The sequence below is a fragment of the Microchirus variegatus genome (genome assembly GCF_963457635.1).
Source record: "Microchirus variegatus genome assembly, chromosome: 4".
NCBI classification, from domain to species: domain Eukaryota; kingdom Metazoa; phylum Chordata; class Actinopteri; order Pleuronectiformes; family Soleidae; genus Microchirus; species Microchirus variegatus.
In genome coordinates, this window is record NC_139805.1 from 9,464,393 (window position 1) to 9,521,428 (window position 57,036).

The 57,036-nt window shown below is 40.6% G+C and overlaps 4 protein-coding genes across 4 annotated transcripts; 2 read left to right on the top strand and 2 right to left on the bottom strand.

Annotated features, from left to right (window-relative positions):
* Positions 1-276: 276 nt before the first annotated feature.
* crb1 (crumbs cell polarity complex component 1) lies at positions 277-22,146 on the bottom strand (the record flags this gene model as incomplete). The annotated part of the gene is made up of 14 exons (XM_083887770.1): positions 277-498; positions 5,235-5,361; positions 5,968-6,093; positions 6,916-6,960; positions 7,619-8,558; positions 9,710-9,875; positions 10,056-10,603; positions 12,473-13,441; positions 15,690-15,872; positions 16,813-16,952; positions 17,087-17,282; positions 18,247-18,483; positions 21,344-21,398; positions 22,057-22,146. 14 exons carry the CDS (start codon positions 22,144-22,146, stop codon positions 277-279), a joined length of 4,044 nt encoding a protein of 1,347 aa, XP_083743896.1.
* An 897-nt stretch (positions 22,147-23,043) lies between these two features.
* On the top strand, positions 23,044-34,262 carry axdnd1 (axonemal dynein light chain domain containing 1; the record flags this gene model as incomplete). Its single annotated transcript, XM_083887771.1, has 26 exons — positions 23,044-23,116; positions 23,924-24,078; positions 24,185-24,288; positions 24,550-24,640; positions 24,938-25,023; positions 25,123-25,179; positions 25,335-25,443; positions 25,722-25,843; positions 25,997-26,137; positions 26,288-26,392; positions 27,264-27,384; positions 27,639-27,740; positions 27,846-28,012; positions 28,753-28,822; positions 29,613-29,847; positions 29,958-30,186; positions 30,739-30,832; positions 31,433-31,629; positions 31,805-31,889; positions 31,999-32,127; positions 32,816-32,899; positions 33,287-33,331; positions 33,515-33,616; positions 33,727-33,818; positions 33,907-34,049; positions 34,150-34,262. The coding sequence occupies 26 exons, from the start codon at positions 23,044-23,046 to the stop codon at positions 34,260-34,262; spliced, it is 3,051 nt and encodes a 1,016-aa protein (XP_083743897.1).
* A 406-nt stretch (positions 34,263-34,668) lies between these two features.
* On the bottom strand, positions 34,669-37,327 carry nphs2 (NPHS2 stomatin family member, podocin; the record flags this gene model as incomplete). Its single annotated transcript, XM_083887772.1, has 7 exons — positions 34,669-34,887; positions 35,166-35,244; positions 35,369-35,628; positions 35,754-35,836; positions 36,205-36,277; positions 36,747-36,850; positions 37,069-37,327. 7 exons carry the CDS (start codon positions 37,325-37,327, stop codon positions 34,669-34,671), a joined length of 1,077 nt encoding a protein of 358 aa, XP_083743898.1.
* A 2,908-nt stretch (positions 37,328-40,235) lies between these two features.
* Positions 40,236-48,588, top strand: tdrd5 (tudor domain containing 5; the record flags this gene model as incomplete). Its single annotated transcript, XM_083887773.1, has 16 exons — positions 40,236-40,449; positions 40,610-40,821; positions 41,103-41,376; positions 41,897-42,066; positions 42,681-42,764; positions 43,319-43,375; positions 43,450-43,612; positions 43,688-43,848; positions 44,675-44,889; positions 45,337-45,546; positions 45,628-45,694; positions 45,983-46,183; positions 46,374-46,505; positions 47,727-47,792; positions 48,180-48,347; positions 48,505-48,588. Exons 1-16 carry the CDS (start codon positions 40,239-40,241, stop codon positions 48,586-48,588), a joined length of 2,475 nt encoding a protein of 824 aa, XP_083743899.1. The 5' UTR covers positions 40,236-40,238.
* Between the last annotated feature and the right edge of the window lie 8,448 nt (positions 48,589-57,036).

Below are 57,036 nucleotides of genomic sequence, written 5' to 3' on the forward strand. Positions count from 1 at the left end.
AAGCATGTTTTTTTCCTAAAGATTTTTGTATTTCCAGTTTTACATATATAATCTACATACATAATACAATTTGCATGCTTTCTTATCCTTTTTAACCAGACAAAATATAAATTATTTTATTTGTAATTTTGTATTTTAATGTTTTAATTCATTGCTGTGGAAAAGGCCCACACAAGCCCACATCTGACAGGGAAGATACTGCAGGGTGGCACCTGGGGTGGTGACACAGTTGGGAAAACCCCTGCGTATTAATGGGTATTTCGCACATTGTTTGTCTCATATCAGTCTCTCCATAGGCGGTGGCTGGGTGATGCTCCACATCTCCACCCGAGATCCATCCTTCTCCTGTCGGCTGGGGCTGTAGGTGCCGTGATTGGCGCGGCGGTTCAGCGCCACCACCAGTCCGACTGCAGTCAGGACCAAAACCAGCAGCAGGACCACACCAGACACCAGACTGATGCACAGCAACAGGTCAGAGGTCAAACTCTCAGAGGTCAGCTGCAGTTGATGGAGGACAGAGAGACAGATGAAGACGGTAAATAAATAAAAAAAATGTCAAACTGAACCTGTGTCACACACACACACGCACACACACACACTCTTACACACACACTTCTCACTACACCAGGCGCTCCACGCGTGCTGCCAACGTGCTGATGGATGTGTTTCTCAGCTCAGCAGGTGGGCCGCTACCACCGGCAGCCTCGAGTTGCCGCGGACTGAAACCTCCCTCCGTCTGCCGCCTCTCCCGCAGTTTGGCTACAGCCAACGCCAGCCCCACCGCCGCCACTATCGCCAAAGCAACCAGACACGGTGCCAGCACGGCAGCCACCCGTGAGCCGCGCGGAGCTCGTTCTATCTGTGGAGCATCACACACACACATACGGGCAATATGCTGCCTGATGATCCTGTCAGCACCAACACAGCAAACACCACCAGAGAAAACATAACACTCACACATAACGGAAATAACTCAAACACACACAATTCCCGAGGCAAGAAAAGCTGTTTTAACGTAAAGTGTCTGAAGGCCTTTTTAATGATATAATACATTTTTTAACGTACGGCCCCCTTGCTCCCTTTGATCCTCACACACACACCAAAAGAACTCACAAACCCGGAACACGAGTACACCTGCATGCAAACACGCATTTCTGACTGGACCAGTCAAAAAAAAAAAAAAACCCCAGTGAATCAAAGCCACCAGTGCAGCAGGTGAGCGATTGTGAACATTCATTAAGCGGAGAAAGCAGCAGGCGGAGCATTGCACGTGCACTTACATCAGTGGTTGTGGTTGGTGTGATGGTCGTGACACTGTGAGTGGCTGACAAAAGGTGAGCAACAGCACAACAGCGGTGAGAATGCTTCCATAACAAGGTACAGTCTTCATAAGTGAAGCCTCTTAGTCAGCCTGTCAGCTCACACACACACACACACACAAATCTCAGAAGTCAGCAAACTTTCTTCTGAGCAATCAGTATGGAAACATAATTCTAATAAAAATTCATCCGTCCATATCCCGTGGCAAAAAATAACTTGTGCACTCACGCTCCAACGCTGCAGACATTACACTCCTACCCCCCCCCCACCCCCCCTCGCTACAGGTTCTTTGTTGACTCCTGGAAAGTGCTTACCTGTCACCGCAGCACACTTGGCTGCCAGAGCGAGTGTGACACAAGCGAGCCGGAGCAGCCTGCAGCCAGGACCCGCCATCAGTCACTGACTGCCACACACACAGACACAGAAATGTCTAACTAACCAGTCTCTAAGGTACATGGCAAGGCCACCAAGAAGCCTCAGCCGAGAGCTGTGACACACGGAGAGAGAGACGGCAGCTCTGCTTCCCTGCTGTCAGCACTATCAGCCTGCTGTGTGTGTGTGTGTGTGTGTGTGTGTGTGTGTGTGTGTGTGTGTGTGTGTGTGTGTGTGTGTGTGAGTGTGCGTGTGTGTGTGTGTGTGTGTGTGTGTGTCTGCAAGATAAGCTGCCCTCATATGTGCCTGTGAAGCAGGCCCAACTTCTGTGAATGCCACCAGTTCTGTGCTGAAACTGCACTTCATCGGCAGATGCAGCATTTTTGCTGGCAAAGCAGATTTCTACCTCTCTCTTTTTTCCTCTCTCTCTCTCTCTCTCTGCTTCTCTCTCCATGTGGACGGCCACATCAGTGCCAACACTGAAAAACTGCCTCTCATCCCCCCCCCCCCCCCCCCCCCCGCTATGTTCCTCACATTCAGGATAGATGTGCCACACGTACACACACACACACACACACGTTTGTGCAGCTATTCATCTTAGGACACTGCAGTGACTTCCATTCATTTGGACAGTCTTACTTTAACTTAACGGTTCTAATCTTAGCCTTAAACTCAACCATTTGTGTCTCATTAGGAGTTAATAACTGCTGGTGTTTACTGTTACTTCACTGCAGCTCAACAGACAGTTCAAAGCTGACAGTCAGTAGTTAGGTCACCTACAGCATGGGCTTATGTGTGCACGACTGGAGCAGCAGGTCTGCAGTTTAACTCCCAGCCAGCAGATGACATTACTGCGTGTCCTTACACAACTTTGACACTTTGTTTCATGTCCAAAGTAAAGACTACAGCCTCAGATTAACGTGCATGGATGAGCAAGAGAGAAGAGAAGAGGAATCCTGACATTGCTTTTGAAACATAAAATGCTGTCAATCTAAAGGAATTATTAAATGAGTATTAGGGCCAAACTGAAGACAATGTATTTCGAGAATGAAGTTGTAATCCTTACAGAATAAAGTTGTAATATTTCGAGAATAAACTCGTAATCTTTGGAGAATAAAGTCGAAATCTTTCTAGAATAAAGTCGAAATACGAGAATAAAGTCGAAATCTTTCGAGAATAAATTTGTAATCTTTCGAGAAAAAAGTCGTAATCTTTTGAGAATAAAGTCGTCACAAATAAATAAATACATACATCAGCACCACATTATCTTTAACATTGGCACAGACTGTGAAAAGCATCACTGGTTACATCTGTGTTCTGTTGCTATTTAATAATACATTAGATCTCATCATCTCATAATATTACAACTTTATTCTTGTAATTCTTGTAAAAATTATAATTTTATTCTGAAAATATAGATAAAGACTTTTATCTTGTAAAATTAGGACTTTTATCTCATAATAATACGACTTTATTCTGGAAAGATTAAATATGTTTGGCTCTAATACTCCGGATTAAAAAAGGAAGTAATATAAGTCTGAAAATATCAATCATGAAAGCTCCACTCTGGAAACTTAAAACTATAGACTGATAACTAAAGCAGAGTGCACGTATGAAGACAGATAATCCTGCAAATCAATCATTTTGGTCCCTATGAAGTAAATGTCTATGTTTATTAGAGCATAACGAGGGCGCCAGACAACACGTCTTTCTTTTTTCCTATAAAACTTTATTTATTGATCATTGTCAGGACGTGAAGAGGATTCTAATGAACAAGTGTCTCAGACACAAATTGAGGAAGATAGCTTTAAAATGGTAAACTCCTCCATTTCTAAACTCCATTTCCTTCTCCCACTCTGTGTCTAAGTCCATGCATGATGTCTATTCTGAGACTCGCTCGCTCTATATCCCGTTAAAGCAGATTAACTGTCCATGTTTGGTCTCACAGAAGCCACATGACATAAGGAGAGGACAGAAAAGGTCAATGAAAGGTCCTTCAGATGAAGACGGTGTCACCAGAGTGGAAAAAGAATGAGGAACAAATGTGTTGTTGTTGTTATATGATGGAAAATGACAAGAAAGAGATGAAAAGAGGACGACAATCAAAGAGAAGAGAAATATTAAAATTTTATTTGACAGAACATGAGGACAGAGGACAAGGACAGAAGTCAAATGTATCAACATGTGGATCAGAGGGACAAACAACAACAGCGCTGAAGGACAGACACACTAAGAAGATGTGAGTGGAACATGAAGACCAGACAAGTGCAGTGACCACAGCAGCAGAGCTGAGTGTTGACAGGTGTGCGATTCAAGCAGAGCAGCGGATAATTCAGACTGAAAATAAAACTGCCTCCTACAGGAAGCTTTAGAGACACAATCTTCTTCTTTGGAACAAAATAACGCACAACAGTCAGCCAGTCAGACACACACAGTCAGACACGCAGTGCTCTGAATGCGCGCGGCAACAACAAAGGGACACGTTGCCGTCTTCTAGCCCCTGTGGATGCATTGATAACTGTTTTTGAAAGTTCACACTTTCATCCAAATGGAGCTCCTGACAGGATATTTTCAATAAGGAACATCATGAATAACATATTCACTGTTGTCACACGATCTTCACTCTCCATTTCATGTTTTATGTTGCGCTCTGTGATCCCTGAGGCTGGGGCACAACACTTACTTCACCAAAACCAAGTGTTATCATTCACTTTTACCCACAGTTATTATATATTGCACATTTCTGTGCCAACACATTAGTTCATTAGTTGTGGATCTCCATAAAAGTAATGGCTTTTAAGGGATTTGTGACTATTTCTCTATGTATTTCTATACATACAGCTACTTATGCAAGTAAATAAAACGTAATAAATTCAATAATTGTGTTGAACAAGGTGCTTCTCACGACCAAAGTGTCATTTTAAGGCACAGAAACAGTGCTGTGGTAACAACATTAACTGCATATCGGACGAGAGAAATGAACATAGGTGACTTAATTTCAGTAATACGTAGAACAATCATTTCAAAATCCTTTTGTTTGCTTTTAAACGTCTGCATGGCCTTGCTTCAGTGCATTCTTCTGAATGTACCGAAAACTCAGAAAGGAGCGGTCATTCGCTGCCTCAGTTGCCTTTTAAAATTAGACACGCCCCTTCACTTCCTGTTTTTAAAGCTCGTCTTAAAGACGCACTTCCTCTCCTATGGCCTTTGATGCAGTGTGAACTGCTGTTTTCTCCATTTTTATGGCCTTGTGAATGTGAGATAATGTGTTTTTTTTGTGTGGGTTTTATGTCATGTTAATGTTACTGTACAGCACTTTGGATCAGTCACACACACACAGACACGCACACACACACACACACACACACACACACACACACACACACACACACACACACACACACACACACACACTCACACACTCAGTCCATCCCGCCCCATTCCACCTCCGGCTCGTCGTCCAGCCTGAGGATGAGGTAAGCGAGCAGCTGGAAGAGGTTCTGCCACAGCAGCAGAGCCACATAAAAGTAAATGTCGCTTACGTCCGTCTGGCAAAAGTCTCCAGCGAAGCTCATTTCACACACGCAGACAAACTTGTCGACGAGGTTGCGGCAGTAGCCTCCGTTCAGACACGGGTTGGACTTGCACTCGTCCACCTCCTGCTCACACCTGGAGAAACACATGAAGAGTGAGGTCAAACACTGGGGTTATGCTAAGGTTTGCAGCAGAGGCCTCATGTAGTTTGGATTATTGTATATGGTGATTTGTTTGTTTGATTTGGACTGTTTATTGCACTTCCTGCTGTCGTTTTCATGGACGTATTTAGGTCTTTTTTCCAGTTGTTTCTATTTTCCTTGTGTCTTGTTAATGTCCTGTTTTATTTTGAAGTTTAGGACTTGTGTCTCTACCCTGATGTGTCTCACCTGTGTCGACGCCTCCACTGTGTGTTTGATGACGCTGCCTTCTCTCGCTTTTAGAAGTACGTTAAATACGACTTCCCAACTTGCAAAATGCCGAAAAATTTAATTATTCCCTTATTCCTTCCATTTCTCAATTTACCCAATAGGGAATCAATAAAATCTCATGTGTCTACAGTATATTTACAAAATGTTGTTTACATGCAAGTTATGTATCTGATTTGTCAAATCTGATTTGAAAGGGATTTGAACTACAAGGCTGATTTCGTCCCTGTGCTCCCCTGTCCCTCTGTTGGCTCATCAGTTATTCTAAGTTCACAGGACGACAGTACAGTTGTGTCTTCTTCTTCTGTCTTACCGGTGTCCAGTGAAGCCTGATGGACAGTCACAGGACAGCTCTCTGTCAGTGCAGTTGCCTCCATTGAAGCAGGTGTAGTTTCTGGTGTCGTCGCCGCACACGGAAACAGGCAGCTTTGGACGTCTGCTGGAGGACAAACGGACAGGTAAGAGGAATATATGCACACGCATGCTATGCTATGTTTTTGTTTTATGTGAGCCTATAGCCTGAGTGTTTTTTTGGAAAGTTTAACGTCTTTATGGAAGCAGAAGAATCAGAGGCGGTGTTGTTTGGTTTCCACATGGAAGAAGGGTGTGTTTTGACCAGGATAGTAATCAGATTAAAGACCTATTACAACTTTTCACCAGCAGGATGTCAGATTACATAGACCTACGGGCCAGAACCAGCCCGCTCAAGTGTCCAATCAGGCCTTCAGGATGAATTTGTGAAAATTTTGCATAATGATTAGGTTCTGCTCATAATGTGAAAAACTATATTTGTCAGTTTCAGACACCTATGGCGACCTATGTTTTCTGCCTTTGTAGATCCACTGTGATCTGTTAACTGAAACTTTTGCATAATCTTGTTGAAATTGCACTTAATTTCATGTAAAACAGAGGGAAAATGTGGAGTTCTTGTTGTTTATAGGTTATTATGCTATTATTTTACTGGTTCCGGCCCACTTGAGATCAAATTGCTAAAATGAGTTTGACACCTCCGCTCTAAGGCTTGGATAAGCCTCAGGACTTGATCTCTCAAGTATTACAGACTGATGTCAGAAATGTCACTCATTTTACATTTTTGTTTAAAATGTCATGGGATATGGTAAAATGGGCTTTTCTTGGCATTTTGTTGTACATTGATGTAAAAAAAAACAAAAACAAAAAAAACCTTGACATTTGAGAGACAAATATCTAACAGGAAACAAATAGCACACACCTGAGAGATCGAGGGGGAAAAACAACTTACACTTTTCTGACAGCAATGTACCATGGAATTTCTTCAATGCGTTCACTGGAGGCAAACAGGAAGAAAGGTGGTGAGACGGGGGTAGAAAGAGACACAAAGAGGGGAGACAAACAAAAAGAAGTCATTTTGATGAAAACTTTACAGCGCAGATGTTCCCAGCTTGCAGCTTGTCTGGTGGCTTCCTTAGTGAGAGACACTTGCAAAAAGCTTTTTTTTTTTTTTTTTGTGCAAGAGCTGCAAAATGGAAGAGGCTGTGTGTGTTTACAGGATAAATGGTTGGAGGCGTTCCCCTGCTGGGTCTGCGAGGCAAATGCTAGATGACAGGGGGGAGAACGCTGAAAACTGTTGCCGAACCAGAGAGCCACGTGTCGTGAGACACCAACACGGCAGAGCGAGGTCTTTTCTTGCTGACACGAGAATAGAAATGCGACTTCTGAGACGCTCGCTGCAGGCGAGGTTGAAGCGCTGAACAGAGGCGTACATGCAGAGACATTTACGGTGAAAGGTTTTGTTTGTGTTGTGGTGCAGTCCCTTGCCTGTGCAATTTTGGAGCATTTATTTGTGGATTTTGTGTTTGCTAACTAACTCAACTCTGAAAACTGCGCGCAGAAGAGCCAAGTTCTTTTCAAAGGATTAAACAGATGCTGTTTCTTCTCCACAAGAGTTGCTGTTTTTATTCTATTCTATTGCCTCTTGAACTTACTTGCAGAAGGGTCCAGTGTAGTTCTCAGGGCAGAGACAGGCGTATCTGTCCCGCCCATGAAGACAGGTGCCTCCATGAGCACAAAGGTGGTTCTCACACCTGTCCACCTCTCTCTCACAGTCCACACCTGCGTAGCCAAACTCACAGGTGCACTTGTAGGACGTGTCACTCATGCTGCAGTTGCCATGGACGCAGGGACCGGACGCGCAGACGTTGGCGACGGCGTCACAGCGTCTGCCGGTCCAGCCGTCAGCACAGCTGCAGTTGTAGGTGTTGAAGTGGTCCTGGCAGTCCCCGCCGTTCATGCAGGGGCTGGGCTCGCACACAGAGGCCCCGCTGCAGCCCAGGAGAGGTGGACGCGGCGACGTCTGGATGAACTGCTCCTCCTGCAGGCGTGGGAGGTTCACATCAGAGGAGCTGAAGTAGGGCAGGGCAATGCCACCCAGTTCTACTGTGCCCAGACATCCAGCCAGAGACCAGCCAGCATCAGGGTCCAGGCCCCCCAGGAAAATGTCCACCCCCTCTCTGAGGAAGTCAACGTTGCCTCCGCGACTCCTGGAAGTGCTGGCTTCCTCTATTTCTTCATCCAGCACCAAAGTCCACTGGGACGTGTGCATCCAGGGCGCCGCCATGAACAGCTGGACACTGTGCCACTCGCCATCACTGACACGCCTGCGGCTGCTGAGGCTGACTGTAGACTCAGCCTGCGCTCCCTCCACCACACGGTCATCCAAACTGGTGCTCTGAAGCTCAATGGAGAGGAAACCATCCTGGACAGAGAGTGTGATGAAGGCCGAGCCCTTCTCTGCGTGCAGGATCGCAGCGTTGCGCTTCCGCGTGCGCAGGTTCAGGGAGATGTTGGTTAGATTGCGGGATATCAGTCCGTTTCCACGGTAGGAGAGGACAGTGCTGTTGTTCAGGAAAGTGGCGTTGGCATAGCCTGAATAATAAGGAGAAAATACCTGTCATGTTTTATTGTTCAGACATTTACACACACATTATTTGTTGCACTTTTAAAGCATTCTTTTCAGGTGACTTTTTGGTTCAATTGTTTACTGGTTTTAGTAGACACTAGGGAGAATTCTCAATTAAATCCACAGAAGACAACATTACCGGACGACTCCACTGTCTGAAACTTAAATCCTTTTGGAGTGTCTTACAGGACTGACAGGTGACACAGTATATCATCACTAATCCCAGCAAAGAAAAACAGATAATCTGCCCGCACGCTCATGTCCTGCTTAATGACGCAGATATGGTAAACACAGTGAGGGCAGAGTGAGGCCGGATGAATGTGTTACATGAAGACAATGACTAAATCCACAAACAGGGTCAAAAGTTAGGCAACCTACCATGAAGAGCTCCTCAAACTCAGGTTTAAGGCCTTTTATGTAACTGCTGTATTTTATGTTAAGGAAAAGACCAGTACACAACTTGTTTTCTTAAAGGAGACATGTTTTACCCTATTTCTGGTTTGTTCACTGATGAACACACATCTGTGACATGCTTTGGTCAAAAGGATGAAGCACCACAGCAGTTCAATCACCCTGCCAACACTCAGTTTTGAGTGCCTGTCTCTTTAAATGCAAATGAGACACAGGAAACTATATCAGCGTCACTGAGGCTCCGGCAGCTAACAGCAGTTAGCATTTGGAAAAGCCATCATTTGCAGACTCTAGCTGACACATTGCCGTCATATATAACATGTATCCACTGGACAGGAAAATCATCTGAGGCTGGAAGTTTGTGTAGAACTCTGTGCTGCACTGTGCAGCCAAGAATAGAACACTTCGCAGACCTCTGCTCTTCTCGATACTATTGCCCTCGCCAGCACTCTTGTTTTTTTTAGGGACAAACCGGAGCTCCAAGAGACAATTCCAGGAATGTCTTGTTGTGACGTAGCAATGAGTGCGAAAGTCAACATCGCGTGTTTTATCTCCTGTACTTAGACTGAGGACGACCACAAAAACATGAGTGAGTCATCTTTTTTCACACTTTGCCTATAGGGCCTCCAGAGTCCCAAATATAAGTATTAATATGATCAATGTTTTCATGATGCTACATTTTTTACTCTTTGGAGACTCCACTTACATTCATATCCTTGGTTCAGCGTTGTGCACTCTGACCCTGTGGGGCACGGGGACAGCTCACACCATCTGACCTCCTCACAGCGCCGCCCTGCTGTGCTGGGTGGGCAGTTACAGGTGAAGTCGTCCCACATGGAGTAGCACATCCCCCCATTGAGACACGGGTTTCTCTGAGGATGAGAGAAAGTATGCAGGGGATAATGAACTTTATAACTCACGCTGTTTTCCGATTTATCCTATTTGGTACAATCAAAGTGAAGCATTTTTTTTTATTTTACGGAACAACAACATTTTTTCTTTACAGAGGGACAGTGATGGCAACACTTTGTGATGTAAAGTGTTTTACTCACACTACAGGCGTTGTCCCCTGAGCAGCCAGCTGTCACATTTCCTATGAGTTTGAGTGGATAAGATCTCACTGATGTGAGCCCAAAGAACTGCAGCCTGCTGTCATTCATCCTCAGGTCCTGGATGCAGCCTTTAAAGTATCCCCCAAACCCTGCAGTTGTCCTTCTGTCCACCAGACCCCCCACATGTACAGTGTCTCCAGCGTGGACAGTGACTGCCCTGACCTCCACGTCGCCCTGTTTCTGAGCTGACACATACAGAGTCATGCGACTCTCCGACACCTCCACGCTCACAAAGTGGACTTCCCCGTCGTCGATCGCGCTCTCGGCCTTCACGCTCTCAAAGTTGTTGACCTGAACCGTGACCTTGCCGTCCTCCAGCCACATGTGCAGGTACTGGCTGCTGCTGTTGGCGAGAACCAGCAGGAGGCCGCCGTTCTTACGAGTGCGGAGGAAGAGGGAGATGGAGAGGTTGTGTGCCACGTCGCCGGTGACTGTGAACGCAGCGTAACTGTGAGAGTCTTCATTGCCGAAGCGTGCAGTAACGTGTTCTGGAAATATGGACAAAAAGATGAGAGAAGAAGAAAGTGCAGTCAGTTTCCAGGACATAGGTGTAATATGCTGGGTTTCTGAGCACAGACCTTATTTAATACCTTTAATTCCTATATTTAATTAAGAGTGCCATGATAGGTTTGTGAGTCAACAGATTTCTTTACAGACATGGAGAAGAGGAAATGTAAGCAGCCACTATAGCCCTCATAAACTGTGACCACTGTCAACACTTTGTGCTGTGCTGTGCTCACCTGGCACGACAGCGGAACACTGAGGACACGCAGGCTGAGAGGTCACCAAGAGTCATGTGACAACTACCTAAAGTTGTACTAAACGTCTCTGAATATGAGTGTGAGTGTGAGAGAGTGTGTGGACGTCTAATCAGACGCTGCAGTCAGTAATCTGCTTTGATAGACTCAAGAGGCTATAAATATCCTCCGTGGGAAAAGGAAACTAGTCAAGGGTGCAGGTGAAGAACAGGTAAAAGGAATAATGCGTTAAATTATGGCAAATTCTGTAAAACACCAAAGAGGCAGAAGGGAAAAAAAAGCATATGTGAAAAAGCACATTTCTTTTCAATTAAATAATTAAATCTATCACTAATTTTCTGTTCTCTACATCTCGCTGTGATGATGTCATCTCCTTGGGAGTTCTGTTTAATTCCAAAATAGAATATCGTTAATCCAGTGTGTGAGATAAGAGGATCTCTGCCTCTGTCCTTTAAATTGGCCTCATCGCATCTCTTTAAATGCGGTGTATAAACTTTGATGGTTTCATTCTGCCCGGCTCTGTCAAGCAACACTACCACATCTGACCAAGGATGCATTTGTGTGTATACAGCAGCAGCACAGGGATGGGTGGGACTCCGGTCTGTTTGTGTTTTCAGAGAGACACGGTTCTGGTTCTGGTTCTGGTTCTGGAGTCTCAGGACCTTGGTGCATTCTGTCGAACCAGCCCAGGTTCACACCAGTTTAAGAGGAACAAAAATGGGAGGACGTTACCAGCACTTTTTCCTCCATTCTTCCTCTACTTCCCGCTTGTTTTAACAACCCAGAATATGACACGCCCACTCAAGGAAGAACCATCTATTATTTTTCAGTTTGAATGCGCCGGCCGGTTCAAAATTAGGTTTGGGAACCGGAACGGGGCCCTGTCGGTGTGTGTGCAGACATTTCATTTTTCTAGCACAATGTGGCTGTTGCCTTTGTCTTTGCCTCTTGACATAAAATGAATCACTTCCTGTGTGTACTGCAGGAAGACTCAAGTGGAGCTGATAGACTTGAACTGTGAACTGTTGTGTTGTTGACATATCCACTATGTGTGTGGGTTTTTTTAACTTATGAGGGTAAATCAACAAGCAAGTTAGACATTTTTAAAGCTCAAAATGTGATGGCATAATGCTGGGGTGAAGAGGCCGGTTCAATGAAAAGTAAAAGAATATGTTTTTAAAACAAAGTGGTCAATTAGTATGGATCGCAAGGTTTGTGACTGGCTTGTTTATGACGTTAGTACAGAAGAAATGCACTGTCGTGACTGACGAATGTGGCTCAGAAAAAGAAAAGTCAAATCCATTTGTAATCGGGACAAAAAACTCAAAGTTAGAGGCAACTAGGGATCACGAGTCCTCCTTACACACATTGCTTATGCTTTTCCTGTGTCGTTCACCTTTATTTAAAGGACCTGAAGTTAACTTTTTTGTCCAGCTGCCACAGTGACTGGTGGCCAAATGTAATGGACATTTGTTTACATTTGAAAGTTATGCACTGTTTTAACACTTAAAGCCTACAATTGCATGTGAGTCTAGTACTGTATGTCATTTTGGCCACTTCTGAAAGCAAAATCTTTAGCGTGTAAACAAACAAACATACCCTTCTCACAGTCGTGGCCCTCGTAAGGCCTTGGACACTGACAGAGGTAGCTCTGCCACAGGTACACACACTCTCCTCCATGTTGGCAAGGCACATCCAGGCAGCGGTCCCTGTGGCTGCAGCCAGGAGAAACATTAACAGCCGAGTTGCTCAGCCATTCTTCAGGGACGACGAGCTGCCAGTCCACAAATACATCCCGCATGCAGCCAATAAACGCTGGAACTGGAGAATGTTCATCGGGGCTATTTGAGTCCTGAAGCACTCCCCCAATAAAAGTGTTCTGAGGAGGCACTACCTCTCTGGCCAGGTGGCTCTGGACTGAGGCCACCTTGTGGCACGACTGGCTCCCACAGCTCCCAGCATCTAACCGTTTCAGGCTGAGCACCCACTTTTCAAGCACAGCCTCTACAGAATGCCACTCTCCATCTGTGACATTGTGTGGGAGCTCCAGCACCTGGCTACTAGAGCTCTCTACATCAGCCCCAGCAGGAGCCTCCCTCCTCAGTGTGAGACGGAGCTGCCCTCCCTGCAGCTCCAGACTCAGCAGCAGGCCTCCATTGTTCCTCTGGAACAACAAAGCTCTGGGCAGAACCGTCATGAAGCTCAGGGTGATGTTCCAAGAGACGTCAGCGTCCGCCAGTGGACTCTGGTGCAGCAGGTACCCTCTGCGTTGGAAAGAAAAAGTGGTGGGGGTCTGGCAGAGAGGTCCGGTGTAGCCGGCTGTGCAGGAGCAGGTGTAGCCATGAGTCCCATCCAGCAGGAAAGGAAAGCAGGAGCCTTGGTTCCCACATTCGTGTCCTTCACAGCCAACAAGCCTCTCGTCACAGTTCACACCTCCGTAGAGAATGCCATCGTGACTCTGTGTGAGGAGGCAGTGGCACCTGTAGCTTCCAACGTGGCTCTTACACCTGCCCCCATTCTGACACGGACTGGGATCACACTGGTTTATCACCTCCTGACAGAGGGAACCTGCCAACACAAGAAAAACAGGACTTTATTTTCATTTAACCTTTATTTAACCTGATAGAACACATTCTATTTTCACAGTGTGGCCTGGCCAGGAGGTCAGCAGCACACGTCATAGTAAATATAAGAGATTAAGGACACAGGTTACAAACAATCATTTTGACAAAATCAATACAATTCACTTGACATTTAAAGTGCAGGAGTTGAGGTCATAGTAATGCATTAAAATCACAGACACAGTTTACTGGTTCCTTGTCTATTAAGATAGAAAGAAAATCAAGTCAGGCTTTTTCAGTTCAGTCTTGACAGGTTTTCCTCCTCATAAACTAGAACACAAATCTTATGGAGATGGATTTTGCTGCTCACCTAAATCCTTATCATAGTAACTGCTCTTGAACTTACATGGTGATTTCCCTGGTGTGATTACATAGTCACAATGATGCAGTTGTGCTGGTCTTTTTTGTTTCACATACTGGATTTCATTAATTTTTTTTTCAATAGTTTGTCAATGCCTGTTCTTTGGGTCTTGGGTCTGTTTTTTATTGTTTAATTTCTTTAGTACCTGCATGAACGACCGTGTCCCTGCTCTGGACAAATGACTATTGAAAGATGTGAATTTATCTTTGTGTTTTGTCCTCTTAAAGTTGTTTCTGCGCTTGTATTTATCTAAAAAATAATAGTGCTATAGATTCAGGTTTAAACAAAAATTAAAAGAGTGGGATTTTTGTCATATGCAGCTGAAGAAACACACTAACACCTGGCCTAGATATATATATCCACATTAAGTAACACCATCATTTACTATCTAGTAGTAAGAAAACAACAACAACATGTTTTTGTGTTACCTGTTCCAAGCAACAAAATCCCCCATATCCATGGTGCAGTTAGCCACATCATGCCGTCACTGTTTCCCCCAGAAAAGGCCCAGAATTGTCTAACTGCATCATATCAGTTTGTATACAGCTCATGCAGGTGCAGGTCTGCTCTTTGTCTACGTCTCAGCAACCACATAAGACTGAATAGCTGCAGTCAGGGGACCAGCAAAGCCAGATCCTAGGGATTAGACTAATGCTATTTGGCTACCTCACTGAGTCACTGCCTGTGCAACTGACAGGGATTCAGTTTTTAGAGCACAACTCTGGGCAGGCAAACAGCTCACAGTCTTACCCACATTGCAAGATCAAGCATTGTCCCGATAGGACTCTTATAACAACTATGGATTACGTCTTGTGTAACAACGAGAGTTGGAATTTTCTGCTCTCACAACCACAATATGTTTCATTTAAAGCAACAATACGTAAAACAACACCGATCAATTAAATATTGTTAACTGCAGTTTGGTCATGGATTTCAACTTTATAATATGGTAATTAAACATTTTAATTGACAAAGTATTAATATGTGTAATACTTTCACATAGTTATAATTACTATGGTTTACCATAACTACCAGGCTATTACTTTGGCTACAACATGGTGTTTAATCTCCTTCTTTTCATTATTATTACCAAGATGGAAATGGGAATATGACTGTATCGCCAGGATATTACTTCTCTGTTACAAAATTATTACCATATTATGACTACATTGTTACTGTAGTTTATGTTTAACCCTTTAACACCCTGTCCCTCTGGACATTTTTTGTTTATTTTAACCATAAAAGGGCCAGAAAATGTCCTGCGAGTAAGTGCTTTTGTCCATTTTTCCAGAATAACTTCCAATATCTGGCAGTTATTTACAATTTAGTGTGTAAAAGAAAAAAAAAAGTTTTATAAAAAAAAGAAATTTGAGCAGTACAAAACGTATTTAATTTTTAATTTTCTTTTAAATTACGTTTTGATCTCAATGTCCAAAAACAGGCCTAAAAAAATGGAAACTATGTACAGGCGTTTTCCCCTGCGGTTTCCTCCCACAGTCCAAAAAAATGCAGATTACGCAAATTGAACACTCTAAATTGACCACAACACCCCAACGCGACCCTCATGTGGAGGATAAAGTGGTACAAAGATGGATGGATGAATATACCACATGTGTAGGGTGCATTTTTAAAAATATGTTTTTATAAATAGTAAAAACACTGTCCACACTGATTACTGACACGTCAGCTGATTCTTATATCTTATTCAGCGTGGACACCTCTACCTCTACACACATACAGTGTAGTATGTTCTGAAAACGACCTGCTGCTATAAATTCATCATTCGAGACTTGATATACATAATAAATTCACTTGTTAGGTCAGAATATATTACCTGCTGTTCCTGGAGGACAGCTGCAGATATAGCCTGCAGCGTGCTGCTGGTCATAGTGTTGGGGCAGCAGAGGCTCACTGCCGTACAGAGCCTGCCGCGACCTCTCGATGCAGCGGCCTCCGTGCAGACAAGGGCCGCTGCTGCACTCGTCAGTGTCTATCTCACACTGACGCCCCTCAAAGCCTGAAAAATGCAGACAGTACAGACAGTGAATGGAGTGAATGTGCAGAGGAGATATTTTGTAAATACAGGACTGTAAATACTGTTTGTGTATGACAGTCATTGGCAAAGTAAGAATTTCATCTCATTGTCTAAACCAGGAGGTTTAGAGGTGTCACACTGGCAATAACATGTGGCCCACCACTTAATATTTTGCTATAATGAGCTGCTCTTCCTTTAAACACAGTGAGGTGATAGAATATAGACAGAATATGATTCTAAATATATTTACTATAATATCCATCCATCCATTTTCTACTGCTTATGAGGGTTGTGGGCAGTACCATGCCAATCTCAGCTGACATAGGGCGATCTTTACATTAATATATTTAAATGAGTAATAATAAAGACATTCCATTGTAACATTATTAAATGTATTGCATTCAGCATTAAGGTACATTAATATATATATATATATGTATATATATATACATATATATATATAAACTTGTTTAGTGTTTTATTTACAGGTGTCTGTATTACTTTACTTAGTTTTAGATTTTTTTAAATTTCTGTTTTGTGATTTATTTATTTATTTTTGCATCATAAATGCACAACAAAAAAACTTGTACTTTGAAATCCAATGAAATATCATCATAATAGAATAGTTAGGATTCTAAGGTCATATTGCCCACTTAGTTAATTTTTTCCCCACTTCTTTTCTCCAGTGTGGACCCCTCTTTACCAGACTAGATGCTCTGGTACCCCTGGTTTAAACCATGAGTTTCTCAATCCTGGTCCTCGGGACCCACTGTCCTGCATGTTTTGGATGTTTCCCTGCTCCAACACACTTGACTTCAGGTGTGTTGGAGCAGGGAAACATCTAAAAACTGTACAGCTGATTATAAACCTCTTGATTCTTGTATTATTGAATGAAATAGCTGATTGAAATTGTCATATTTACCTGGCCAGCATTCACACGTGAAGTTACCCTGATTGTCCTTACAGATGGCGCTGTTGAAGCAGGGTTCAGAATGGCACGGCGGCAGCGGGGTCTCACAGTGTGTGCCTGTGAAGGCTGTGTGAGAGCAGTCACAGTGGTATCTGACACAATCACACAAACACTATAGTCAATAATCATGACTCAGAAATGTCACCATTTAAAGAATATCTTCAAAAATATGTGCGTATATTATGTAAAATACAAGTAGGTTATCTGTTTCCTGTGGGCTACTTACTCATTCACCCCATCTATACACAAAGCCTCATTCTGGCATGGCAGAGCTTGGCAGTCGTCGGTGTTGATTTCGCACCGGTGTCCTTGGAAACCGGGCACACAGGTGCAAGTGAAGCCACCGGGGTAGTCATGGCAACTGCCCCCAACGAGACACGGCTCTGATTGACACTCATCAATCTGGACCTCACAAGTGGCTCCTGAGAACATGAAAGCAAAGGCAGATGTCAGAGGTCGCGTGAGAATGACACGCACACTGAGGAGAGTGGGGCTGTGATCATGTGCCAAATGTTGTTTGTTTTATCTCACAACAAGGACCTACAGATGTTCGTCACTGTAAGGATACAGTAAATAATATAAAAACAACAGTCTGCTACAGTAGCCGTGCAGTGGAACGCTATAAAAAACCTTATGAGTACATATGGGTTTAACTGGTTCAGCTATTCAGTGAACTAGGTTTTAAATGGTAGTTCTAAATAAAAGTGGAATTTAAAAATAACATTTTAGTCGGGTTGTTCAAGGAAAAGGTCAGATATCATCCATTAAAGGACTTTGTGTGTAGCATTTGAGGATTTGTTGGCAAAAATTGTATACATTACAGTCTATGTATGAGTATAATCAGAGCCTTAGAATAAGCCTTTGTATGAACCTACAAAAGAGGAGGAAACAGCAGAGACAGTGGAGAGAGTTGTGAATGAGTGGCTACATCCATAGTTCCTTGACACATGGAGGAAAGTGAGGGTTGAGTGGAGGATTCTTCCCTTTGTTGCACTCTGCTCTCTCACCATTAGATGTCTAATTTGTACACTGGACCTTTTTATTTGGTTTTGTTTCAGCCTTTCTCAGCTGACACTGGAAGAGAGGCTGGGTTTAAAGTTTGAACCCACGCTCTCTTTACTATACGACAATGGCGCAATGGCTTGAGGTTGTTGTTTTTTAAGTACAGTAAGACCCTTTTTATTAAAAATGAGAGGATGTTCAGAAAGAGCACACATTATAGCCTCAAACTGATGTTAAACTTCATATTAACTGCAATAATGTACTTTTTCAGGGAAAACCCTCAGGTAAAAAACACACATCCTCATACTGAGAAATCTGCTTCTTCAGGACATGAAATGTCATCCCACTCATAAGATTCTCTTTTGGGTAAAAATAGCAACTCACCAGTGAACCCGGGAGAGCACAGACAGGAGAACATGCCCACTCTGTCCACACAGGTGCCTCCATTCCTGCACGGCTGCGAGGCACATTCATTCACGTCGATTTGACACTGAGATCCCTGGAACCCCGGCACACAGTAGCACAAGTAGCCGTCCTTGTGGTTCCTGCATATTGCTCTGTTTTGGCATGGACTGGGAGAGCAGGGGTCCACAGACTGAGGCAGTTTGTCAGGAGATGCACCTGAGGAGAAACGATATTTATGTGTTTGTATCACTGAACATGAAGTTAGATGACATGTGCTCTTGTTGATAACAGTTTTAATCTTAAACCAGGTTTATGTAAAGGCCAAGTTTGCTACAGATGGAAGTCTAAACAAGTCTAAACAGAAAAACAGATTAGGGAACACATTAACTATGTGCTTACTAGCATATATAAGTAGCATACTAGCCCTTTATTAGTAATCATTAAAGGTGCATTATGTAATAAATCTAAAGCAACTGGCCATAAAATCCTCCTAATATGTCACAGAGACTCAGGAATAATGTTCATATAACAAACTGAACTCACCAATAACGACAGTACAGACAAAATATTTGCATTAAAAAAAATCTTTTGCAGACTGCAAATCATGTTTATGTTTTGAAATCATGTTTTGGCATGTGGCGCCACCTACCGCCGTCTACCAATCATTGCAGTCAGTAGTCTCAGCTGCCGAGCAACCACGGGTTGCCAGTTATACGTCAGAAAACAAAACCTAAAAGACCTCTGTATTTTGAATTTGAATGTAGTAACTGTTTTTGGCCACATTCTTACATATGGCACCTTTAATCACATATTATTATATTATATTATTATTATATTATATATTAACACCTTATTCTAGTAGTAAACTAGATTTAGTAAATACCTAGTTAATGGTGAATATGCGTTTCCTAATCTAAAGTGTTAACGAAACCTTTGCAATATTACAGAGAGAAGTAGAAATACTTTTTACTTTAATCACTTCACATGCTTTTCATACTAATTACAGGATCAGCACTTCATCTCCTTCAGTACCATTGATGAAAGGTAATTAAACCCTCAATGACTTAATGACTTAGTGTTTAAATTATTATTATATTATTATTATTTTATATGAAAAGACTAATGTGTTCAGAACTGATAATTAGGACATTTCCCTTTTCGGTACCATGCATTTCCTCACCTATTAAAAAGAACTGTATTCATACCCTTATGTCCTCCATTCAAATAAAATGTGTAGGAGACTAAATAACCCACAGGATTCTGTAGGTATGAGTTTAAAATGTTGTTAAAGATGTTGTAAGATGGCATTTTCCTTAACATTTTACCCCTCAACCCTTCCTAAACTCTGATTCCCTCTGTTGCTGAATGTTTATGACAATAATATCACTCATTTCTTTATCAGGTTGTTTCATATCTCTAAATCCAGCACGCTGTGTTAGCATTTACCAGTAAAATGAGAATTGAACGTACCCAAGAGAAATCCAGCGGTTTCACTTTGAGAACCTCAACCTATGATGAAGCACCTCTTTATATAACATGACCAATTTAAAAGTTGCCCCCTGCGGCTGCAACATATGCAGGAAAATCTCAAAGACAAATAAGCACACAGAAGGCATTTCAAATCTGCCTGTATACTCCAGGCAGAATGAATGAGACCAGCTCAGAAACAACAATCCACATAATCCATGGAATGTGCACAAGAGGACGCAGAGACACGGCGCCTCAGACCGGAATCAGCTGCACAAGTGTTGTTTCCATTACACGGAAATCACACTGCACCACAACTGTTGAAGCCGCATAAGCGACATATGGACTGTTGGAGGTGTTTTGCATGAGAGGTGCGAGAAAAGGTCCGTCTTCATTATGCAGCTGCAGGCCGCAAATGTAGCAACGCAGATTTGAATGCACAGTAATCAGCCCTGAAGAGGCCTAATCAGGCTGAGTGCAGACCATAAAGACACACAAGAGGCACAATGGCACTCGTAGTGCCATCTTTGGACACTTGTCCTCTGTCATTTGGTGGAGGACAATGTTTACAGACAGTTGGCAGGATTCTCCTGTGTGGAGCAGCTTAAACATGATGAGACTTTGGACTCAGTGTGACTAAAAGGTTTGACTGAGAGCACCAGGGGTGTGATGGACATCACCCTCTGGATGTATGCCCATACACTAGGGCGCAAAGATTTTTGAATAAATGTGATTCTTTTTTGACTGAATTTGCGATTCACGAAATCAGAGGGAATAGCAATGTTCACATAATTATTCTCATTTTCATTTCAACACATTTGAAGTGATTACTGTGTGATTTTTGGACAGATTTGTGAGAAACAGAGGTGTTTTCTTCAGTGTGTGGATCATGAACAGCTTCTGGTTAAAATGAATGATAGATTATGGTGATGTCATTTACAGCTCTGCTCCTAAAACTCACATCCACTTTCTTCTTTTACAACTTTAGCGAGGGCAACAACTCGCGACTGTTGCACCTGCTTTTAACCATTTTTATTCAACAGGTGACTGTTATGAATTGTATTGTTTGTTGTTGATGTTTTTCTTGTTGTTGTTTATGCGCACCCCCTTATGCTGCCTCTTGGTCGTCATTGTAAATGAGAATTGGTTCTCAACTGATTTACCTGTTTAAATAAAGGTGTAAAGGACAATATTTAATCTAAAATGGTAATTTGGCATTAAGAAATATTGCGCCTCCCGCGATGTGAAAGTTGCAGTAGGCAGTATTGCGATTTCGATTCACAATTAATTGTAATTGTTAAATTTAAAACATCTTTTTATGTAAGAAATAAACGCTTATAACCAGGGGAACAAATAAATAGCCCCTTAACTGTCTTTGTACTGTATGTTTCAGGATATCATAACAGGTGGTTTCTGCTTCTTTTTTTCCTCCCTGAATACAACTTCAGCATTTCCCTTGAGGCATGAGTTCAGAGGCTCATTTGAGACACAAGCACACATCTCCTCCCACAGTGTGTAAGGCCCTTTTTCAAATGCAAATCACTTCTCAGTGTCTTTTGTTTTGGTCCTATCTGAAGACCCCACAAATGGCACATGCACGCTGGGGCACCTGACATCTCCTCTGGACCGATGCACGCTGTAGCTGAAGCTGTCTGCTTTTTTGTCTGGTGGTGATAAGCAAGACATGTTGTTATTGAGTGTTTGGCAGAGACAAAAAAAAAAAGAGAGAAAAGAAAATCCCCATTTAAGCCCCATCCACACTTATCCATGTGAGACAACAACCCCCCCCCCAACAACTCTACCCATTATGTCATGTGTCACTTCCCTGACTGACCATTGTTCAGCCTCTTTTTTATAGGAATCTTTAGCTGTTGAAAATGTCCAGCAATCACTGCAGGCAATGATGTCACCTCACAGTCTTGTAATTGAAATTCCAAGCATGGACTGTTTGAAATACAAGCGCTGAAATTCAACACAATCGTACCCTCATATGGTTTGATATCTTTACTACATGTGTTAGAAAACGCTTCAAAACATCCTGCAAGTTGATTTCCAGCATTAATACAGAAAAGTTAATGATGGACCAACAGGTTAAAGAATCTCCATAATTAAAGTAAACAAAGTGAAAACTGAAGCTCACTTCACAGCCATGAAAGAATGACTTTAACATGTTACTCACCACCTATCAGCAGCAGTGACGAGATGAAAAGTGCGCGTGAAAGTAGGTCAAAATGATGATAATAACAAATTGAATCCATTATCGGAAATCATCCTGGTGTTTGTGTGGAAGTCTCCTCACGCACGGATCTGTCTGCCTCTTACTCTGCTTCTGCTTCTGTTGTCAACTCCAGACGCACTCGACGATGCGCACACTTGTCCTGTAGCTGGAGCTCCGTCATCAAGAGCCTCCATCATCTCCATCTCACACACACACACATACGAGAGTGGGGGGAAAAGAAGCAGCGTGGACGGCGCTCAAAATGGAGCGCGCACAGTCGCGCGTGCACAAGAGGCAGATGTAAAAAAACAACAACCAAAAAATTAATTAACTTTTAATTAAATTAATTAAAAGTAATACATCAAAGAAGACAAAGCCAAAAAACAGACTACAGAAATACACAGTGATCAAATAACAGACAACATTAATACACAGTAAACAAATAACAGACAACATTAATACACAGTAAACAAATAACAGACAACATTAATAAACACTAAACAAATAACAACGGACAACACAAATACACAGTAAACACCCAGTTACAGTTATACTCCTGCTTCCTTCATGTCTGGACATCACTTTAGCTTCTCGTTTAAAGTGTTTCAAATTAAATTAACGCCTTAAACTATAAGTTTTAACACCTTCTCATCCCTCTAATTTATTAAAAAGGTGTCTGTCTGACAAAATGCATTTCATTGCACTGACTGTACACTGTACGTTTAATGTATATGACACTAAACTAAGTAAGTATTTTGAGGTAATTGGTTGTTGTTTTTCCCACCACGTCTGAACATTTAAGACTTTTAGACTGTATAAACTATAATGTCTACAGAAATAGAACTGTGTTTATTTACATTGTAATACATAAATAAAACAAATGTAGTTTTTAATACGTTTAACAACTTAGGTAGCCTATACAGTTTATATGTAAGATGAGAATACGCTTGACGTTTCCATGGCAACGTGACCAGGAAGTCGAAGTCGCTGTTTGAAGAGACCGTAGAGACGGTTCTGTTTAGGCAAAATAAAACTCTCTTCTTTCTTTTTCCATGTGACTTTTACCAAAGTCGCTAACGTTTGACAACGAGATGTCGGCGCCAACGTTGAGAACCAGTTCAGCGCCAGGTTCTTCGAGGCCGGACACATTTGTGGACAACACAGGTGAAATAATGAGACACCGTGGGGGAGGGGAGGCGTTAGCATGACAGCTAACACGTCATATATGATGATTATCGACGAACAAAAGTGAAGAAAACATCACTCAGACTGCAACAACTCATCACCTCACACACAGTGTCAGTGTAGATACAGCTGCTGCTGTTTAATGTGTAATTTTTTTACCTGTATTTTATCTCATTATGTCAGGTTTGGACTGACGATGATCCACAGAGAACAGCTAATCTGACTCCAATAAATACATAAATAAAACAAGGTCCATGTGTCCCTCCTCAGTTTCTGCTAACAAAATAAAACTATACATCATAATGTATTCACATAGACTTACATGTTAGTTGAAATTGATGGAAATTGTACTAATACAAGTTAATTTACAATGAAAACTATTTTGGATTTTTTTTGTCGGCTATAACAACCTCTTCTTAAAAGGTAGCATGACATGGGGGGGAAATCAAATTCTAAATAATATTTTGTGGCCTGTGGTGCCATACAAGACAGGAAGTAGGGAGAAGGAAAAACAAATTCAGCAAAAACAAGGTATTTACACAGCAACATGACCGGGACGTCAAAGCAAAGTTGACTTCATTAAGTGTCCTCATTGCACAGACTGCATATTTGATGTCATACCCAATTATATTAGAACTATATTGCACAGTGTGATTCATAACAGTTCATTTTTAAGATTGCTGAAATCTGCAGAAGGTACAGTAATAGAAGATGAGAAGAGAATAGACTCGTAGTGTGACCATTTCAAGTCCACGTGTCCACAAAGTATTATTTTTCGATCAATAGCAGAGCCTTATCTGAAGGTCCCAGTGGAGAGCAGCAATACACAACTCCCTCCTTTCAACAACCACATCATCCCAGATGAACTGCTGGTCAGCCTGACCTCCACTGTCTGCAACAGGAACACTCTGGGACACACTGCCCATCATCGGCAGTGCAAGGTACACTGAAGCATACAGTGTGTGAGAAAGCTGTTTCTACAGGACTGAAATCTGTTCACGTCAGTGCTGTTAAAGTGCTTTTGTTTGTTTGTTTGGTTGTTTAAAGGGTTGTGGAATCAGACGACCTGATGCAGTCTGGCATCACCCGCTTGGACGCAAGAAATATCAATACTTTCTGGAGCAGCCGACAACACTGAGTGGAGCAGGCAGGTCTGTTATACCAACAACAACAATAACTTGAACTGTAGGCAACACATGTTTAATCTTGATACCAAGAAAGGACAGAATACTTTAGATTTTCCACTTTCATAACTGAACATGACGTAATGCCCCCATTAATTGTATGTTTTATTCGTTTTCTTATCTTTCTTTATTAGTTATCTTTAATTTAGTTATGTAAAATTGAACTGTTAAAAGTCGGAAAGTGAATAGGTGTGTGTTTGTCTCTTGTTTTTACTGGTGTAAATTCAGGGATATTTCATTCCTGTGTGATGCTATGGTAACGCAGAAGAAAACAACAGCCCTCCCACCACTCATCGACAGAAATAGCTGTGACATACAGGTAAAGTACAACTGTGTTTCTTTTGCCTTTTACCATTACCTTAAACATGTGGCTTATAATACAAGTAAATTAGTAACTTTACATAAACAAAATATCATCTTACAAAACATTTCTTCAACATGCATCTGATGTGATATTTGAATAAGAATCTGTTGACTGTATACTCTATAAATGCAGGATATACCACTGTCTTAAGAAACTGTAATTTACTTTTCAGCAGCAGTTGAAAAGTGTGTCTTCATTTATTCATCTACGTATGCAGTGTGAGGTGAAAATCACAGCCACGTTGTCTTTCAGAAGCCGAGTGTGTCAGAAAGTCTGATCCCAGAAGAATATCACATTTTGAAAAACAAAGGGCTGCGAAACCTTGAGTTCTATGAGGAGTGAGTCTGTTTCATTATCGTCATCATCCACTCAGTTTACAGTGTACCTTCATTGTCAAACAGTCATGTGTGTCACCTCATGTTGCTTCTCTTCGTCAGTGCGTTCACGGTGCAGCTGCAGGATGACGAGCACAAGCTACGGGTCTTTCCTTCACTGTGAGTTGGGATGTATTCATTTAATTTACAGGCAAACCTTGAGCCGTTGTAATAGTTCATTACATATCCTAGGATAGGTTGGTAAAATTAGAGATGAATGAACACTGTTAAATGCATGGTAGTACACGTTTTTTGTGTGTGTTCTGTGAGTCCAGGAAGCCCAGTGGCAGATTAGAGGTGGTCCAGCTGATGAGGATGATGGATGATATGCTGGAAAAGGCTGGAGTGGATCAACAGACTGAGGAGCTGACTCAGCTCTCCCAGGCAAGATAAGCACAATGTACACAGGCTGCTGTGAGTCTCTGTGGCCAGCAGCAGCGCTGTGATGCTGTTGTGTAAACAGAATAATAAAAAAGTGTGATTCTGACTGTAACATATATTTAAAAGAGTAGCAGTAGACTTAAATATATATCTTGTGAGAAAGTCTATTTAGCAGCTCTTCATCAGATAAAAAGTAATAGTAGTAGTAGACGTGTTCATTTTTCTATATGACACTGAATTAACATCAGCACTCAGTTTGTTTTTGAACAACGTCTTGGCAGATGGAGGGCCTGCTGCAGCTGGTGCAGGTTGAGCAGAACATCTACAACATTGTTTTCCATGAAGTGATCCGGCAGGTCAGCGTCAACTGTGCTGAGAGAGGACAGCTGCTCGCGAAGCTCAGGTGAGCAGCAGCCGCAGCACTGGGATAACGCTTTACAAACCACATAAAACCAACTTATGTAAATATGGATGTAAATAAGAACTGATATGGGATAACCTCGAGAGATTTCAGACACAGTAATGACCCCAGAAGCGCTCATGTTTGTGTATCAAGACAGCGCTACCAGTCTCTGCTGGAGCGAATCCCCTGCCGTCTGAAGGCTTTGCACACTGAGGCGGTGGCGCAGCGGGCTCTGGATCGCCGGCTCACTGAAGAGATTCACAAAATCAAGACATCCATGCAGCAGCTCAGCACGTATGTGGTTCAGGGTCAGGCAGCTAGATCATGATGAAGGAAATGCCACAAGAAAAAAATAAATACTTTCGTAGCACCTAATACAATGTATGACTATGTAAAATGCAGTATATGTGCTTGTTTCTGAGTTAATGTGTGCTTTCTTTACAGGGAGCTGTCAAACATCAGAGACCATGATGCCTTTGTTTCCCAGGAAGCACAGAATGCTCACGGGAAACTGGCTGATGCACTTGATCAGACTCTCACCAGCTCAGAGTTAGTCCTTTCAGCATAGACTACATTCACATTTTCAGGCTGAAAAATTTCTGTGATTTCTGTGAAAATTTGTTGTCAAACAAAATTCGGATGTGGTCATAGATTGTATATGAGTGGGGGAAAAAATGATTCAGGGAAATATCACAGTACTTTGCAATGTGGAATTATCCAAGTATACATTTTTAACTGATGTTTCAAAACATTAAACTTTTGTGGATTAACATAAAAAAAAAAAAAATTGAAGTTTTAGTCCACTAGATGGTGCCAAATGAACTCTCTCATGAGGACTATTGTGGGAGTATATCACAATATAAGATTTCACAAACACTCGTCGTATATCATAATATCATATCGTGGTGTCTCTGGTGATTCCCTCCCCTATTGTACATAATGTGCATGTCATGAATCTGAATGTTCATATTAGAATCAATGTGACTTGTTGCCTATATGCATACACTGAGCATTATCCTCACTGACCTGCAGCACCAGTGTAGCAGAGCCAAACAACAATGAAGGACAGAGAGTGTGCACACGTGTGTCATTTCACTGGACACTCACATCCACATAAAATTCATTTGCACGACACTTGAATGTGAACTATTAAATCTGATAATAATGACTCAGAATTGAACAATATAGCTGATAATGTGAACATACTGAGATGTGTCCTCACAACACTAGCTCGGTGCAGGACATTGTCCCTTGTAGGACTGAACTTAGCTAGAGCACATACTCAAACTCATACTTTGACTATTTTAAATAGTAACAATGTTTTTAATACTTTTTCATATACTTTTATAATCATCATCATTATGCTTATTCTGTTTCTATTTTGCATTTGTATTTTCATACTTTGATGTGTTATTTTCAGTGTGGTTCAGAGTTACCACCAGCTCTATGAGATGCAGAGAGGTCGCCTTGAGGCTCAGCTGCTTCAGATGACGAAGGAGAGAGACAGCTGGAGCCAGCTGACCTTTTGCCTCGCTCTCAAGGTGTGTAAGCCCAGATGTAGTTTTGTTTTTTTCTTTCTCCTTCAACTGGAATCACCTCAGTTAGTTACTTAGTTATTAATGTGGATAATTGCAGCCAAGGTAATAATATAAAGCGCTAAATATGCTGAACAACTGGTTATATATTTAAATTGTAATATTTATCTCTATGCTTCTTGGGTTTTATTGATCAAATATTTCAAAGATGATCACAATTGTTACGTAGCATCAGTAGATTAAGTTTTTCTGATTGTCAGGTGATCAGTGTGAAGAAGCTGCAGCTGGTCCGTCAACTGCATGTTCATGAGCAGAGTTGGTTCAAGACGGCAGAGCACATCATCCTTTACTTCACTTCAAAGGTAACTGCACGGCATAAACACAAGCTTCCACCTCCAGTATTACTCTATAAGTATATCTCACGGATCAGATAGACAATGACTGTGATGGTGACCGTCCTGCTTTAGGACAACGAGGACCTGAATGAAATCCTGGAGCTTAGTGACGACTGGAGAGAGCAGCTCTCTGCTTTCATGTCCCAGATGAAAAGGACTGAGCAAGTTCAGCTGAAAGAGATAAACACCATCCAGAAGGGCATCACAAAATGGATCGCCTGCTGCACCACACAGAACAAGTACGACAAGTTTAGATACCAAAGAATATGACTGCATCTTCCCTCATTATATAATTATATTATCATTATTATAACACACTCTTAGAAATAAGGGTTCCAAAAGGGTCCTTCTACATTTGCTTTATAAAAAGGTTCTACCTGGAGCCAAAAAGGGTTCTCCTATGAGGACAAGCTGAAGAACCTCATATGGTTCTATTTAGCACTTTGAGTTCTAGGAGTGTAATGCTGTTAGATATTTAAATGTAACACACAAATATTTCATTTTTGTTGGGACACAGTATAGTGTAGCTCAGGGGTGTCAAACTCAAATGACCTTGGGGCCAAATAGTCTGGTCAAGAGGGGGTTGGTCTAGAGGAAAAAACCGTTAAACTGTAAAAAAAACAATATGAGCTTAAAATTATTATTATTATTATTATAATAATATTCCATAATTATATCACAATTAAGATTTTTATGATGATATTTCACAGAATTTCAAAGCTTCAGCATCAGCTTGCTTTGATGGAACAATGTATACCTCACAATCATAACATAGCTATGATGCAAAATAAATCTGAAATCAAGCAAATAATCACATGGATAACAAACACCAAAAAACCTCATACATGGAATTTTATGATAATGTTTAGTAATATATTCTATATGTTTAAAGGAATATTTTGGGCCATGTTTTCATAGTAACATGATTAAGTGATGGGCCACATGTGTTAATGTGCCAATGTTCTTTCTCTCTTATAAGGTGTCCTGAACCAATGTATGAGAAAAATACAATGGAAAATATTCATGCTGATTTGAAGCAGTGGTCAAATGTAAGACATTGGTTACCTGCTTGTTTGTGTGTGTGTGTGTGTTTCATTTATTGTAGTCATCACTTTATCCACTTGTTTCACACCTGTGATCATCCGTCTTCTCTTATTTCAATCATAGTATTTGATGTTTGGTCCTGTCACATCATCTCATCACTTTCATCTTGTTCTTTGCAGCCTCCCAGTCTCTTATATTAATCCACATTTGTCATGTCTGATACTTCTCATCTGCCACCTGTCTGCTGTGTTTCACTTCAGTCTTCTGTCTTTTATCTTGTCTGTCTCTGATGTGTCCACTAACACTCACTTGTTGAAAATCCTACCGAATGATGAATGGCACTTGCTTTTTTGTATCCTTAGAATAAACCCTTTGTATCTACTTTAGACAAGGACCTTGATTTACAGAAGCCACAATCTTGTAGCACCATGTTTCTACAGGAGCCCGAATGGACAAATTGGCCAGAGCATTTTGACAAAAACAAAACCTTAGTGCTGACACAGCTACTGATAAATGAGCCTTATATATTATATAATTGGCTCATTCTGAGGTAATGAAAAACATAGGATTCCATAAAGCCAGTTATGGTACACATATATATAAAAAAAGAAGTATTATTTTTTATCTTCAATTTCTGCTGAATGAATGTTCATGTTGATGATGACCGTGCCACTAAATTAAAAGCATTCTAAGGATTTAAAAGTTATCATTAAAACAGTTTTTCACATATTTAGAGCTTTTTTGGGGAGTTATCAGTCCATAGCAGACGTTCTTGTGTGGTCTGTTTCACTTCAGGTGTTAACCCAACAGTGTGAACACTATGAAGGTGAGAAGCTTTTTTGCTGCCAGCAGACACTGGGGGAGCTTGGACGTGTCCAGGAAAGATGGCTGAATAAGAGCCTGCAGCTGCTCAGACGACACTGTTCTCCTGATGGCGAGCCCCCCGAGAGTGAACGGGTCCAAAAAGAGCTGGTCAGTGTCCTATCTGAGCTCCTCAACCAGCTGGACACACGAGTCAGTGGAGAGAGCGGTGAGCACTAACAGAGATACAATTTTGAACCCAGTCTCATGTCATTGTGAAAGTCTACATAATTGTGCAGGATTATCCCTAAGATATTGACGCATGTGTTGCTTTTTCAGGGGTTCATGGAAACCTGATGTCACTACTTGGCTTTGTGGAGTTCTGGGTTTCCAAGTTTGATGCAGTAATTCACCAACCAGAATCAATGTCTCTCTCTGATTGGCTGAAGTTGGAGAAGGCACTGTGTGATTGGCAGAGTTCAGCCAAAGAAATCTCACAGAATGTCTCCACCATGAAGACAACAGTGGGACAAGGGACCGAAAGAGCCACAGACAAATCCAACATACAGTATGTCTTTCCTAGTTTTTAAAAACTTCATATGTATCTTCAAAAGGTTCTGTTTATATAATCCTTCTTGGAAAAAGCTCAAAATAAGGAATTTTGTTTGGAGACAGATTCAAAATTATCTACAATAATGAAAAATGTTCACTACAAGAAATGTGGCATTTAGTTGTTTCTAAATTAATATTCTGACTGTTGATTTACTTCAATTATTTTGTGATATATTAAAATTAGAATGATCTTCTATCAAATCAGTAACAAATGTTTCCTCATATGTATAGACTAAAGTAGGTCTGTTATATTTTTTTCCAAATGTGTAATCTAATTTACTTCTGACTGTCCATTAATATGCTTTTCCCTGAGTTTGATAACACCCTTATAAGACTATAAACACATTGTTTTCATCGCCAGTGATAATATTTGAAATTAACAGTGAATGCATAGTTAACACTGAAATAAATAAATGTCCATTTATCTATTATCGACATTTAACTATTCCCTGGTTATTATGTGTCTTTCTTCTAAAATGCTCTGTTGTGTGTTTGTTTATTCAAACAGTCTGGAGACAGAGAAGCTGTTAGAGGAAGTGAAGGAGTTCATAACCAACCTGTCAAAATTTACGGATGGTGAGAACCAGAGACTCATTGACGAGGTAAATACCACTGAGGTTCGGATGAACTGATGATTAGTTTGAATAGTTTGCCAAAAATGTGAGTCATTTAAATGTCTTCATATGACCAAAATCGTTCCTAAGATTATGTGTTTTTACAACTCCTGTACAATTATTAAGTAAATAAAGTCGCTCAAGTGAAGCTTAATATATTATGTTGATGATAGTGGTTTCTTGTCTTTTCATTTGATGTCAAACCCAAATATTTTCAGTGGACAGCAAAAATAAAGGAATTGGCCTCACAGTTCTAATACTTTTGGAGGAGACTGTAACTCAAAGTATCCAATACCTTCTTTAGTGCTATATTGTTTTTCGCAGTCATTTCTGCTTTCTACTGAAATAAATGTTCTTATTTTCAAACACCTTGCCTGACTGTAACACTCCAGTGGGATGATTTCTGTCACAGGAGATTGAAGCAGAGGATGGACGACCCCCATCACCGTTTTTAGGAAATTAACCAGAGCTGCTGTGGTTTCAGACTCTGTGTCAGGTCCACAGTATCTGAATAAAATGGGGAGACTGATGCTTTCAGTTGTTCAATACAAACATTTTATAATGTTACAAGTCACTGTCTTCAATCAGGTTGGTTCTATTCACACGGCTCAGACCCGCTGGATGTTGGATCTGTTGCTCCTCACGGTACCTGACCATAGTGAGAGCCAGGACCAGGACCATGAACATGATCCTCACTTTACCACAAACATCTCACTGCAGACAATAGATGAAGATGCCAAGCTCTTGTCTGAGAAAGTGGACAGTTTTTCGAGATACATCACCAGGTACCAATTATTCTTTTTTTTTAACCTGTTTTAACTTTTTTTAACAGTTTAAATTCAAGCAGTCGATTTTAATCCGATTAAATAAGTATGCAGTAAAGTATGTGAGAGTAACTTTGAGACAAGTTAACAACAGAAGAGGATTAACTCATTAATAATGGTTTATGTCTCACTAAAGCATTCACAAGCTGATTCTGCAGGAGCAGACTTCCCCACATCAGGATGAGAATGAAAATGAGATGAATGAGTGCAGAAAGCTGCAGGTAAAACATCTAGATATAGACATTTCACCAGCCACACTGAATTGCAAACCTACACCGTGATGATGATGATGAGTGTGTTAGCTTTGTTAATGTGCACCTATGTTCTCAGAGGGAATGCCTTGACTGGGTGGAGACCTGTGCAATTCTGCTCTCAGGAGTGAAACATGGTCCTGTGCAGCTTCCTGTCAAACAGCCTGTCTCCATCTCAGTGTCTCCAGCAGACAGCAAGGAGACCCTGGTGAGGATTTGACTTAAATAATCATGAATGTCTTACACACTCATTGGCCATTTTTTTCAACTACTCCTCAACATGTAGACTTGGTCAAGGTGGCCTGCTAAAGATCAAACCTAACATGAGAGTAGAGTACAGATGCTTTAAATGACATGACAATGACAATGAACATGTCATGGTTGTCTGACTGGTCTGAGTTTATCACAAACAGCTCTGGGGTTTCCATGCTTTAAGCCTGCAGAATATCCAGTGGACATCAGTTTTCTGGCTAAAAAACAGTCATGTTGATGTCAGAGGTCACAGCAGAAAGACCAGAGTGGTTTTATGCAACAGAAAGGCAAAAGGAACATAAATAACCACTTGTTACACGTCACAACACAACATGTCAAACCTTGATGCAGATGAGCTACAGCAGCAGAAGACGTCACAATATTTTATAATGTACATATTTTATTGAAAGAAGTGGCCGGTGAGTGTATTGATAAACGATCGTGAAGTATAGATGTGGTTATTGTTGCTTATACTCTATGTTTTAACCTAGTTCGTCACATTATTGGAGTGAAATAGAGCTGATATCAGAAAATATGGATTACAATTGTTTGTCATACTGTAATATCAGTTTACTTTTGTTAAGGTCTGAATCATCTTAGCAAAATGTTTGAAATTATTAAAGCATATGTGTGTGTATTTACAGGTGAATGAAGAGGTTCCAGCTGAGCCTGCAACATCCAGGGGTGACGCAGAAGTCAAAGATGAGGCTGAGGCAGACCTGAAAGATGTCAGTCATATTAAGAACACGCATTGAGATGAGGGAGTGTAGTTCAGTGTTACACACTCCAAACTAATCATAACTGTAATCTACCAGTGAAGGAAAAGTTGTCCATCACTGCCGTACATGAGGAAGTGGAGCAGGATGTTGTTGTGAATCAGACTGTTCCATTTAACCAAAGAACCAAGGTTAAACCTTGTTTGTTCGCAAGTATTATTATGCAAGTTACACAATATTTAAATGCATATCATGTTGGATATGTGGAGCTAATCTGAATCTAGTAATTGTGGTTTGCCTTCATGTCAATTGAATGTGGATAATTACATCCATCCATCCATCCATCCAGACTGTTTTAAATAGGGTGGTTGTAATGAGATTGCTCTTGTGTGTTCACAGAGCACAGCTGAAGGACATGAAATACAACAGCAAGATGTTTGTGAGGTAATATTTTATCAATTGCACTTTGATAAGTTGATATCTGCACAGAAACATTCATATGAACAGTGAACGTGGAAATTTAAGTGTGTACTGTCATGAAATATATAGAGTTTCACAAATGAGTTTTACTTTTCCTTAGATACACACGTCAACCTCTCAATGAACAGTGCTGTGTTTGTCCTGCAGGGGGAGCTGGTGGTTTGTGAGATTCCAGTGGTGAGGCAGATTGGCTATGATGGAAACATCACACAAAGGAAGCTGGGAGAGAGCAGTATCCATCTGAGTGGGGTCAGGCAATTAAATCAGACACATTCATTGGCATCTCTTGCTCTCTCTGTGTTAAAATGAACAGTCTCTGTCAGTCTCTCTGACCATGTGTCTGTCTGTCGTTCTGTTAGACTGATGAACTGGTTGCTTCTCCGGTCACAGATGAAGCTCAGAAAGCGTTTAGTGATCTGACCACAGTGGTGTTACTGCAGCAAGAACTGCAGTAAGTCGAAGCTTTTATTGTGGTGGAGTTTTTTTTGGAGCTTCCCTCTGCAAAAGATCATCCAGATTTCACTCGTCATGTTTGACAGTGACTCTGAGCTGCGGGTCCAGAGCGCTGAGCATCGAGCCCTAAAAGCTGAGGAAGCCCTGCAGGCAGCACTGGAGAAGATTCAGGATCTAGAGAGACTGCAACTGCAGGCTCGGCCACTTCCGGAGCCCAACATTAATGAAGGTAGTGACTAAACAAACTAGATGTAATTACTTTTATAAGCGCAAACATGCAGTGTAAAAGTGTAGTGGAAGTTCATGTCTTTACTCTGTTTGTGTTGCAGAGAGAAAGACAACACCTCCACCCTCTCCACCACCAGTAACACGCCCAGCTCCTCCAAAGAAAACTCCAGAGGTCAAAGCAGCAAGCAGCACCAAAAGGACCAAGAAACGCTGATAAGACATGTGATTACACATCTGGACAGAATTTCAGGCTCTGTGTGTTCTCTATAGGATCAGAGAGGAATGCAATAACACATTAATATAGTGCACAAACTATCTGAATATCCCAGTTATCATGATATTGTCCTTATTCAGATTGCAGATGTGTTATGCAACAAAATATTTTCAAGTGTTTGCTCAGATTTCAAAATTTGAACAGTCTGACTTTTCTGGACCTTTTCTGAGTGAATTGTTGGATTAAAATCATAAAAAGGTGAAAAAAACAATACTATGTGGTTTTATTTGTAACAATAATGGACATTGCTGTCTTTTTTATTGCATTTGCTTTTGTGTTCCATGATAGAGGCTCAGATCCTTCACCAACTCTCAGTGGTTTAAACCAACCAAAAGCTTAAAACTCGTCACATCATTGGTGAGTCTGTTTCTTGGTCCTCTTCTGTATTTTTCCCCTCTTCTTCTTCTTCCACAGCAGGAGGAGGTGGAGGTGGAGGTAAGGATGAGTGGTCAGAGGTCAGATTGAGGACATCTGGGGGGAATGGAAGGACCAAGGCAGGATGCAGGTGACGGAAGGAGGCCCTCAAACCCTCCCAGGCAGTGGTCTCTGATTCTGTTGCTTTTACCTGAAGGAGAGAAGGGCTGATGTATTTGTAAGCGTTTTATTTTCTAACACTTTTGAGGTTTTAGGTGATCCTCTAAAGTGTTTATCACCTGAAAAGGGTGCATTAATCACACTGTTTTTCTCTGCTGTTAGCTACGTAATACCATATAATATCCAAAGAACTTGCCAGTTAGATACTTTACTTACTGTAGATACATTCTACCAGTTTTACGTTTACAGTCTAATGTTTTGTATTATATCTTATTATATTATTATTATTATAATATAAATAACCCTTACTCTGGCCTGCTGCTGTTTCTTGGCCTGAGCCTCAGCAGCCAGACTCTGTTGTAACTCCATGGGAAAACTGAATTCCTCTCTGAAAGAAAATTAAACACAAGCACAATCCACCCTCACCAGGAACTACAACTCTTAAAATGGCACAATGAAAACAAACGGGTTACATGCACATGAAAAGTAATTTGCTTCTTTAACTTCCTTACATGTCTGCTCTCTCCACACGGATGCCCCAGCGGCAAGCGACAGAGTCAACAGCTGTTTGTATCTGCTGACCAATCCTTCTCCTTTGCAGCACGACGTGGCTGAATGCATGTTGGGCGACTACATCTCTGACTGCTGCCTGGACAACAGTCTGCAACACTGTGGTCAGACTAGACAGGGCTGTGCTGCACAGAGCTATGTTCTCTATCTGGTAATGACACACCACACTCAGCTCTGGCCTCACCAAGTCCTTTGTCACCACCTGTGCACAGACGTTTATACAGCCTTCATTTGCTCACATTAATTAACTTTAATGTAAACTCTTGTAATGGTTTAATGTGCCTTCATTCATATCATTATTTATTACATTTACTCATTGTTCTGTACCGTGTGAGGAGGAACCTTCAGCATTTTCAGTCGGATGTCAACTTTGTGACACACGTCAATGAATGGGAGGTAGAAAAGAAGACCTGGACAGAGGAGAGAGAAATGTTTGATCTATGGACAGATTTTTTTTAACTAAAAAAATTCTTATGATTTTGTGGGCTAAAAAATGTGATCACAGATGTCATTAATTCTGTTTTTAACATACATTTTTTATCACACTTATCAATCACGCTCCCCTTTTATATTTTAAATCCGGAATCTGGATCCATTACCTGATCACCACAATAATCTAATAATCTCTTCCTTTGGCCATAACCTACAATCATATACATCAATATCTGTCCTTTACTTTTTTAGTTATGCTGCTCACACAGAGAACAAACAGGCTCATGGCAGAAAACATTACATCCTTGGCAGACATAAGAATAGCTTTTAAATGAACTGTGCTAACCTGGACCTCTGGGTCTTCCACGCAGAAGGTGACCAAGTCTGAAGACCACAGCTCTCTCGTGCTCCCTGACTACCTGTCACTCAAAATGACAGCCATCAGTCAGTCTATATGAATTAAAAAAGCACAACAACCCAGTGATGGCTGAAGTATCCAACTAACATAAAAATATGACTGTATAGATGCATGTAGCAGTGGTCACTAATGTGTCCAAATATTCTCCAACTTGCTGAGGTTGAAATAAATAAATAAATAAATAAATATATTACTTTGTCATTTTGACATTTAATGCACAAATAAGGACCTTAAGAGAATCTGAAATAATGCAAATGTGCTTCTGCTCCTCATGCAAACTTGAACTGTGGCATCTGAAATGAATTGAAAAACTAATGTTTACCTATTTCAACTTGTGGTTTTTAGACGTTTGAACTGGTACTATAGTACTCATGTATAATAATTTACAACATTCCAGCATGAGATTAGGATTTTCATGAAGCAGATCATTGCACGGTGCTCTGTGTGTTTGGTCGATGTATAGTTCGTACTTTGACACAAAACCAGATGGACAGAGGGAGTAAGACGAGAACCAGTGCCAAGACAAAGACCATCAGCAGCCACTCAAGCACTCCCAGGCCCATGCTCTTCAAACCTGCAGAGAGCCACAGCACTTCATAAGATCTCCAACCATTGTCAAGAAAAAGTTGAAACACCATTTTTAGCCTTAAACTCAGCTCAGAAATGTAAACAAATTACATATATTATAATATTTAACTCGACAAAATGCCAATACATTAGCTGAAAAAAACAATTATGTTTTCTTACAGAAGACAAAGGATCAACAGGGCTAATCTTCAGCCTTCAACTCACCATCTTCCTGCTCTGCTGACTCCAGGGGCCCCAGGTTCTCCTCCTTGACCTGGTCATCTCTCACTCTGTCTATGTCCACCACAGTGGATTTTACCTTCACTTCTGCCTCCTGCTCTACCTTAACCTTTATTGTTTTTGGTTTGTCCTTCTGCAGTCGCTCTTTCCTTGCCTCAGGAATCCGGCTCGCCTTTGCTGTCCTTTGCCGGTGACTCCTCGGAGGGACGATGGCTCCCCTCTCACTCTCCCTCCTGGACGTCATTGTGGATTCTGTCAGGTTGCTGTAGTGGACAGTGGGGTGTTTCTGTGTGATGGGTTAATGGAGGGTATTCTGTTTGGGATAAAGCAAAGAGTTGCTTCCGTTGGCTGGAGGTGTTGATGTGGAGTCACTGTGGTGAGGAGACAGAATACATACACACTGACATAAATACTGAAGCTGGGAGTATAGGGTGGCAGAGGGAGTGTCACATATTACCCTCTCTGCTTAGGTCAGGGAACAATCATGAGCATAATATTCAATAAACTATGTTTGGCACAATTTCCACAGATTGAGATTATTCTTTTTACAGAAACTGGATATGTTTATTTCATTAATTCATTCTCACTTAAAAGTATTTTTTCTTCTCTTCTACCACTTTTTTTTGTTAGTTATGTCTTGAAAGACCATCATCATATCACAGAAACAACATCAACCTAAAAACAAGGAGAGGCATCAATTTAGGAAGTGTTTTACTGTCTACAGCTATTCTGTAGGGAAATTATTATCTTTTTTAATTTAATTTAATTGTATTATTTATTTTTTATGTAATTTAATATGTTCCTATTTGAGTGCCATCCAAATTACTTTAAACCTTTATACCCTCAAACTATTTTGTTCATAACAGAACCACTGTATGCAGTTTAAGAGCAACATTGTAACAGTAGAGCTGAGGGAGTCAGTGTCTCTTCACCTGGAATGTGCAATCTCCTTACCAAAGAGCTGATGCAGTGTTTTTTTCTTTACAGGGACAAACACGGCCACTACACTCCTTCATAATACAAACTTAATGAAACTGGAACTTAATTTTGTGGCACACATAGAGTGGCTTTGTGAAAGTCAATCCAAATCTAAGTATGAAAAAGTACATCATTGATTTTAAACGTACTTGTTGTCTACAAGTCACTCAAAAGTCACAGTCCTACATGTGAAATACATGAATGTCAGGTATAGATAGGACATACATTCTCAGATTTACAGAATTGGTCAGAGCTCATGCACAAAGTTCAAATGTGCAACAACTTTAATCTGTAAAAACTGCCATTTTCCCTCCATCATAAACCCGTACTTAACTATTCCCTGTTGGATAATTTGTAGTTTTTTTTTTTTTATATATATATATATATATAAAAACTCTTATATTTCTTTTAACTGTTATGAATGTTTAAAATTTGATTAATGGATAATAATATTTTTTCTCCATAGGGCTTTCAGATGTCTGCAAAGAAGGCAAGAGGTATGTTTCTAGTTTTAAGAGCGTGTCTTCACAGGATGTTTGATTACTGCAAATCTCTGACTGTAAAATACTGTATTTGTACACTAAATAAATTGCATACATTGATACTTGAGTGCAACATAAGTGTGTATTAAAAAAAAAAAAGAAAAGAAGTCCCAACATTCTGAAATTCTTCTTACCATGTGAAACCTTAAATCACAGCTCACATCAACACACAAGACTATAGGATTAATTGTTTCCATACATATGATTAATTTCATAATTGGATAGCTATTTGCATTTTGAACTTTGCGTAATTATCTAGGGTACGAACAAAGCACTTAAACATTTATCCTTAAATTGTCCACTCCTGTGAACAGAACAATTGACAAAGATTGATTGTAAAACAGAAAACGTTTCTTTGTTTTTATGACCTCTTACAGCTCACCTGCAACACCTGCACTGACCTCCAGGGGGCCGCGGTTCACACATGACGAATGACTCCTCTCCCATGTGTTTTCACGATAACGCCGCATCGCCGACTCTTCAATTTATTGTAAATTAACCACATAGCAACAGTGAGGACCGGTTTATGCTGATATATTGACTTTAAACTATGTTCTAACATATATTTTTGGATTAGTATACCTGGTTGACGCTAGCAAAGCACAATACGGTCACGGTAGTCGTCGTAGTGCTCTGTTGCCGCAGGCGTGGAGTGGTAGAGGTAAGCTACATGCTAACAATAGAGTCTTGCCATGCCCTCAATTAAAAAAAAATAAAAAAATTGACAGTGTCATGAAACAGTGACCCGTGTTTACAGATGTTGCTAGTTGAGTTTAAAGAAATACAGCAGCTGTATTATGTTACGCTGGACTGCATTATCCGGTTTTAGGTTTTTAAAGTGGATGCTAATTAACTTTTGCTAAAATGTTAGCCACTCTCAGGTGGTGATGGTGGATTTCAGGATTTTTCTCCCCAGCATAATTATAATCTGTTTTTCCATAAATTTGCTAACCCCTAATATCTAATTTAATATGCTTTATCCTATGATAACTTATATTTTTATTTATAGCTGTGGTGGAATATATTCTAACATCTATATATTCTATAATATTTTACTTTTCCTAAGGTTTCTGTACTTCATATTTTATCACTTATCATTTTTTAATTGTACATGTGCCTGTTATATTGCTGCTGTAACACAGATTTATTCAAAAAAGAAAAGCAATTACTGTACAAGAATTTCATAAAAGGGTAACACAAATGTTTGAGAACTGTCTCCTAGAATTGTTGTTCTTTTATTTTAAAATTAGGGCTGCAACAATGAATTAATTGACTGACTAGTAAAGTAATTGCTGACAATAAAGCAAGTTGTTTTGAGTGATTTAAATTTTTTTTTTTTAGAAATAAAGTTCTCTTAATTCTGTGTAACTTTGCTGACAAAACAAAAAGAACAAAACAAATAATCGAAGTAGTTAATAGATCACTCGATAATAAAACTCTTGGTTGCAGGTAGCTCTGTCAAAAACAATCTGCATGAACACAGTGACTCAGTTTTTTTGTTATGCTGTCCTTTAATACGATTGTAACCTTTTGTTACTAGTATGTTGTGTTACTGAGAGTTCAGGACATGCTGCATGTGTTTTTGTTTTTCCATGTTTTACCTCTTGCTGTGCTTTTTGTGAATATACAGGCAAGATGAACCATGAAGAGGTTTTGGCACATCTAAAGAAGGACATTCGTGCCTTGCTCACTTCATCCAAGGTGGGCTTGGATCCTGATCAGCTCCGACGAGACTATTTGGGCATGTTGGGTCATCCTATGCCCCTGAAGCTCCTTGGCTTCAGGAACATCATGGATATGGTGAAGGACATGCCTGATGTGGTGTCTATTGGCATCAATGCAGATGGTACCATTTGCTTAAACGGTAAGGTCCACTAATTAATTTGAGCGTGTGTTTGCATTGAATTCACCTAGTTTGCTTATAATGACAGATTCATAGTTCCTCATTCTTGTTGCCTTTTTTAAGATAGTGTTACATGTTCTCACTTTGGTTTGTGCCATTGCAGCTGTTTGTGATGAAACCACGCGGAACATTAAAGAGCTGGTAGGCAAGCAGCGCATGTCTAAGTCTGACAAGAGAACCAAGAGGGTCAGCACAAATTACTTCTCACCCCACTACTCTCGCACATCCCCATCTCTGGTCCTTCCCAGAAGAGGTTGTGGTCCTCCACCTCTCCCTGCCCAGCTCAGGGCTCAGCTCTGCCTTCTCCTCTCTCAGGTAGGATGTCATCATTGATTGTCCTTTACCAAAATCCATTTAGAGTATTCTCTATAATAAGCCTGACGGTTTGATTTTGTCAGATTTTTCACATATTTGATCAAAGGCGTTTCAAGCCAGAAAGATGATGTCAGCCATTGTCGAAACATGACAATTATGAACAAAGTGATGAAACGCATCAACTAAATCAGATGCATGGAGGTCAAAGTGGTTCTTGATATGTAGCTCTTTCATTGCAAATATGGTGTCTTCCTTGAATAATGAAGTGGCTCCTCTCTCAGGGTCCTCTCAGGTTATCTGACCTGGAGGGTTGCTTCCTGCGCTGCTTTGGCCACCCCTTGCGTGTCCAAAGCTATGGCTTTTACACCACTGGAGAGATGCTGGCGGCAGTGGCGGACCTCGTTGTAATTCAGCAGACCAGGATGGGTTCAGTCATAAGACTGAGGGATCACATGGTACCCAGGCCACTGCTCATGCCATTTAATGTAGCAAGGAAGACTGGACCTTTAAAGCCACTATCCCAAAGAACTGACAAGCCACCATTCAAAGGGCCAGGTACCAGTGCTCTGTCAGCAGGTTTACACCCAGGTGTGTTTTAATAACATAAAGGGTTTTGAAAAAGTAGTATAAGTGGCAATTTTAACCACATTTCTACAATGTTTTTCTACTTACTTACTATAGCCACTGTCTGTATACTGTACTATCATGCTTGACACCTGGTGCTGGAGGCAGCTTTTAAAAAGTCATGAGAGCAGTGTCTGTCATGGTTGAATTTGTAGGAGTTGCTAAAGCAATGACAATTTTGTGTTGTGCTGTGACAACTTTGCCTGACAGCTCTGTTTGGATGATTCACTGTTTGACCTTAAATGCAGGAATAGGATTTGATTGGCTACCGCCTGGTCTTGAATATTTGTATAACGTATTGATTGGCTGTCGCTTGCCCTGCTGTTTAGAAAGTGGAACATTTTTCAACATCATGCAGTTCAAACAAAGGAAGGGATCAGCAATGCGGTTAAGCATTTTTAAGCATAAATTATTTAATACTCATATTTTGAAATGTTTTGTCCAAATCAAGTCTCATTAAAGCAGAGTCCTGTGACCCAGTCTTCTGCTGAGACTCCCATGGACCCTGTCTGTAAAGAGCCAATAACTGACCGTAACAAGCCACATCTGGTTGAGAAGAACCAGGAAGTTGAACCGGGGCTCAACCAGGAAGACCATCTCCTACAGAAGTGTATCCTCAAGGTTTGTGTTCATTTGAAACTAAGACACTGAATAATTTGTTGTCAAACAAAACTTTGAATAACTATATTCTGCTATGAATGGCTTGATTTCCTTCAACTCTATTATAAAGGGTTCATGTGCTTATTTTGTACTATGGGCGCACTATGCATGTTATTGCAATATTCCAGTCTGTTCTCATTCTAAGTGTCATAATATCACTCTGTCACAGCATCAAGCCGATAGTCACTGTCAAAGAAGATATATCGACTGTTATTTATAATTATTTATGGATTTGTTATTGGTGATGGAAATGCTGATGCTATTATTAAAATAAAAGTCTGGCTGAGTTTGAGACAACAATGAATATCCACTAAGCCCAATGTGGATATTTAACCTATCATCATTTCTTTTTTGGCCCTGACCTCAACTTCAGTCCTATTCGTGGAAGGGTACTGTGTGTGTCCGTCAGTCTACATCAAGTTATATGATGGAGTGGGGGGTATAAGACACTCTCGGAATGAGAACAGGCCATAGCACACACTGGTTATGTTAATGTTTTGTAAGCATTCACAATGTGCTGTTGTTAAGTTTAAGTCTCATTATCTTCATTCTTTTCCCCCAATATTCTACATCAGTTGGAGGAGGAACTTCATCGAACAATCCTGGAGAATGGCATTGCTAGCACCATCAGTCTAGAGCTGAAGGACAAACTGCAAAAGGTCAGACTTCCTGTTTGTTTATCAGCAAATTATTTTGTGTCACTTGTTGGTAAACAAATGTGTCTTGCCTGAAATGTAAAGTAAACATTTGTTCCAATTGGATTGCTACTTCCATTTGATTAACGTGTCAGCACGGGGGACAGCTGCAGTCTGTGACATTCTGTTTTCGGATTGTCCATGCATCCTTCAAAATGTAATTTCCTTATCCCTGGCAAAAATACTTCTCTTGGACTCTGAGGTATTAATTAGAATTTCTTGGTCAAAAGTTTAGCCTCACGGTAACTTTGATGTCTGTTATTCAAAGCTGTACCTGCATCATGATGGAAAGAAATGGAAAATATCCAAGAGGTGTTGGATTATCTAAACAATATTATATCTTAGTAATGTAATATCATTATTGAGTTTAAAAAAAAAAAAATCAATTTGTCATCCAATGTGGTATTGACACCTCTTATTTAAGCACATAGATTTGTCTTACAATGGTGCAAACCATAAGCAGGACACACAGTTTGACATATTGTAATAAAATCCTTTGTATCTTCATACTTCTACAGGTTATAGGTCAGGCCAGGGGTGGATTGTCAGTTCATGATTTGCCTGCCGAGTATAAGGTAAAAACTAGTAATTACAGATGCACTGAGACGATACTTGGCAGCTCACATCAACGGTTATTTATGCTCTTCAGAGGCTTTTGGGTGAGGAGCTGCCACTGCAGCAGAGCGGCTTCTTCAGTGTCACTGAACTGATCAGTGCCATGAGTGACATCTTCCACCTTAAACCTGCAGAAGACGACAGTGGACATCACTGGGTAATCATGAACGTAAAAGACAGTGACAGACCACCATCAGGTGTGTACGTGCATGTATTCATAAAATCTTTAAATGTTGTCTGTGACATAACGGCATGTTTTCTTTCTGTCGTAGTCTCAAAGGAAACAGGGAGTGTGGAGCTGTCATATATGAGCATCGACTTCAGCTGTGAAGAGTCTCCTTGGGAAGGCAAACCGGAAGCAGATGACAATAATAACACAGATGTTGAGACTGAGGAGCTGGAGACCAGTAGCGATTCAAAGATGCTGGAAATGGTTAGATATATTGTTGTACATTATTCAGTGTACCTGAATGTGTTAGAATGAACATGCATTTCTTTTTTCTTGGTAAAAATGCTACACCAGACAAAAGGTGATGCATAAACCCACACCATGTAAAGTTACACAAAAAGCATACATATAGAAAATATATACTATTCATATTTTACAGTACAGTCAGTGTAGGAGAATCATTTTTATTGTAAAAGCCTATATGGTGTGTTTACATGTGAGCAATGAAATATATCTGTGAAGGTTCATCCAGTGAGTGAAGAGATAAATTATAGATAAATAGACATTTTAAACAAGTGATGAAATAAATACATTTTCAATTATTTATCAAAAAGTATTTTAGCGAATGGGGAGAAGGACTAGGCCAGACCACTAGAAAATGTAGGTAGGGACCTATACCATTAATTTTATGTTTTAAGAAATTGTTCACATTTGCGTAGAAATACAGAAATAGAAAGTCAATGGCAGCAGACAAATACTGTGCAGAAACTCGTATATTTGAGTTAATAAGAAGGAATTAAATTTATTTTGATTGCAATGATAATGTCCATCTTAGCCAGTACTTCTGTTCTGTCATATATGTATAATATGTAATAAGTATAGACTGAGACATAACGTTTGTACATACTGTATGCATGTATGAACATTTTTAAAACAAAAACTTTTTAGACTAAAGAGAACAATCTAGAAAATAAAACACAATTAAAACAGCCACAATCTGTCACTGTAGGTTTGGCAGGTTTGTAATTTAATGATCGTTATGAACACCTGCATAACATATTGATGTTCTCTGTTTTGTTTTTTCATCTAGGTGTCTGAGGTGTATACTGTTGTCAATGTGCATCGGAACCCTGCGCTTCCCCTCGATGCCATGCAGAGTCAACGTCTCCAACCACCGACACGTCACAGTGCTCGAGAGCTGGTACAAGTCGTGGTGGAACAGGTGGAATCGCCGGGACACTTCTACATCCGCTTCAGTGATAGTGAGGAGGCGCACGCTATGGAAGACATGATGATTGAGATGAGGTGGTGAACACAGCTATAAGCAAAATATCAGCATTTTATTTGTCATAGTCAGTAATATAATACCTCCGGTTGTTACTCAGCTAAAGTATTTTTTTTCCAAAGGTGGGGTTGATGATTATTTGAACTAATATGCACTTGCTCCTTTGTCTTGTGTAAAAACTGACCATTGATCCATTCACTCTCATTTACTGGTTGTTTTAAGAAGTTAAGAAAAAAACAAATCTAATCTAATACACCTAATATTTAACTGCACACATGAATTTGAATTGTATTTTTATTGTATGATACCAATTTGATAGTGTTTGCCGGTTGTTTCATTTTAAGAAGAAATTCTTAAACGAGCAAACATACTTAAAGAGTTCACTGGTCATTGGTTAGACGAACTATGTTTAAAACCTGTCATGCTTCTCTCAGAGCAGTGACCTTTTTTCTTTTCTTTTTGCTTAGGCGATGTTACACTTATTCTGATGTGGCGGAGGGCTATTGCCTCCCCAAGAAATATGTCCGACAGGGTCAGGCCTGCTGTGTGTCACCTGCAGGTTTGTGGTTCTACCGAGTGGTGATCCAAAAAATCCTCAGCCCGACTCAAGTTGAAGTGTACTTTGTTGACTTCGGCGATATGACTGTGGTGCAGAGCGCCAGCCTCAAGTTCCTCAAGTAGGGTCATCTCGAGCGACTACTAACCAGGTCAGTGTGTGTTGTTTGTTCTGCTCAGCTCTCTACATCTTTGCTTTCCAGGTTGTGTTATTCAGTTCTTCCAGCACAAGCTGTTCCTTCGTCCCTCGCTGGAATTAAACCTACTTCTGTAAGTGTGAAAGCTAAAATTATTTTTACATATTGCCGTTAAATGTAAACCATTAGCTGTTTGCACCTTACTATTCAGCTTCAAAATGTAATGCACATTAATCCTGCATCATTTCCTTGTACACAAGTAGCATGTCTAAAAACCCTTCCTTGTAGGCGTTCAATGACAAAGTATGACAGTTATATTTATATTTAACTTGCAGATAGAGGTTAATATGGATGTAAAGCAAAAGTCATAATGTTGTACAGATTTACTTTTGCTCAGTGAATCGTGGTTCAACTCTTACAGGGCAGGTGGACTGCTGAGGCTGTGGCCTCTTTCCAGAAGCTGTGCTGTGATCGCACCCTGGTGGGCGCTCTAGACTGTTACACGGGAGATGTGCTGCAGCTCTACCTGTGTGACACACGCACTGCTCATGACATCTACATCCACACTGCTCTGATGAACCAGGGACACGGGAAACCCTGTAGCCCTGCAGAGAGTGCATCAGTGAGCCACACAACCTTAGCCTCGTTAATAGCATGTCACAGTTATATTGACAATGGTTTACGCCACTGTACTGAATCACTTTGAGAAATATTCACCACATAAATAAGAGCCGTAAAACAGAAACTTATGTCTTAGATTTAGGAGACTGCAGGTCATTGGTTCATTCACTGGTCCTATATTTTGTCCTCAGCTGTGTCTCCAAAGCAATCCAGCAAGTCTTTATCTGGGGGAGGGAAAGGTTGATCTGCCCGAGTTAGAGGAGGAAATGACCTGCACTGAGCCAGCAAACACTCCAGATGAGTCCATGTCAACCTCCCTAAAGGTACGTATAGTCTTGGTCACATACGTTTTATTTAGATATGAAGTAATGTACATTTTTATGTAAAAAAAAATGTATAAGGTACCCAATGGTACATCATATTTGTGTCCATCTCTAACAGACACACTTCTAGCTATGCTGTTCTGTACTATTGACTTTTTTTTCTTTTTTTACATTTTTACAATTACAGCTAAACAAATTAATGAATCACTGCTTACCTTTTTTGCTTGCTTTGCGGCTTCATGACATTTTTCTTATTAAAGAATGCACTCTTCATCTCTTTCTTCCCCTTACTTTTTCTTTGTTTCCCTGTCTTTTATTGTTATTGTCAGCAGGCTTTTGTTCTTTTCCTGTTCATAGCTCTTATCTTACCAGCCACAGTCAGTGCTGCAGGCCCACTGCAGCACTAAAAACACATTTAGATCTAACTCGCTGAAAGGTGGATTGGGGGGCGGGGGATGGTTAGTGGATCCAGTCCACTGCTGCTTAATGCACAGTCAGATAGTTGGAAGGTCACACTATTTGTTGGTCAATAAATGACAGCCAATTAATTGACTGTTTGATGCCTATTGGTTTTCAAGGACTGAACAAGGCAACTATAAAAGAAAATGAATACAGTAAATCTCCATAGTGACAAAGAAGATGTGTTCTGTGTTCTTTTGCTCCTCGATGTAATAATCTTGCAGTTATAGAGGAATTCATTCCAGAACCATGGGCACTTTTGAACAGATTTTGGCTTTTGCATAATCTGTTTGGTGCAGTAATACGATGTAACATTATTGTCATCTTGATAACCAACGTCTAATGTAACACACCTACAAGATTAGCTGTATGTAGATTTAGGAATCTCTTTATCGACCTGTGACAAAATGAGTCAAAATGAGCGCATAGTTACATTTGTTTGTGACCTTGTACAGCATGTTTATGTAATACTCAATCATGTCTTGAGTACATTTGTCAACATGAACAACCACAGGTTTAATGAGTAACATTAGAGTTACATTCGCAGGTTTGTAATATTGTTCTAGTGTAAGGGAAAATGTGTTATTTTAAAACTGCATACATTTCCTGTATTTTCTGAGTCTGTTCCAATCAGGTTATTGAGAAATAATTATACTCTATGGTAATTATAGCCTTGCTAAAACAACAAAGCTAATGGTGACCTAAGATGTTTACACACTACTGCAAATGTGATGCACACAGGATGTTTTCTTGGTGTTTCAGGAAGAAGATGAAGAGATGCCTGCGCTGGAGTTCATAGAGAGCAATGAAGTCAGCCCCTACACCCAGGTATCACCACCTGACACTGATTATACTCAGCCATGCTGACATTTTGTCAGCTTTTGTATGACATTGATGACGAAATGGAAACAGATTGTACTAAGCATTTTTGGAAATGTTAAAGTCCTAACTTGCATGTGATGAATTTATTGTGAGGGTTTGCTAATAAAAACACAGATACAAAGCATTTTTTGACAACATTTGAGTAGCCTTATGTAAGAGCATTTAGATTTAATTATTGTTCATCTTGTTTCAAGAATTCTACACAGGTTCACAGTGCCCTTTTCACTGCAGCCACCTATAGATTTAAATAATACATATTTCAAAATAGAATATGGTATAGTTCCGTTTGTCTGCACAAATGTTGCTGAGGTCTTACTCCTTTGTCTTGTTCAGGCTACACGGGCCAACCCGTTAAGTTTTCTGCTAAATGACCAAACACTCAGCTCTCGTGGACTGGGCCCAGTCTTGACAAATGAACTCTTTCCTACCAACTCGACTACCCCCAACTCCAGCCCTCTCATCACTCCAGATCTGATCCAGACCAAGACGACCTCAGCTGAAGTATCATTTGTTTATTTTTATGGAAGGAAATCAAGCACATTAACTCAAAACAATAAATTACAGTTGTTTTTATCCAATAAAAAACATTCCAAAATTCCATTTTACAGGTGGTGACAAATATTTCTCCCCAAGCAACGCCTTCCAGCATTAATTCCAGCTCCTGCTGTCAGACACAAGAAAAGGAGAAGCATCAGTCAAACTTCGCTGTGCCTTTGATGGTCAAACCACCACCGATCCTTAGGACGCTGAGTCTTCACACCCCTTATCTCGGCCAAATCCAGTGCTGCAATAATGGTATATTACTGTCATCCTTTTTGTTTTTTTAAGATCTATGCAAGTCATTCCCTTTTGCTATATTCAAGTGCACATAGAATAGGGTATATACAAGACAAGTGTTCAGGTAGTGGTTCAAGTGGTTATATGAGGAACTGTCAGAGTCGGTGCCGATCAGTGTTTTTAGCTTGTGGGGACACAGCTGCTCGTCTACTGCTGTCCTGTTTAATACGTTTGTGCCACTCTGGTGAATCCAAATGAAAGATTTCAAACACCAAAGTCACAAAACAACACAGTGCTGTGATGTAATGGACATTGGGCCAGGGAAAGAGTGAGTTAAATAGAGATACAAATCTTCTTCACCTTCAGTGGTGAACATATCATTAAAAATCATAGACTTGCATGAGCATAGTTTGTAGTAGGTTAACCTTTTTGTGGCTGAAAATATTTATTTATTAATATGTCCATGAGGAAAAGGCATTGGGTTTGTAACCAGAAGGTTGCTGGTTCAATCTCAGGATGGGCCAATGTCCTGTGTGCCCCTGAGCAAGCAATAGGTTCAATGCAGGGACAAATTCACTATCACTAATTGGTGTGTGTGTCTGTGTGCAAAAAATGACTAATTATTCTTCTTCTTCTAAAAGGAAAGATACAAACCTCTCATTCATCAGATTATTGCTTAGAGTTTAAAGGATTACACTGTGGAACTTGAGTCTCCATTTACACTCCTAGGCCCTTCTCTCTTGTAAGACACATTTTCTAATAGGATTATACAATGACCTTCATCAACCTACACATGTGCACACATTCTCTGTCTCGCTCTCTCTCTCTCCACCTCTCACTCTACCTTACAAAAAAAACCTTCAATGAAATTAGTTCATCCATGGATGCAGAGAGGGCGTATTGATTTCCATCCTGCTGCTTGCAGTGGTGGATGTACCTGCACTGAGAACCTGACACAGATGCAATTAGACCTGTTACCAGAGCTATTTGACCCAACAAACTGCTTTCATTGCATTTTGTGCTGTTATTGATACACTGCTGTTCCACCATGCTTCCATGTGTACAATGTTAATGAAAAAAAAGCATACCACTGTGGGTCAAGCTGATTTATCTACTAATCGCTCTTTGCTAACTGCAGCGTGACAGTGTGCTGCACGCAGATGCATGAACACAGATAAAATCACAAGATGTAAACCAGAGTTGGTGCGCGATATATTAGAGGATTGATGTGAGATTGTTTTTAATATGTGTGAAAACATACAGATTATATCCTCTGCAGTTACTAGGTTCATATATACAAACCAGTAACAATGTTACCTGTAGGCTCTTTTCTCTAGTTCAATTTTTCTTGCTGCTTCTGTTATTTGCCCTGACAAATTGTATGCTGGTTTCCCTGAAAAACATGACATTGCAGAAACAACAACGCTCAAGCACACAAATGCAAACTCTGCACTTGTCTGTTGTCATGATTCTCTTTCATCTGTCTGCAGTTCTATGTAACGACTCAGCAGATTTGTTACCCGTCATAGTCAGTGCTCTGCTTGTTTTGTGGCGTGTCTGCAGAGTATGGACCGGAGCTGAAAAATACCCTTTATGTGGTTTTCCATTTATTGGGATGAAAGATAATGTCACATCAGCTGAGAATCTTGTTTTTGCTGACCTCCAGTGGTGTTTGGTATAATCTAACATCATTGTGAGATGCACGTGCAGGTCCAACCTCAGACCACAAATCACAGTAAAGACATCATTAGACGAACTTTTAGCGAGAGACCAAGGTTATACCACCTCTCCTTTTAAAGGTTTAGAGCATAGAGCTTTAGGGGATCTTACCACAATAAAGATTCTATGGTTGCTGAAGCTGGTAGTGTGGTGAGTCGTCTGGCTATTGACTCTTCTACATTTGTGCATTTATGGAAATTGGAAAAGGAGAGGGGAAAAGGAGTGTTCCTCATTCTCCATCGAGGCCCGGTACTGGGCTCATGTCCTTCTCAGCCTGTACCCCAGTGAACAACTGCCCCGGGGCTCTGAAGTTTCAATTGCACAATCCTTAAGCTGAGTGGAGTAATAGTCGTTGTATTTTACTTGTGTTCAGATGTGTATCAGCTGTATAGTTTAGATTACTCTGCATTGTTAATTGTCCGTAATCACTTTCTCCATTGAAACACAAGGAGGTTGCCTTCACTCTGAAATATTCAGTGCCTTAAATACACTTATTTTTATGTTCCATGCTCACATTGTACCAATCAGCTGTCAGATGAACAGATGAACCCATTGATTGTTACGCAGCTATAAATAATGCCGTTTGCTAGCATCCACTGACTGTTCTCCCCCTTCACTCAAATCCCTGGTACTATTTTGCTGAAACATTTCCAGAAAAACTTCCTGACAAATGTCAGTTAACATGTCCACTGTTGGTCACATTTGTAGTCATGTATCATGTCTTGGAGCTAGTGTTTTAAGGTTGCATAGCACTTTCAAGGGCAATAGGATGAACTTCCTGAAATATGTACTGAGCTCAACCTTCTTGAAACTGCGTCTGATGTGGCGATAACATAATATGACAGCAAGATGTTTACATACATGTGCACACATACTATACAGCCTGTGCATCATTGCCATATCTAACAGAATAGAATATTTACATTGATTTGATTCCGTTGTCTAGGTGCACCTGTTTCTCTGCTGAACCAGCGAAGCTCCAAAGTCATGTTTCCTTTGTTTGGGTCCAGGTAGGTTGAGCCTCCAGTGATCCAAGTCACAAAGGAAGGACTATTTACACTCTCTTAATTATGATTCTGTTTATAATCACGGATTTCATTTTTGCTTGATAAATTTATAAAAATGGTTCAAATTTATAAAAAAAAAAAGAAGTGTTCAAAATCGTTTTTCATGAGATTAATATCCGTGTCATTTTAATCTCATCCAGATAAGTTTAACTATGTTAGAATCTGTTGATTTTGTAAGTGTGTAGTGGTTGCACTTCTCTTACTGTTTGTTCTTAGAAGACAAATGCAAGAAATTTGAGAAGAATGGTTGTTCTGTTTCAGATGGGATTAAACTTGAGAATGTTTTATTGTAATTTTATTTCCTGTTTTAGTTAAACTTTATTTTTTTTATTTTTTTTAATATATAATGCATATTCTGGAAAAGTCAAAATGTCTTTATAATGAGAAATATTTTATTTTTGGGAATAAATTTGATTTGTATTTCACTGTGTATCATGCATTTTTAGCAGTGGACCTTAGTATTGAAAGCTTCTTTACCAGTGTTCTCTGCTCTACTGGTCTGTTGTCTGACATAATCATCAGTGTGACCTTCACCCTTGAAATGAATCCATTTGTTTGCCACACCTCGCTAACTTGACACTTCTTGCCATGATTATCTTCTTTGCCAATTTAAAATCCATCACCATTGTCAGTTGTAACCATATGTTACTGTGCAGAGCTGACAGTAAATTGAGCTGTCCAAAAATATATTCTGTATATTCTGCACGTATAATAATGGATCTAACCATGTTAACCTAGAGAGAACGGAACTCAGAACTAAAACTTGAAACTTAAACTCGAAAACTGAAAAGGCTACTGGAGAAAGTAGAGTCTTTGATGAATTGTCTGCTTCCTGCTCCAGCTGAGCTCCCTAACCTTTTCTGGCTCAGCCAATTTGCTTTTTAATGATGAGAAGAGCTCCTCTGCTTATTCCAGCACAGCCACACAGTTAAGTGCATAAACCTGCATGTACAGTGCATCCTTGTACACCTAGTTTGGTGTGCCCTTACCTTAATCATCACAACTTACTGTCTAATCCTTACCCAAAGCTGTGTAAACTTGAGTGGTCCAGTTATTGGACAGTCAAGTGAAGAACGGTCCCTGGTTTCAGACCCAGTAAATAACCAATATAAATATAGAAAACCACAATTGCAATTTTCAATGAAGACTTGTCACCCTGATATTTGATAAATACAGTAAAAATGCTGTACATGATACACACATGTCCTTGGTTTCCACCTGTAATTTGCATGGTACACATCCAATCATTAAACCAGTGAGCACATCTTTTAGGACAAACAAATGACCCGCGAGTGACCTTCACACTCACATACTCCTGATTACAAGCTAACACATGACGGCAGTGTTTTAGCAGCAGTCGTGCACCACAAAACAGCTGTAACAAAGGCACATTGCAGGGCATTGCTTGATACAGACTGAGGCTCGGAAAGGCAGACACTCTGTAAACCTTATTAAGGATAAGAGTAATGTGGTTGCAGTTGAATTATCAGCTGACAGCAGCAGAGCATCTGAGCTGAGTGAAGCCCTTGATTTACAGAGAAGACCCTTAGTAAGACTGTCACAAGAAGACTGAGTTTGCTTCTGAGGCTTCGGTTTGCTGATGAGCTAAGTTGATTACTATTGGCACCATTGATGACAAGGATGTTTGTCTCTACTTTTTTAATTTACCTGTTCATTCCAGCACAACTGTTAGCTTCTTTAAAGGCTGCCTTTTTATTTCATGTCAAAGTTTTGACATAAAAAAAAACCTGAATTCCTTAGAATCACATATCATCCTATTTTCCCACTGTAGTTGACTCTACAGTACTTAAGCATAAGTCATCTTTCACCATCCCTCAGTATTTTTCCCTGAATAGTCGGCTGACTAGAAAAACTCATGTAGTCACAAACAGACACACACACACAGACAGGCAGATGTTAACTGTCTCTGTTCTCTGCTGCAGAGATGGTCAAGTTTTGACTTTGCAGCGTCATAAATATGGCCACTAGGGGGAGCCCTCTGGAAAACAAGAGATAACCTGTTAACTGTACACTGTAAGGTTTTGCTAAATCACAGGCAGACAAAGGTTGAAAATGGCTAGTGTACAAGTGTTTTCTTAGGTTGTCAGTAAGTCAGTCATTGTATCATGTGTTGTGTATTTTTTTGTTTTGCAGTGACAGATTACTCTATTTCAATTAGCTTTCTCTTCTGTTATTAGATTCCAGGTTTTGTCTGGATGTGGTCAGTGCATTTGGATTTCCATGTGTGGATCCTAATAGAGATTTGAGCACCAGCTCTGTACATGAGAATTAGAATGGGAAGTCACTCATCTGATCAGAGATACAATATGTGTGAGTGGCTCCTTTTATTTTCTTATCAATTGGTCAAAATGATCAACTGCTGTATTTATTTCAGAACAATCAGAAGAAAATGGAGAGAAATCCTCTCCAAATGCAGTTTTTCCAACAGACTCTGCTTCCTTTTGTCAAATCCAACTCCAATCTTCTACTAATATTGACACGTACAAGCCTTTGTGTTGTTGAGTTACTGCTAATATTTTCAAGGCGAGTAGCATTAGACTGTCTAGGTATAGAACTGAAATAAACACAGGACATTAGGAATCTTTAGAGATGATGGAAGACACACAGAGAGACAATGTCTAATCCTGAGGGTGTTTCTAAGGATGTCGTGGCTCCCACAACCAGGGGAGAGGTAAATATTTATGTCTGGAGTCCAATAAAAGGTGCTGTCATGTTGATTTATGAGAGTTCGGCAGGATTCCGCCTCTTTAGGGCATGTACCCAGTATTAATCTGTGAAGACCCATTTTAACAGAATTTAGGCGACATGACGTGGCATTATGTATTACAGTCGTCACTGTCAGGGCCGGCACTTGTAGTTAAATCTTTTTTACATTGTGCCTTCATTAAAAGAGGATGCATCATTCCAGCCTCCTGCCACTCAAATTTATGGCTTGATGAATAAATTGAGGCCTTGAAGAAACCCTTGGGGCAGAGAAGAGCTGCCTGTTGGACAAAGGGAGACAGGGAGAGGAGATGAGCAGAGACTAATTCTGCATGACCATCACCTCGACCTTAATGGTCCCATTATGACTGAGCATTCTTGTTCATTTGTGGTGAGTCGATCCCTATTCCAGGAACTCAGGGTTTCAGGACCGTCAGTCTGGTAAACCCATAGACTTTGTGTAAAAATGGACATAGTCTTCTGGTTTGAAAAGTCAGTTTACCTGAACACATCCAAGAAAACATGTATGCAGTTTTAAAATAATATTAAATATTCTGAAGACTTCTAAATTGTGGTGCATTTTGCAAGACGGTGGGTATGATGTGTTTGTAATGTCCAGTCTGCCACGGAGGTTGTGATTTGTTTTTTACTAAATTATTATACATGTATGTTGAAAGCTCACATAGAGTTTTATAGTGCACTATCAATTTAAACAATTCAAGGAACTGGTCCTTACTGACAGGGAAATCCTTCGGGTGATGACATTTTGATAGGATCACGATTTGCTGTTTGGAAAAGTGGAGCTGCAGACAGATGTGATGATAAAAAATAAATAAAATGCAGATAATTATCAGGAGAAACACTGTTAACCGTGACTACCAACCAAAATGTGACTAATAAATGGTCAATTACAAAACCCTTTACTCAATTATTCAACAATTATTTCAACTTCAGATTGTCTTTTTGCATGACTGATTGGAAATACACCAGGTAATTATTAAAAATAAGTATATAAAGTAAGCAATAGACCATCTCTGACTACATTCAGTAAAGGTTCCACCCATGTTCTTCAGGCCTGTATTGTTGGCCTGCAGCAGCTGAGCTCAAGGCTCAGTTTATATGCACCGGCACACACTGACAGTTCCATTAAACTGTATTTATGGCAGCCACAAATAATCGATATGCAGATACGCCAGGCTGTCCACATTCGCAGAATTGTCTTTGGTCCAGCGATGTAATGCATCAAACTGCCACGCTCAGTGACAACAGAGACAATATGCACCATTGCTGGCTTTTGTTTGTTCCTCTAGACCTCTTTTTTACTCCTCTACTCTCCTCCTCTGTCCTGTGTTTTTCCCTCTTCTCGTCCACCCTTTGTGATCAAACAAAAACTTTACTGTGTGCTGAAATTTGTTTATTTTGTAAAACCTTAAAAAAAAGATTAATTTATTATGCATAGTGGGAAGATACGTTTGATGTGTCAGTGTTTGCCCTCTAAAAAGTACAGTGTAGCTCTTGTGTATTCACTTCTCCATACTCATTCAATCCCTGCTGTGCATTAATCAGGATTTGTACAACAAAGGACATTCCGCTATACATCATATCTGGTATGAGCAGGCGCACGCTCATTCATGTAGACAACGTCACCAGCAGACAGCAGCGTTCTGCCCTCTGCAGATGCATAGCTGTAATGATGAATGCATTTGGATTAAGGACAACAGCACTTTTAGGATCGGTAATTCTGCCAAATCTCAAGGTACTTCCAGTGACCGCATTATTGAATGCTTACTTCAATGGCATGTGTAGTAAATTTTGTAGTCAGGTTGGATTAATTAGATACAGTTGTTAGGGTTTCACCAACTTATTAAATATTGATAGGGAACAATTGTGGTAATGGCTTTTTTTAAGGGTCACCATGCATGTAATCGTGATTTGTGACTGGCAACGTTCTTGTCCTTGCACGTCTCAGCACCTGCACCTCTCAGTCAGCTGCTAATCCACCAGGATTACATGGTGCCTAATTTGAGTTTGGAGTGAGTTAAAGCTGCCCTGTGTAACTTGTGGTGATTTTTAAAAGTAGTATTCTGCACGTTTGGTCATTATGAACAGAGGTGATGTAACGTGTGTACTGCAGCCTTCAGCTGAAAATGGGCTCTGTCAGTCAACACTTTAAAGCCTGTCGCATATCGTGGACCCAGGTATACTCGCGTGTCAGGGTCCTGTAGTATCTCACATCACCATCGGGTGGCGGTACAAGTCTGAAAGCAGGGGGACGCATGTCTACCAAAGAATAGAGAACGATACAGCTCTACACGTGAAAGGCGAGTCGGTCGCTAGTTCGAGGCTCGGGTATCTATTTGGGGACTAATTCTTCTGTAGAAATTTTTTTTCTGCTTAGTGAGTGGGGCTTGCCATGTGCGGCCATTTTTATTTTGGTCTAAAGACAGAAGTTGGTGTGGTGGTAAGCACTCTTGCCTTTGCAGCAAGAAGACCCGAGTTCCTGGGTTCGAGCCCCGTTTGGAGCAACTTCGGATCAAGGGCCTTTCTGCAAGGAGTTTGCATGTTCCACCCGTGTGGGTTTTCTCCGGGTTCTCCAGCTTCCTCCCACCATCCAAAAACATGCGATATGGGGATTGATTTGACTGTAGGTGTGAGAGTGTGAGTGAATGGTTGTTTGTCTCTATATGTGCCCCTGCGATGGACTGGCGAACTGTCCCTGGCGAAATCGCCCAATGTCAGCTGGGATGGGCACAGCATCCGCCGTGACCCTCTGGTGGAGGGTAGGGCGGTAGATGATGGATAGATGGATGGACAGAAGTAAATGCCATTTCTTTTCACCATCAACCATGGCTAAGCATTGTTGCACTCTCTGTTATGGAAACGTCACCACCATATGTGGTTTC